General features: G+C 38.9%; 1 protein-coding gene and 1 long non-coding RNA gene across 5 annotated transcripts; one reads left to right on the top strand and one right to left on the bottom strand.

Moving 5' to 3' along the window:
- Nucleotides 1-21645: 21645 nt before the first annotated feature.
- Nucleotides 21646-37252, bottom strand: LOC117435524 (uncharacterized). The gene is made up of 4 exons (XR_004549184.3): nt 37164-37252; nt 36795-36934; nt 25628-26736; nt 21646-25532 (listed from the first exon to the last, which is right to left on the bottom strand). It is a non-coding gene; the product is annotated as an uncharacterized LOC117435524 (long non-coding RNA).
- Nucleotides 37171-59714, top strand: LOC117435522 (grainyhead-like protein 2 homolog). Of its 4 annotated transcripts, none has more exons than XM_059012629.1 (16): nt 37171-37309; nt 42672-42861; nt 43623-43690; nt 44076-44445; nt 44679-44734; nt 45054-45210; nt 45381-45492; nt 48242-48336; nt 52361-52519; nt 52845-52929; nt 53654-53793; nt 53981-54018; nt 54361-54452; nt 55137-55243; nt 56690-56754; nt 57111-59714. In XM_059012629.1, exons 1-16 carry the CDS (start codon nt 37290-37292, stop codon nt 57223-57225), a joined length of 1869 nt encoding a protein of 622 aa, XP_058868612.1. In that variant the 5' UTR covers nt 37171-37289; the 3' UTR covers nt 57226-59714. The 4 variants fall into 4 exon arrangements, with proteins under 4 accessions (XP_058868612.1, XP_033914672.3, XP_058868613.1 ...); XM_034058781.3 differs by having other exon boundaries at nt 55158-55243; XM_059012630.1 differs by having other exon boundaries at nt 37193-37309; nt 42675-42861.
- The last annotated feature ends 1234 nt before the right edge of the window (nt 59715-60948 follow it).

A 60948-nucleotide genomic window follows, 5' to 3' on the forward strand; every position in this document is an offset into this window, starting at 1 on the left:
GCCTTGCTGAAGTAATTTCTTCAAAATCGCCTCACTGTGAGATAACATCAATCCAGCAGGCTTTATTTGAATGTTATCTAGATCAACCAGCTTATGGAAAACAGAAGTCAGTTAGTAGAAGTAGTGTTTTATTGGAATGGATACTGAGTTTTTGCATATAAACCCCCGCAAGGGAAAAATAAAACTGCCAAAGCATCATTATTACCTTCTCTGAAAATAAAACCACTCACATCCTAGACACGATACAGGTACTGAAGGCTTTTTAATTCAACTGTCATGTTCTACTGTATGTGCAAATTCAAATTCCAGCTAAAATCAGGGGTAACTCATTTTGCAAAATTAGTGCTAATACTTATTTCCTAGTGCCTTTTCTCTGCCCCAATTAAACAGTTCTAGCATTAGGGTACTGGAGGTGCACTCTTCAGTTCTGGTTGCCCACAAACACCTGGTGCCGGGCCCGCGACCCTGCATATGAAATCCAAAGCAGTGCAAATGCATTCCTCAGTAACATGTGACAGTGATATTGAGCAGTACAGCTATTTCAGTTGGGCTTTCTCTGTGTGTCAACAAACAACAGCTCGGCCAGCAGGCCTGTCCGTGTGTGTGCTGTTTGTTTACTGAAACGCAACAGGACCGTTCTGTATCAGAGCAACAGATCAGGGTTCTTTGCTTTTCACAGATGTTCTGTCTGCATGTTATTATTCATTCCATGCACATATACAGTGTATCTGTATTGTGCCCCTGGTGCTCATAAATACAGAAATAATTTAGATCTTTTATTTAACATCGTGTAATCAAAGAAACTACAAAATGATATTGCAAAAGCTTACCGGAAGCCATAAGAGTATAACAGTACTTCACGTTAGATTTCCATTTTTGTCAGTTTTTCATTAAGTATATGGAATACTACAAAGTAGTATGTAATTTAATATGTTAATGTAAAATTGTTCAGCAGGTTTAATTCGACTTTATGAAGCAAAATGAGTTCATTCTATAGGGTGATGCAAAACTTTTGGCCAGAGCTGAATATGTAATAACTGTCATATTTTATTGTTTTATTGAACGATTAGTTAACAATGGAACCGTTATCAAATGCTTATGTTTTAAGCAGCGCTTGCCTATTGTACACAATATCTAAATCAATTAGAAGAAGGAGCTAATCACATCACTACTTGGCTTACTAACTATCTAACTAGCTAATAAACTACATATCTCAAAAGTAACTACACATGTAAACTGCAAAATGTTTTTGTTTGGCTATGCTACAAAGCATGACTTTTTTTTCACATGACATGTAATAATAGTTTATGTATTTGTTATGCATCCAATGCATACATTCATGCAGGTACTCATGAAAGTGAATTCCAGAACATAAATCTGAGAGAACCCACCCCATTTATTAATAACATGCCAGTGCTCTCCCCTTGCTGATAACCATATTTCTATACCAGCAGTTCTCAAATGTCATTTCAACTGAACAGTCCTGTCCATGTTCAGCTGTAAAGACTATCTGGCAGGGGTTCCTAAACTTTCTCGACTCAATGTCCCTCCTAAGCCATCCTGAATTCTGAATCAATCAATAGAAATGTTTGCTGTACGACAGTACTTACTGTGTGAACTGGAAATTAAGATTATTAAGGTACAATAAAGATGACTTCAAGGTAGTAAGCAACACTCATTTAAATACATTCCCCTCCACCCCACTCCCCAGCTGGGTAACATCACCTTGTCCGATTTTTGGGGATTATTCATCATGTGCTGCAGCCTCCAGAGGGGTCCCAGGGCCCCAGTTTGCCACGGTCATTGGGGATAACCCTCCCCAACAATCTTCATAAAGGAGGAAGTGTAGGAAATTCTAAACATGACTAAAAAATAAAAAAAATAAATGTTACAATAGTAAACTACAGTATACTTTACAAAGCATAAACTCTATGATAACTTTAAGTAGATAAATAAGGATTTTTCACTATTTTACTATTTCAGTGTTGTGTGTGTTTGGTTTCAGTCAGTTTTGTCTATATAACAATCAGAGGATTTGTTTACACTGATCCTGGCGTAAACATGTTTTCGGTGGTTTGTTTTGTGTGGATATGTTTTTGTTATGTGTTACACATGCAGTATGTTAGAGCCACAGTACCCTGTAGGTTAGTTTTCAGTAGAAATGCCATGATGATGGTGGGCTACTGTTCAGTGAACAAATAAGCACCTCTTCCGTTTGTGTGTTTTGTGCTTTTTAGATACTGTATACTCCAATAATGTCTGACTGTGGTTTCACAGGAATTTACAGTCATTAAAGGATTCAATTGCAAAGCTGCATATATTTAAGAATGGTAAAGTCATAGTAAACTGTGACACAAATGCGATAAAGCATTGTAAACTGATAAAATACAAAATTGTAATGAGGGTAATCATAGTGAATTCCTCTATAATGGCTGGTTCCAGGGACAGACAGAGCGAGTAGTCTGAATGCTGAGCTGTGTAGTAAAAATGCTATATTTCAAAGATTCCAAACTGATGCCATGCCCATACATATACCGTAGTTTATTGTAAGTGAGGAGGGCTTATACAGCAGTACATTGACACAGTGTACTGTAGGTTGCCATCATTGTAGTGTACTTCTAAAACAAATACTGGCTTTATTCCCAGAGGGAAAACATTGTGTTGCGTGTGCTCTATAGAGTTAATGCACTACAGCTGTCTGGTGGACAACACAGGCGTTCCTCCGCTCTGAAGTTTGCCCAGCATCATCCAGTGAATACACACAGCTGGCATCTTTATTAGAGTGGCTGGCTGCTGCCATTCAGGACGTTTGTTATGGCAACGGGCCACACCTGGTTTTGTTAGCCTCCCAATGAATCAGACATTGAAAGGGAGAAAGACAAACAAAAGACATTTACTTTAGGTGCTTGGCTTAGATTGAACAGAGGATGTTTGCAAGGCATTCAATCCTATTCAGGATACAGAAATTAGACTACTATACTGCAAGCCACAAAGCCTGCAAACCCTGGCCTTAGTTATAGATCCATTTATTTATTTCACAGTTCCCAAAGTGCGCTTAACTGAACGGTTTGCCATCTTCATTATACAGTATATACAGACAGCACTCGATAGGAAAGCTGACCCTGAGGGTACGTGTAAAGGCTGGCCAGGGTGTCCTCGGCTCACCGCGCACCAGCGACCCCTGTAGTCTGGCCGGGCGCCTGTGGGCCTGCCTGTAAGCTGGCCGAGAGCTGCGTTGTCCTCTGACGCTGTAGCTCTTGGGTGGCTGTATGGTGAGTCCGCAGTGTGAAAAAAAGCTGTCGGCTGACGGCACCCGCTTCGGAGGACAGTGTGTGTTCGTCTTCGCCCTCCCGAGTCAGCGCAGGGGTGGTAGCAGTGAGCTGAGCTTAAAAAATACTAAAAATAATTGGCAACAACTAAATTTATATAAAAAAAAGTTTAAACAAAAGAATACTAAATACACCCTGACGTCAGGCTGGGCAGTCGCCTTCACTGACCGATACAGAGTACCCACAGCACAGGTTACACTCACCTACACACCAACCCCAAGCAAAGGATTTTTCCTGCCTTATTACCATGTAGCTGGAGCCTAATTAATCATCAATTATTCAACTAAGGCCCTAGCCACATTCCCACATGTATTCTGGCAAGGAGGATTTTAACCCCCTTCCTGCCAACCCTATATTCACAGCACACACACACACACTATTTACATGTAGGGCTTTCGCCCTGACACAATATGGTACTTTACTAACAATTCTCAGTAAGCTGGGAAAGTAAGTAGCAGTTTGAATGACACGCATGCAACCCCTATTGAACTTCTAAAGCCCAATGACAATGGGTGCATGTTTTGGTCTTTTCTTAAACTTTTCTTGAACAAGAGGTTGAAAAAATGGTATTAATTTTTTGTTATTTTCTAGTTGTGAATTTAATGCAACTGCCTGTTCACAGCCTATGCATGTTGATAATGACCTATGTGTATCTTGTTTACTTTTAGTGCATTTACACTTACTGCTAGGACCTGAGCTGTCTTCGGGTCGATCAGATTGAAAGATTCTTATCATTTGAGCCACCCTGTTTACACCTGAGCAGACCTAGCTGTCTTGGCCCCTTATGTGCGCGCATAGCTCCTGAACAGTAGTGCGTGGCCAATGGCCTCCCCTGAGACATTTCCTCTCCAAAACACAGAGGTGAAAGTGATTAAATCAACAGCAAGTCTGTCATTTGTGTCACGTGTGTGTTTTTGCTTCAAGGTTGACGTTCCGTGCCAATTAAGATTCCATTTTTACCATCAGAAATGGAGCGAAGCATCGAAAACTTGAAGCGGTATCATCTACTTGACCGACTCCTCTGATGTGTACATAATACCAGTTTCTTTACAGTTCCACTTCCAAAGTCTCTTCTTCAGGGGTATGTGGACATTTAAGAAACGTGCTATTGTCTACATTTACACATCAGTCTGACAACTCTTCTTATTTGTAAATTTGAACAAGAACTGCAGTCTATTGTGACGATCTCTGGGAGGGTGAGGGGGTGGGGGTCCCTCAGGGGTTAACTTGTGTGAGGGGGTGAGTGGTTGAGGAGTAGGTGAAACGCGGTTGGGGGTGACGGACTGTGAGTGCATGCTAGGAGCGGGAGGCGGGGTGTAGGGAGGAAGGGATGCAAGTGATTGGAGGGGAACAGGGGTCGAGCGAGGGCATAAATAGGAGCGCATTGCCCTCTACCTCCGTTCTTGGCGCGAAGGGTAGACGTGACAGGATAGAGTGAGAAAAAGAAAAGGACGAACACAAAGAAAGAAATATCTAATCGTCATTTTATTTTGTGTTTGCTCACAGTACCCATCCCTTGCTTATATTTATTTTGTAGTTTAAATAAATATGGGCTCAAGCCTTTAAACTACTTAACTTGTCTGACTCCATTCATCCTGGAACCCATAAACGTTACCCACTCATGAAAAATACTTTAATACGCTAAAAAGAAACATCTGCAACTTTCAATTGTGTATTTCTCCCAGAACTCAAGTTTATTCGGTACTATCGATGATACAATTTAAAAACAAAAGCCTTTCATAAATCAAAAGATTTCCTTCTAGGGACGAATACAGTGCTTTCATTAAAAGTAAAGGGATTTTGGACCTGAAGCTAGTGCTTACATATATTCACACCACGGCACTTACGATGGAACACTTTGAAAAATAAAGCCTGTACATTTAAATTGATTAAACTTCCATAAGCTTGCGACTTTCAAATTGTATAATGGTTACTGGCGTGATACAGTACCGGTTCAAATCCCACCTCAGCCATTGACTCATTGTGTGACCGTGAGCTAGTCACTTAACCTCCTTGTGCTCCGCCTTTCGGGTGAGACGTTGTTGTAAGTGACTCTGCAGCTGATGCATAGTTCACACACCCTATCTTTGTAAGTCGCCTTGGATAAAGGCATCTGCTAAATAAACTAATAATAATGTTATGGTACTTTTAAACAAAGGACTGTATTCGTCCGGCAGCGACTTTACTGTATTGAATTGTTTAATTGTAGATAGATACCCACTAAACCAAACATTTCCTCATAACAATATGTATTACAAAAAGAAGGACTGCCTTAAAAGCGGCTAGTGTAAACGGGGTATTGCCATTCAAAAATGATTGTTACTAACTGTAGCATGCTACTGATGTTTACACATAAAATACTGTACTGAAGGACAGACCCTGTTGTCTTTTGAGTGGCCCACATGGACAGAGGATGCATGTAAATATTTCCACCAGGCAGCAAGAAAATGAACTGTATGTAAAACTCGAAAAGCAAGAACCGCTATCGTGTTTACAGCAAGCACGAATTTCATGTGTGGTATGTTTTTTTTATTATTTATTTATTTATTATTTAGTTAGGGATAACACTACTATGGCTGGTTTGGCAACCTACTCTCTGTATCACTGTACCGTTCAACAAACTGGCTATTCTGGTGTTACCTGTCTTAGCATTGTGGCACTTGTGGTGAACAAGTTAAACTGACACAATAAAGTGAAACCTATTTAAACTCCTGATAATTTCCCTATTGTTTGTCTAGCACCTTTCATCATCATTGTTATTTAAAAAAAAAAAAGTAAAAATGTAAAACTGCATTTTATAAGCGAGCTGTGACCATTTTTACCAGCATTACAAATTTGACATGGTCCCCACTTTTTTTAGTTGCAAGTTTAAGCACTATCTTAACAAATAGCCATGCATAGTTTCATCAAAGTGGTTTCCAATAGCTTTCAATAAGATAAAACTTAAAAGAGCAAAAGGGTGGATCTCATCATTACACCGTGCCAGGATAAACCACAGCTAGATTCTTAATGCATTTTACTTCAATGGGGAATCACCCTAGATTGCTTTGACCCTGGTTTTAGGTAATGCAACATGCCAGGGTTGGAAGTGAGCCCATAACAGTAAAATAATTTGGACAATAATTTGTATTTTAGATAATGTCTAATTCTCAAAGCTATTTATTCAAAATCATCAATAGCACATTTTTTTTCTGAAAGATGAAAAAATGATTTGCATTTCTAAAGCCCTTGTTACACGAGTCAATTTACTAGCAACTTTTATCGCCCGCGACCAAATTCCGTGAGGATTGCCCCGTGTAACAGCCCTGACAACGTACTGTCAACGTTCTGGCAACTGCGTGGCAACGCGATTGCTTGAGTGGACAGCAGTCCTACTCCAAGCAACTGGTTCCAGGCAATAACCAATCAGAGCACTGGTGCGTGTCACGTGATTGTGTCTGCTACAGTGAAAATAACAGTTGAAATGGAAACGAAAGCCGCAATTACCTGGACTCAGGAGAAAGAAATACTTCTCATAGAGTTTTATGAAGGTTGGTCAACACATCGTTATTTTGGTAGTGGCCTATTTTGATAACAACCAATGCTGGGAGAGTTACTTTTAACAAGTTTTTAAAACTACTTAAAATCTTTGTCCAACTATCGTTAACTACGCCCGAACTGCACATTTGTTCAGGTCTCCCCTTCTTAATATTTCAAATACCTTTGTGTGAAAGACAGCAATAATAATAATAATAATAATAATAATAATAATAATAATAATAATAATAATAATAATAATAGGGGAATAAAAATGTAGCTACTGAAACTCTGCTAAACCGATGTCCATATTATGTTATCTTGTTACCTTTTTTTAAACCGTTACTCCACAGCACTGTGATAATATAACCATAAAAGGCAATGGTTTTTTTTATTATTATTATGACTGATATATATATATTTTACAGCATTTAAAGAAATTAAGAATTATCGTTCATTCTTATCTACGTGTAGTACTGTATTAAACTGAGTTTTACATATTTGGTTTATTTGCTTGTATTCTGTAAACGTTACTACTTTATTGTTATAATTATTAGTTGTTCAATTATTTAAAGATGACAGTTATACTAAATAGTTGTACTGATGCTTGGTATTTGTAAGTATATGACCTGAAAATCAGAACCACGTGACGTAGTTCTTAAATATGATTGTATATTGCTTGGATTAAAGGCAATTTGTATCGAATGCGAGTTAACTGTTAGTTGTATCGTGTAACAGGTCAAATCCCCCGCGGTGACGTCATAGGCAACACGTTGCTACAATTTATGTTGCCAGCGCATTGACTCGTGTAACAAGATCTTAAAATGTTAGAGTAATCACAAGCCCTAAATGAAATGTCTGAGCTGATGGCAGCAAGATGGCAGTGGCAGGAACAGAAAACACCCTGCTATGAATTATTTTAATAAAAAAAAAAAACTGATAGATGCTTCTATCTCAGAATTCCTTATGAGGGGCTGCTCTGTGATGCTATTGTCTCAAACTCAGGTGGATTGGATAAGCTGTCATTAGAGTCTTTGCTCTATAGGAGAGTAGGGAAACCCACACTGACACAAACAATCAGCTTTGTGCTTTGTATTTCAAAAGAACACTTTCCGCAATAAAAACCTCTCCCTCTGAAGCATGCCTTTGTACTGACCACTGCAAACAGTATGATTGTGTGGTTAGATAGTATTGTTTGCCGTCTATAAATCTGTGCTTATCAAACAAAGTTAATGGGCGCCTGTGGTTTAAAATGGACTGTACCCCTCGCCTGTTTTGTGAACAAACGGGTTTCATTGTTATTTGTACATACCAATAGCATGGAATTATTTACCAGACTTGAATAACCATATATAACTGGAGGAACCTATATTTAAACATTTTTTTGGATTTTAGTGTTTAGTGTGACTTATTTGGTATAATTATGTTTCCTGTATAATTTAGTATATAATTAAACTGTTTAAGCTGTTTTGGTGGGCCATAGCTATTTCTTAAATTTTATTTCTTAAATTCTTTAGCATACTTTTTTTTTTTTATCAGATGCACATTCAATATAAAAAATGATATGGTTCTCAAATCGCAAGCCCTAAAAGGGGATGCAACTTGTACACAAGTGATACGTCTACACTTTTTACTGTAATTAATACAATTACTGTATGTCTAAACTAGCACATGGTTTCCTATTGATTTCATTTGAAGTAAGCTTCTACTCATGACCCATATTAAAACTGAAGTTTAACACTTTAGATTAACTGCCTTAATTTAACTGTAGAGATGTCTTAAGGAGGCTTGGTTTATAAGGGAATATTTTTATTTTATTTTATTTAACACTGGATTAGGTAATACAAAGTCACTGAATAGTGAAAAAAAAAATGCGGCTTTACAAAATTCCTAAATAAACCCCAAATTGTTTTTACAAAAGCATTCGGTTTTTCAATTCCTCAATTGAAATGTGTTTATGTGGATGAACTGAGTTCTCATGCCAGCTTTTGGGCAGACATGCTGAAACTTCTCCAGCTACAGTACTTCTGAAGTGGCACTGATCCAGTACTCAAAGCCTGCTCTATTCACACTCATGTTTCATATATTACCTTACTGCAATTATATTATTATTGGGTGTTTTTTGAGCCAGCTATATATATATATATATATATATATATATATATATATATGATGCTCCCTCTAATAAAAAAAATGTTAACATTATAAAGCAGTATTTAGAACGCAGTAGCGTTTTAATGCAGTACTACTACCCTTAAAAGCATTTATTTATCATTTGAATGTATTTCAGTTTGATGTGTTTTATTTACCAGTATGTTAAAGTAACAGAAATGTAACAAACATGAATGACTGAAGTTGATCTGGTTATTTTCAGTGTGCAGACTTTATCTTGTTCTCATAGAAATGTATGATTTTAGTCTGTCTTGCTTTATACACAGCCCATTAACACTCAGACCTCATACACTACAAACCAGCCATAGCGTTATTGCATACAAGTGCAGTTTACTGATTTTTTACATCAGAGTAAGCTGTAATAATGCAACTGGCTTTTGTTCTCTCAAGAAGAGCTTTTTTGGAGAACCACTTATACAATTATCCTGAAACCTGGTATTATCATTATTTAACATAAGTTATTAAGGGTATCAGATTCTAGGGAAATATGGAGGTGACTGTCTGTCCGGTCAATCATGATTAAACTTTGTTTTTAGGGTAATGCTATTGTGAACATACTGTTGATATATGTCACTAACATTTACAGCTGTGGCAGGGATTTGTGTTACTGTACTAATTCCTGGGTAACCATTTCAACTTCACATACATGTGAAGATCCCTTCAGCTTCATATATGAAATGCACCAGTAAATCAGTTTAATTGTATTTATTTATTCAACCAAGATTTAAAAAGATTGATATTTTTTGGTCTCCTGGAAAGACAGTGCCAGTAAACCAGTTTCAAACAATGCTATAGAAACCATGATACATTGTGACGGGGTGCCCGCCCCTTTATTAATGTATAAATTATTTTGTTGTTATTGTTATGATTTATTTCCGTATGTGTGTGTGTATATATATATATATATATATATATATATATATATATTAATATTATTATTATGATTTTGCTATTGTTTGTTTTGGATCGGCAGGGAGGGGGTTAAATTCCTCCCTGCCAGAAATACATGCGAGAATTAGGTAATTGTTAATTACTGATTAACTGGGCTCCAGCCAGACTGTAAAAGCCAGGGGGACGGAGAGAGAGAGAAAAAAAAAGTGAAAAAACAGCAAGAAAACAAATGCTACTTATTTGTCAACAAAGGTACTCGTGTTTATTTTTCATTTATATTGTGTGGAAACCTTTTATTTTGTGTTTGAGAAGTTTATTTATTATTTTGTTACTTTTGTTTGAATAACAAAACAAAATATCTTTTGTTTGTGTACTTCTTCCTGGTCTGACGTCACCCCACAAGCCAGCCTGCCACATACATAAAAACACAATTTAAAACATGAGGACATCTGACAGTGTAGAAACGGTCACGTTTTTAAATGGACATTAAAATTAGTGCAAATACAAAAAATAAAAAATACAATTCTAAGGACAAATTGTCATAGTTTTGACACTGTTGTTTACCATTCCCGATTTGTTCACTATATATTTACTATTGTAAGATTAATTCTTTGTTACTAAACCTGCTCAGTTTGCAAAACACCTACAGTGGACAGATGGCAGAGGCAGGGAGGCCTGCCAGGAGGGAGTTGCAGTAGTCAAGGCGGGACAGTACCAGGGCCTGAACTAGGAGCTGTGTGGAGTAGTCGGTGAGGAAGGGGTGAATTCTGCGTATGTTGCTGAGGAAGAAGTGACAGGAGCGTGCCAGAGTAGAGATGTGTTGAGAGTATGAGAGGGAGGGGTCAAGGGTGACACCGAGGTTCTTGGTGGATGAGGAGGGAGAGAGGGTGGTGGATTCAAGAGGATTAGAGAGAGAGAGAGAGAGACAGCGAGATCAGCAGTGGGGGAGGAAGAGGGGGGAAGAAAAGGAGATCTGATTTGGAGAGGTTGAGTTTGAGATGATGCGAATGCATCCAGGAGGAGATGGCCGAGAGACAGGTAGAGATACGGGAGGAAATGTCAAAGTCAGAGGTGGGGAAAGGAGGGTAAGACCTTGGAGATCAAATTTGTAAGAAGTTATTCACCAGTGAGAAGAATGGCACACTAAAAGCATCGAAGTTTGAGCTGGAGAGATATTTGAAGGAAACACATACAGATTCAAAAAGGAAGGAGTCTATGTCAATTCCTTCAGACATCCCACCTATCAATCCACCAAAATACCAAATGGAGGACTGTGCACCTAAGTGGAAAGAAGTAGAGCAAGCTGTGAAAAAAGCAAGGGCTTCATTATCTCCAGGGCCTAATGGAGTTCCGTACAGAGTGTACAAGAGTGCTTCAGGAGTTCTACGAATCCTGTGGAAATTGATGAAAGTGGCATGGGAAAAACAGGTTGTACCAAGAGCATGGCGCCAAGCAGGTGGAGTCTTTATACCTAAAGAAAAAGATTCTACAAGCATCAGCGGCCAAGAGTTGTGTCACACAGTAAAGAACTTATCTGAAGCAGCAGAGAGGAGCAGCAACTGGCTGTGGTTGAGACGGAAAGATTCTGGTTGGGGATCTCAAGCACAATAGAAAGAAACGCTGATGTATGGGTAAGTAAGCTGGGCTGAGTTGAGTGGGGGACGGAGGGGGGTGATGCTGAGACGCCAAAATCACTATCGAGCCTCTTGAGGTGTTGTGGGCTAGTCGACGAAACAGAGGATGGAAGGTGCCCACTTGAAGACCCCAGAGATATATCCTACTTGGCTCAATCCAGACGGTTGTCATGCTGATGCGCTGGGGAGACCGCACTGTGGTTGATGTTGTTGCTGTCCTGTTACAGAAATGCACCCTGTCTAATTTAGATTTAATAGGCAATCTGTATCTATTTTTTTTTAACAACATATTTCTGTTTTCCATTGAGTATGTGCAAAATACCAATTCAGTTGCATGAAGTCTTAATGCAATATTCAATGAATAAGAATGCTGGAAACACCTCATTGTTGTCGGTTACCATAGTGCTGTACTTTTTCATATCAAGGAAATGTTATCATCGTGAGAGAATAGCTCCAGTGACTGAAGGTATTATGTTTTCCTTCTCAAGTCCTTCAAGCATTCAAGTTTTGTAATTCAGAAAAGGTATACAGTGCCTATAGAAAGTCTACACCGCTTTTCAAAATTGTCACCTTTTGTTGCCTTATAGCTTGGAATTAAAATGCATTAAAATAGTTTTTTTTTTCATTTATCTACACATCCCACCCCACAACTTCCAAGTGAAAAAAATATTCTAGAAATTTGTAGAAAATTAATTAAAAATAAAAGCTGAAATAGCTTGGTTGGATAAGTGTCCACCCCCCTTGTAATAGCAATCCTAAATTAGCTCAGGTGTAACCAATTGCCTTCAAAATCACCTGTGTTAAATTGTAGTGATTCACATGATTTCAGAATAAATTCAGTAGTTCCTGTAGGTTCCCTCTGCTGGGTAGTGCATTTCAAAGCAAAGCCTCAACCATGAGCACCAAGGAGCTTTCAAAAGAACTCCGGGACAAAGTTGTTGAAAGGCACAGATCAGGGGATGGGTATAAAAAAATATCAAAGGCCTTGAATATCCCTTGGAGCACGGTCAAGACGATTATTAAGAAGTGGAAAGTGTATGGCACCACCAAGACCCTGCTTAGATCAGGCCGTCCCTCCAAACTAGATGACCGAGCAAGAAGGAGACTGATCAGAGAGGCTACCAAGATGCCAATGGCAACTTTGCAAGAGCTACAGGCTTTTATGGCCAAGACTGGTAAAATTGTGCATGTGACAACAATATCCCAAGCACTCCACAAATCTGGCCTGTATGGTAGGGTGGCAAGAAGGAAGCCATTACTCAAGAATCCCACCTTCAATCCCGTTTGAAGTATGCAAAAAAACACTCGGTTCTGTAGCTATGTGGCAAAAAGTTTTGTGGTCTGACAAAACTAAAATTGAACTTTTTGGCCTAAATGCAACAGACTCACAGCTGTAATTGCTGCCAAAGGTGCTTCCACCAAGTATTAACTCGGGGGTGGAGACTTATCCAATTATTATCTTTCAGTTTTGTATTTTTAATATATAACTTTTATATATTAACAGTGTGGAGTATGGTGTGTAGATAAGTGGAAAAAAAATCCTAATTTAAATGCATGAAACTCTGAGGCACTGACACAACAAAATGTGAAAAAAGTTCAAGGGGGTGTAAACTTTCTATAGGCACTGTATACCTTTTCTGAATTACAAAACTTGAATCACAAAATGATTCCACTACCCCTGGATTCGCTTCTTGAAGCATCAAGCAGATTGTGACTACAGCGGTTCACTAGATTTGACATCGACCACTAAAGACAGCTGTTGCCCATGCAAATAAATTATGAAGAATCTGCCAAAATGTCTTTCAAAACTAGACAGATTAATGTATTATGCAAATTGCCTCCCTGTGCATTTATTCTGTAATATATTTAAAAACTGGCCAAGTCAGCTTTTGTCACAATGCGCAAGAAAACTGGTCTCACAGATTTTAATAGAGTACCTGTAACTAGTTGTCAGGTGCTTCTGTATCCAGGACTACCGTAATTATTGATATTTCTAGGTCTCAAAAGACTCGTCGGCCCATTCTATAAAACAGCCTTTGGTTCAGCTTTCCCAAGGTCACGTATCCTTCCAAAACAATATTTGGCTTTATAACCTGTTGACAGGGTTATGGGTGTTTTTGTCCAAATCCTGCACTTAGTTATTACTGCATTGAGTTAATGTCTTTTCAATTTTGAATACTGCATATTACTAGATCCACTAATAGATAACCACATTTTGTGTGTGTAAGGGTTTCTATACCTTCGAAGAGTTGGTTAAGAGATTTTATGCAGCTCACTCTATAGAGTTTAATCTCCACAGAAACGATTCTGAGCCTGAGGGTTTTCTGAAGGAAATCCCACAAAAGCTAATGATGCTATAGAAATGTTGCATTATTCTATACAGCTTTTTGTTATTGCAAGGGTAGGACTAGCCCGAGATGCTTCTATGTAAGTTCTGTTAATCCTTCAGGGTAACAATGGCTTTTTTTGCTATTTTCCAAGGGTAAACCAATACCACTTCATAGTGTTTAAGCCATTTTATTCCATTAAAAGGTTGCAAAGGCCTGAGGCAATAGTGACAATAAAGATGGCTCAGTGCTTCCTCGACCACCCCAATGCTTTTAGTAGACCAGGACAAACCGTCACAATTTTAGGGTATTTGAAAAGATTTTGATTATCTGAATGCATATGACCTAAAATCTTGTGGTGAGGAACCACTGCCTGGCCATCTGGATGAAACAATATACCTCCTCCATCCATAATTAACAGTTGCAAATATAGTGAGAGGTATTGGGATGCCAATGGAACAAAATGTACTTATTTTGTTATTTATAGTCTCATAACTGGTCCACTGAAGAGTGACATTTTTTGTGTATTGAGTGTAGTCTCTCCTCTCTAACCAATGTTTCAACTTGAGACAGGAGACAGCACCACCAACTCACTGGGAGACTAATTAATACGCTCCTACACACAGTAGGCAAACCATCCTCGGCCCCAATTGCAGTTTCAACCAAGAAGTTATGGTCCAAATGAAATCTACAATCAAGCACCGCCGATGAAGCATTGCAAACCACAAGTGATCTTTCAAACAGACAGTACCGCTCCTTGCAAGCTCTATATTAAATGATATTGTGAATAAAACAATGACATCCTAAGTAATAAAGTTATTATAAGTTAATTAAATAATACTATTCTGAATTCCATACTTGGTATTGTCATTTATGCATTACGAAACAAGATGGCAGCAAGTATGAACCCAAAAGGTACGTTCTATTGTGAGCTCTCGCGGTTTATGATGTCACATAACCCCTTGATTAAATGTTTTCTCATAATGCACTGCAACCCATATATATATATATATATATATATATATATATATATATATATATATACACATACATAATGAAAGGGTAGCGTGGCAGCAAGGCTGGTTACCACCAGGAAGGAGACTCAGTCAGGAAGCTGCCGTTAAAGCACAGAGGTGCACGTTTATTAAAGAATAAACATGAAAGCCTAAGAACAAATAAACAAGGTACAATGACCAAAAATAATGAGTTAAATAAAACGACAACCAAGCAATGCTATCACGGTGTATTACTTATCTTTGTACAGGCTTGGCACGGCACTTCACTTCACTTCACTTCACTTCACTTCACTTCACTTCACTTCACTTCACTTCACTTCACTTCACTTCACTTCACCTTCCTAAAACTCTTCTCCCCAAACAAAGGATTTAGTTCCCCTTTTATACCATGTGGCTGGGACTTGATTGATGATCAATTATCCAATCAAGACCCAGCCACATTCCACATGTGTATTTAGCAGGGATGGTATTAACCCTATACCTGCCAAACTGAAATTCAAAATAATTAAATCTTTGTTTAAACACAAAGATGTCACTATCTATCTATCTATATATATATATATATATATATATATATATATATATATATATATATATATATATATATATATACAGTACTGTGCAAAAGTTTTAGGCAGGTGTGAAAAAATGCTGTAAAGTAAGAACGCTTTCAAAAATAGACATGTTAATAGATTATATTTATCAATTAACTAAATGCAAAGTGAGTGAACAGAAGAAAAATCTAAATCAAATCCATATTTGGTGTGACCACCCTTTGCCTTCAAAACAGTTATACTTCATCAGCAAGGTTTCTCTCTTTATATCCATATAGCTGGGGCAGTGAGAACTTCCCTACATCTACGATAAAAATGTATCAAGCTTGCCCTGGAAGATGCAATTGAATGGACTACATTGCTGTCCAGTGCCAACTAGGCCGAATTGTGTGGTGGTTTAATGATGTGGACTATTGTTGTCTAATTATATGTGTGATCAAAGTCAGATTTGAACCCAGATCTCGCATAACAGGACAGTGCTAACTCACTGGACTTCCAGGTCCCACATTTAAATTAAATAAGAGGGAGACTAACCAGGGATTTAAACTGCATTTTCTAATCTCATAATAGCCACAGCAACTTCATGATTCAGCCCTCTTTGATGAAAATCTTCTGTTTGTTGCTTGTTTTGTTTTTTTATTTGAATATACAGAAGTAAAAAAAAACAAACTGCTGCTTCTTTGTATAGTACCGAATTACTAAATGGAATTGATTAGACACAAAAAGCAGCTGCACCTTTTATTTCTATGTCCTTTTTTTTTCAAACAACATAACTTGTTTATCATTCTTTATATATCATGTATACTATACCTATGGTAAAATTTACATTTTAACTTATAGTCCATGACTGAGGGTTTTTGAAGTTTGAATGTATTGATGACTTTATATATAACATAGACAACTTTCTTGTTGGTACTTCAGTCAATGAAGTATCCACACTATGCAGCATTCACACAACAGTTAGCATTTTCACATTGCCTTCCATATTGATCAAAGCAACTCATTGGATGATAACCATTAATTGGCAATTTACAGATAACAAGGCTTTTAAACTGACACTAAATTAAGTTAGAATTGTCATTCCCTGGTGTCAAGGACATTGATCAAGCAGGAAAGGTGAGACCATGCCCCAGCATGCTTGTTTGCCTGGGAGTCATCGCCAACCCCGCTACGGTAATACCGCTGCACCTTTAAGAGTAAATTGACACCGTGGAATGCAGTGTGTGTGCATACCTCTCAGTGCTGCACAGCCCACACCTGCATAACAGGTAAACCAGATCCTCCAACACAGGGCCTCCGCCAGCTGCATTCCAGCCTGGCTGCAGAGCTCACTCGCTAATTGTTACCTGCCAAACAGGTAAACGAAGAACTTGCTGTGCCAAGCCCAAACAAGCACCCTTTCCCATGAAGTCTTAAGCACGCAGAGTATACCTTGACCTCTTTCTAGGCCTCAGGCATTCTGGAACTTGAGAACATGATTTATAATCTCCTGATGATGTTGTTTCATCTTGGAAAGGTGAAACTTTTTTTTAAGTTGTTATGAAAAAAAAGAATAGTAACCCCTTCCTCCTATTTAAATGTGTTGTGACTTCAAACACAATCAATGTCTGGAGTTATGCGCAGTTATCATGGTATGGTTTTAAAAGGGTACCAAAGATCATAATAAGAATCGACTGCAAGAGAGAATGAATCTTGTTCAACAAGAACATTTGAAACTGTGTATTACTTATGTATGCAGCTACTGAACACTAAACTTCACTACTGGTCTTGGTTTATTTGAACCTTTAAGAACTAGGTTTGTAACACGGTTAAGCTTCCTTTGCAATTTATTTTGTATTTATAATGGTTTAAGATGTGTCGTTTTTTATTGCACTTTGATTATTTTATATTGATTTGTTTTTAAACCACGTGTGAATGTGTTCAAGGCAATCGCAGTGTAATTAATCAATTAGTACAACTGTTTGTAGCTGAATACTTTATAAAATTTGATTTAAGAAGAATGAGGAGAAGGCTGGGAGGACACTCAGAATAACGAGAAATTTATGTGAGGCTAATTTTCGGAGGCAATGCCAGCGTTTTTTCATTACAGATGGCCAACTAAGGCACAAACACAAAGTACACAGAAAAAAACGACAAAGGAGAACCACAAAATAGACGTTCTATCAGTATGTACAGAAGTTACACTTTAGTATAAACTTAGTTAAACAAGATAACATATTCAAAACATGTTTTATAGCGAAAACATTTGTTATCCCCCGAGAATTATTGTTGTTTTTGACGCAAAAGAACTTAAACCAGTCTGCTTGAAGGAAGGTCATCCACTGCCATAGATTCCAATTTACTGTTTCCAGCTGTAGGCCTAATACTGTTTTTTTTTTCTTTAATATATACAGTAGTTAATTTGGATATGTTTATATTTTGTTTGCATTGCATTTAAACTCTGTATTTTGATACACAGTACATTTGTATAGTTTCTATTAGTACATTGTTATCTTGGTTAATTCAGTTAGCTTTAGCTGAATAAACGTTGGGGGAAAATACAAATCAAGTGTCAAGTAACGTTACTGCTCACTCACAATGCAATTATTGATGTAGGGGCTAAGTGTCAAGTAACGTTACTGCTCACTCACAATGCAATTATTGATGTAGGGGCTAAGTGTCAAGTAACGTTACTGCTCACTCACAATTCAATTATTGATGTAGGGGCTAAGTGTCAAGTAACGTTACTGCTCACTCACAATTCAATTATTGATGTAGGGGCTAAGTGTCAAGTAACGTTACTGCTCACTCACAATTCAATTATTGATGTAGGGCCGCTGTTAACGAAGTAACTGCTACTAGGCCGTTTTGCAGTAGTTTCAACAACTTCAGTTTTACGTTTGCACGTCTGAGCGCCGCTTAAATGTTTTTTCATGATTTTGTGCAAATCACTTGTCGACGGCGATTCTTCCTATGCTCTCACCCACGCCTGCAGCGCGCACGCATTCGTGTGCGTCAGGCACTGCCGAGGCTGAATATGACCCTGAAGCCACGCGCCTGTAAATGCCTAGAGTGCGTAGACAAACATAACCAATAAAGACAGAATTTTTCTTTGACACTAAAAAAAGGATACACCTTTCAAATAATACATATTTAAAAAAAAAAAAAAAACGTAGCATCACATTCTTTAAATATACATATTCTCTATGGAAATGTATCGGAATTGTACATTTATTTAAAAAGAAAAAGTCGTTATTGGCCCCTTCCGCGTGTGGTCCCGGCGCCATTGTAAACCCACCACTGCATATACCATTTGTAGCTCATGTTGCCTTGCCGCAGCTGCTACATTCAGCCAGGTGTTGTGAAATGTCGTCCATCGCGTCGAATCTTTGTCTCCCCCGCCCTTCGGTTCTTTGCCTCCCCCGCCCTTCGGTTCTTTGCCTCCAACGCCCTTCGGTTCTCTGTCGTCTTTCACTTTAAGTGTGCGTAGGTCTGAGACAGACGGCAGGGAGATTTGAATATGTACACGTAATCGTTGCGTGCTGTTTTTAGTCACTAAAACGTTTCAAACGAGTGCTGTTTTTTTCTAAACAGTAAGCTAAAATCTAAAAAAATACTTGTTACGCAACAGGCTCCTTTGTTTACCTCGCCCAAATACAGATCGTTATTAACGTTTCAAAGCACGGTGGTTTGAATCAAAATATCTTTAGTGCATTCTTTTAACGTAAAGCAATCTGTTGTAGTTGAATCCTATTATTTTTATTATTATTATTATTGTTGTTTTTGTTGTTGTCATCGTTGTTGTTAGTAGTAGTACAGTAGTCGTAGTAGTAGTATGTTTATGGTATACAGCCTAATATTTGGTACCCTCTGTCTTTCAATGATTAACATTAAATGAGGCACGAATTCAACTTATTTTGTATTTGGTAGCACTGGAGGGTGTGTGCTGTGCTGTTTTACCCTTTCTTAGACTCCCCCATTCTTTTTTTCTGAGGGGATGCCAGGTATTACAGATATTATAGGGTTAACATTAATGAGAAGGTACTTCAACTCATTTTGTATTTGGTGGTTTTAGGGTTAATTTGTTGTGTCAATGTAATTACTTTTTGGTGGAACTCCAACTACTTCTACTGTGGTATCAAATTGCTGTAATACTTTGTGTACCCGAGATTGCAAAATATAATGGTTTATAACTCCTACATACAGACTCACAAAAGAATGGTGTTGCACCCCATGAAAGTCTTGATGCTAAGGAGTTAATTCAGCAATGTCTAAATTATGTGCTAGTGTGACAGAGATCGAATGATTCTTGGTGGTAGATCTCCCTCCCGACCTGTGAGGGCGCTGTGTAAAGGGAACAGAGTACCCTTGACTAAATGGCATGACAATTTATTCCTTGGGTTAGGTGGAAGTCGGCCATCTAGAAAAGGGGTGGAGCTATGGTACCCAAACTGAATGACCCGGACGGGAAACGGCTTGGCATCAGCGGATTGGAGGAGTGGATGCGCTCGTTAACCTAGGGGTCATGAGGGAGGGTATATAAGGGGTTGTAGTGTAAGTGATCTGTTCCTTGGTAAATGGTTAGATACAACCTACAAGGAGCCAGTGTGACGTTGCTGAAAACCGTGAGTTTTGTCTTGTGTTTGTTAGTGTTTGTTGTAACTGTCTGTCTGTCTTAAACTAGACTACCAGTAACACGATCCGGAGCTGTAGCGCAAGCCAGCATCAACCTGGACATCACTTTCACCCCTGCATTCACAGAGAACTGTATTACACCACTAGCACCTATTCACTGTCAGTAAAAACTGTGTTTGTGTTCTGTGTTTAGTGTCCGTGTACGTAAAAACTGGACTTTTTGGTTACGGGTCAAACCCGGGGATTATAAATACCAAGTGATACACGCCGCTGTATCATTCCAACATTATTATTTACAGGTGTTTAAGGCTCTGTTGATTGTAAAATCATTCAATAAACACCCTTGCACCTGGAAATCATTGTCTATCTGTTTTGTATCTGCTCTGCACTGCACTCACCTGTATTCACTCACCACTCTGTCACAGCGAGTTATTCATATTAATATGTAGGAGTTATTATATGAGGTAGCATGCTGTACAATGTAAAGGGAATATTTTTCGTGTTCATAACTAGAGATTACCAACAGGCAATTGTATTGTTTTAACATTTTACCCTTACCATAAGAGTTAAGAGTTAAGAGGTAAGGGTTACCAACTATTATGAGATGTTATGTAGTTTCTCCCAAATGTAACCAGTAGTGGAACCCCAACGATTATTCAGTTGGAACAGCACATTTCCCCCAACCCAGTTAGCATACAGTAGTTAATAAGGTTTCCAATTTTGCGTTTGTCAGTTAGCAAGCTAGGGTACACAAAGTATTACAGCAATTTGATACCAAAGTAGAAGTAGTTTGGGTTCCACCAAAAAGTTGCATTGACACAAATTAACCCTAAAACCACCAAATACAAAATAAGTTCAATTACTTTCACATTTAATGTTACCCCTTAAAAGACAGAAAAAAGAACGGGGAAGCCTAAGAAAGTATAAAACAGCAGGGCACACACCCTCCACTGCTTCCAAATACAAGATAAACTGAATTACTGTCTCATTTAATGTTAATCCTTGAAAGACAGGGGATGCCAAATATTATAGCCAGCTATAATATCTGGCTTCCCCCCCCCCCCAGAAAAAAGAACGGGGGAGCCAAAGAAAGTATAAAACAGCAGAGCACACACCCTGATGAACGTACTGCCCCAAGGTAATTTCACATTCATACAGTGTGCGTACATATATCTTAAAAAAAATAGACTGTTCGGAGGCAATGCGTTTTACACACCTGCATCCAACAATAAAAACCTGCCAGCCGCAGCCCTATATAATAGTACTCCATTGAGGCTGGCTTTTCTGTATGAAAACGCCTTCCCCGGAATAATGCCGTGTATCAAGTTGTAGGACTTATTATATCTCTTAGGAAAAATATTCGCAAACTACACAAAATGGAGATCGCATTTGCGGATCATTAGTGCATGTGCGTAAACAGGAGATTCTCAAAATGTTATTGCAATCCATAACCCAGGTAGTCTAAATTTTTACACGTTGTAATTCATATGAGAACATTGCATGTGATAAATTTTTCATTGTTTTATTTTCTCTTTATAAAAAAAAAGTATACAAACACATAATCTAACAGAAAGCCTTGATTCACTACTAGTTCATTTTTCAATCTGGACAACACTGCCCGAACTGGTCACTAAAATACTGCAAAGTGTCTTTAAAACTATACCACACAATTACTCCATCACTATAAATATTAAAAAGAATAATCATTTGCATATCTTTTAATCAATCAAAATGCTCACGGACAAAGACAATCCTGCCCCATGAGGACATTAAATCAGTGAACAATGTCTTCTATACCACACACTTAAAGTATGACAACTCATAATAATTATTATTTTTATTGTGTACATGGGAACAAGTGGTTGAGTGGATACAGGTGCAGGAGTGATGCAGTGGGTGAAACAAACAGACAGAGGGATTTCATCCGGTTGGAAAAAGGGGCTTTATGATATCCAGGTCTGGTGACCAAATAATAGGACCCCGGCAATACACAACAATGTGTACTGCATGGAGTAAATAACAACAGGTTGCAGTCCCAAACAATAAACACATTATATTCGCCCCACAATAATACTAACACAGTCACCAGTCCTGGGTGCATGCAGTAGTGCTCATGGTGGGTGATACAGTTTATTCTGTGACAGTAGTGCAGTGTTGTTCCGGCTTTGTGCTGGCCCTTGGCGACGTGTTAGCCGTCTAGTAATTGACAAACAAGACAAATTACAAACAAACAAACAAAACACTGATGATACTGTTATCACACTAGGTCTCTCACAGTCCATCCAGGTTCAAAACACAAACCAAAGCAAAGGAACAGATTATGAGTCTCCGTCCCCTTTTATGCTGTCCCACATGACCCCTTGGTAAATGAGTGCAACCGCCTCGCCAATCTGCGGCTGCCACGGTATTTCCGTTCCGGGTCAATGCGTTAATTCAACTGAGTCCCGCCCCCTTTCTAGCTGGCTGACTTCCTTTGAACCTTGGGAAAGAACTGTCAGGTCAGCCTGTCCAGGGAACTGTTCTCGCTGCTTAGCGCCCTCACAGGTCGGGAGGGAGATTTACAACCAAGAATCATCGTATTTCTGTCACCGTACACTAGAGATTTTTCAAGACATTTTGCATTAATTTAGTGCCCCGTCCGTGCACTTTTGTCTTGTTGCGGCTTTCACCCTCCCCTTCTAGATCTGTGTGCTTCATGTAGTCTGCTCTTTCATGCCATGTTACTGAAAAAACATCACAACATTCAAATTAGGTTACTTTTAAGGTGGTCCAAATGTAAAGCACCCTTAATATGTGTATAAAACAGGTAGAAAATCCAACAGAAAAGGCTGACAGTTTTTTTTTTAAATAAAAACTTTGGTGAATCACTTATTTAAGAAAAAATGTAAGCACAAAGTTTCGGAAAACATTTCTGAACAAATAGAGGCTAAAGCGACATGTTTCGTAATAGACTTGTATCTCTTACGGTAAATAGTTAAAGGTTTGGGGCAATGCGATTTACATACTTGTATTAACTATTGAAATGACGTCACTGGTTCATTACAGCTGTCATTTCTATTTGAAGAACGCATCGGCCCAAGATAATTTCATATTTTCCAAGGCGTTCTTTAAAGGCTTGCCATAATGAACTAATATAGAGCTGCGGGTGAGGGCAGGTGTGTAAAACGCATTGGTGCAAAACATTCTTTATTTTTTCAAAGATATATGTGTGCACACATAAAAAAATTGAAATTACCTTTGAAATACGTTCTTCATCATGAATGACACAGACATCTTGGTGACATCATTATAATACTGTAGCGACCCGAGCACCGTTCTGTGTCTGCTGGACTTGTATGTTGTCTCGTTTTTTGTCTTGTCTGTCTTATCCTGTGTACGTGTTGTATGTATTGTGAGGGTGCCACCACGCCACCTAGAATAGTGAGAGGAGCCAGGGATGGATCCGGTTGGTCGGTCCGGGTAGAGTGGGTGGGAGCAGCAGGGAGGTAGAAATACCACCTGCTCGGGAGTGTGGGGGGAGAGAGTTGAAGTTTCAAGTGCTGAGCGGATGAATGAACCGAGCTGAATTGCAGTGAGAGTGGGCCTGCGAGAGAGTGAGGGAGACTGAAGCCTGGGAGTGACATGGAGCGAGAGCCTGAGGGACAGCGAGAGCTGCGGAAGTGGAAGTGGGGGTCAGTGGGTGAAGGAAGGAGTTAGGGTCTTTTTATTATTGTTTTGTGGCGTGGTCTTGGTCCAAACAGGGACCGTGTTATTTCGATTAATACATTGCTTATTAATTGTACCTGGCAACACTCTCAGTGTTCTGATTTATCATCGAGGGTATGGACCATTACAATACTTAATAGATATAAATCATTTGCATTGCTCCAAACATGTATGTATTTTTTCTATGCTGTATAAAGATGATCAATTATGGTTGGGCAAGATGCTTTTTATTGATGTAACAGCCTTAATTAAAAACTCTATATTGCCCCGGGGGGAAGGAGGGTTAGGTCAGCCACAGTGTCCTCGGCTCACCGGGCACCAGCGACCCCTGTAGTCTGGCCGGGCGCCTGCGGGCTTGCCTGTATGCTGCCCGAGAGCTGCGTTGTCCTCCAATGCTGTAGCTCTTGGGTGGCTGCATGGTGAGTTCGCAGTGTGAAAAAAAGCGGTCGGCCGACGGCACACGCTTCGGAGGACAGCGTGTGTTCGTCTTCGCCCTCCCGAGTCAGCGCAGGGGTGGTAGCGGTGAGCTGAGCCTAAAAATAATTGGCCATTCCAAATTGGGGAGAAAATAATAAAAAATAATTGGCAACGACTAAATAATAATAAAAAAAAAAAAAAACTGTGGGAAAAGGAATGTATACTGGAAAAGCCAGGTTTTTTTACTTTATTAAAACCCGACGGTAGTGAATTTGAGGCTCAGACAGCAGTGCTGTCAACAGGAGTTCCGAGTTCCGCCTGTTCCGCTTGTTCCAGACTCAGGTCGTATGTAGAATAGTGAAATTCCGTTTTTTTAAAGGTTGAATTTTCTCGCATGGCCCTAGGGCTCTTCCGTAGCTGCTCATGCACGTGAAGTGAAAGAAAGCAAGGAGGTGTTCTGAAGAGACCCAAAGGGCGGGGGGGATGCAGAAATCCCAGGGGATGCAGGATATGTCATAACACCGGCACCGGCTCTGACTCTAGTGAGAGGGATACTGGGAGATCTAGAATGGCTCTGATGTGATAGTTTAGCCTGTGAAATGAAAATCCAGTTCCTTTCTTGATATATGTGAGAATGGGATTATTTAACCAATGGAATACGTGCCAGATGCTCGATACCTGAACTCCATTGGAGGTGAGATTAAGGACTTGCTAGATTTTGTTCTTTGTTTAGCTGTAGCTCAGATCTATTTTGATTTTAATACATTTTGTTGACCGGGTCCTCAACCACATCTCCAATTCACCAATGTAACTAACTGCATTGTTTTATTCTGCTTAGGTGCCCTTCAGTGCTTTACAACCTGTGATGCTGACTTGTGAACGATGGTGTCTAATTTGTGTAGCTGATGTTAACTAATGTGCCTAATATTTTATGAAGCCCTGGAAAAAAAAAAGGTGGTCGGAGCGCCATGCAATCCAAATGGCATGGTGTGGAAATGGAACAGGCCATCTGGGGTAGAGAAAGCAGTTTTCTCCTGCAAGTCCTGGGTTAATGGAATCTGCCAATACCCTTTCGTCAGATCCAAGGTCGAAATCAACCGTGCGTCTCCCAGTCGATCGAGGAGCTCATCTATTTGGAGCTTAGGGTACACATCAAACTCGGAGATAGCATTCACCTTACGGAAATCCACACAGAACCAAGTGTAGCTATCCTTTTTGGGGACCATCACAATAAGACCGCACCACTCGCTCCGGGAAGGCTGAATGACTCCCAGCTTGAGCATCGCCCTCACCTCCATGCTGACATAACCCCTGCAACTCTCCAGTATCCGATACGGTCTCTCTCGAACCATGACACCTGGCAGAGAGATAATAGCATGTTTAATGATATTCGTTCTACCGGGAACAGAAAAAAAACATCGCAAAACCGTTCCACCAACTCCTGTAACTCACATTTTTGATCAGGGAGTAACTGTTCCCCCATCGGAATGTTAATTGCAGCTGGTGAATTGACAACCGGACCAAAATCCTCTACTGGGTCATCACGTGACCGGCCTCATGGCACCGGTAGCAGACCAGAGTAGAAGGACGCCACAGTCCCGCTGCCGAGTGGACAGCGGGAGGAGATTATTACGCCAGCCTCGGATCTTCAGACACCTCTGCCAACTGCTCAATGGTAAACAGCTCAGCTACTTCTGCTGCTGTGCGGATATCAGCCCGGGCCCATTGAATCATCTGGTGAGCCAATTGTTGTGCCACCACGCGGGATCTGACTCCTACTGGCCGCTGGTATTCCTGGAACCGGTGGCGGTACGCCTCCTCTGTGTTGTTGAGGCACTGGAGGATGGCAGTTTTTACAGCGTCGTAGTACAACGCTGCTTCATGGGTCATGGTCCAGTAGGCCGCCTGGGTGTACCCAATCAAATTGGGCCCCAGCTGCGTGGACCACCACTCAAAAGCGACCAGAAAGGCCTTGAGGCCATCCTCCGGCGTTGTCTTGGGTACCCACGGCTTCAGTAGAACTGCCACGGCGTGTACTTCCAGTTCCGCCACCACATCTCTCCGGGGTCCGGCCAGTAGCAGGACACTCATCCGGTCCATCAGGCTGACGTATTCCAGTCGCAGCTCCTCCGGTTTCTATATTTTAATCCCACAAGGACACCACATGTCAGGATGTGAGTGGTGCGTGAGGGTTAAGCAATCAATGTCCAGCCAGCACTTGCAATTATTAAGTATTTTTATTCTCCCAAAAACAATTAACAAATAATAATACACTCCTCTACCAGCAATGGTAGGGAGTGTACACAAAAAGGTTTACATTCCCACACTTAAATAATAATTTGCTCCACTAACAGCAATGGTAGGGAGCACACAAAAAAAGGATCACCGTCCCAGAAACAATAATAAACAAATTATAACTCCTGCATGTTTGTGTCCAGTCATGCACAGCAAGGTGCTCTTTTCACTTCGGTGCTGTACAAGTGTCCTGTGTAGAGTGGTGAGGTTTGTGTGCGGTGAGCAACAGCTGGCTCCGTGGCGGCAGCTTCCGTGCTACTCGTACTCTAAAACAATAAGCAAAAACAAAACGAAACATCAATGTAAGGGGCCATATTCACGTAGCTGCAGATCGTTAATACTGCCCAACTCCTCCCTGCCCCGGTCTATCCACTCGCCATGGACCCCACAGCTGATTGCAATGGATTTGTTTAGCCGCCCTGTTGCTACGCGACCTCCCCAAGACGGCTGACTTTTGGTGTCTGCCCCCCGTCAGTCCGACCTCATCCTGGGAAAGTGTACAACCAAATTACAGAGCGCCTTCTCTGGCTGGGAGGGAGATTTACAGTTCAGATCCCTTTTCTCTCTGTCACAAAAGCGCAGATGCATTTTGGTATATTGAATGACAAAAGGCTGATCTGTCAGTGTTGGTGTTCTCTGTTGATGTTCCCATGACTGGAGAGTGCACTGAAAGCAGAATGAGCTCATTGCAATGAGGTGGGACTGGCACTTCCTGTTCACCATTCTTGTTCAGACCTGTTCCTTAACACAAAACAAGAACTGCTGGTTGGCACGGAGAAAGTTGTATTATAAAAGCAAGCCCTTTCACAACAGCAAACTCCTCTGTGGTTTTTCACCTGCATTAGCTGTAATTGATCTGCACAGGATAAAAGGTATGTATTTATAGCCATTATAAATGAACTCCCCACCTATTTAGTTAAATAAAGACTGCAGTGCATGAGTGCGCGTTCAAACAAATGAGTCGTATTAAAACAGCAGAATACATTTTAAAAAAATTAAGAAAAGGATGTGCTGAATTCATTACTATACTATTCTAATAGAACAATACAACAAAACAAAAATAATAATAACCCCCTGAACAGAGATACCCAATTCTGACCACACAGCTGTCTTCAACGCAGTTGTTTCATAAAAATGACATGTAACTGCAAATGCATTTTTTTATGTATTTTTTTGTTACTTCTCCTTTGTTTTTCTATGATGTTTGCAATGATTTCAAATTTTTACCAGTTCTGTTGCTCTAATATTCATTTTTGTATACATTTATTCTCAATTGCACAATCTAACTGTCTGCTATCATAATAAAGTGATGTAAACAAGCAGATGGAGTCATCAGAGTTGAAAGGTCACACTGGAAAAAAATTACCACCAGCCTAATCTGCAAGCAAGACAGCAGGCAGTTGCAGCAAAAGAAAATTCTGAAAATATCATTGAGGAAACTGAACAGGGAACTATTCAAAATGATTGCAAACAACATAAAAATGCAAGGGATGGGTTAACAATATATACATTTGTAGCTATAATTCCTTTAAAGCTATATGTTCAACCACCCCAAAAATACAAAGTTAACTTTATTTATATTGAATTTTATTACAAACACAACACCGAACAAAAACTTAATGACATTCAAATCCTGTGCAGCAGGTAGGTATTAGGACCCCACAGAATCCTACACTATGAGGATGAAGCTAAGGTGGAGTCCTAATAACTGACACACAGATATACGAGTGGCAACTTGGTAAACTTGCCTTTAGAAAACTTAACTGTGGAATGCCATGGTAAAAACATAATAAAGCATAAGGAAATATTAAATGCACAGGCAAAATCACTGAGGTACACTTTTTATAAGGAGAAGGAGAGGCAGAGGAGGATGAGGAAGACAGTGAGGATGGCTGCCTGCGTGGGCTACTTTCCCGGGTGCGTCATCCGGTCTCCCTTGGCACAGAGCCCTGGGGTGAGGATGCAGCCACCTCTAACAGAGGGTAATGGGGAAGAGTGCTGTGCAGGAGTGAGGGACGCAGAGCACTCTGTAAAGCAGCGGGAGAAACGTTTTTCCAACTGTGGTTCACTAGTGCCTCCTTTGCATGCTATGGCCCCAGGCAGGAAGACAATCGCCATGCTTGTCCTCAACAGGCGGACTGGCCTTCCATGTGTCACAGGGATAAAACCCAGGCATTATGCAAGTAGCAATGCAATGTACTGTAACACTATACAGGTGCTGCCTCAGTCTGCGAAAAGACAGCAACAAGACCGGCTTGGTACTGGATGTAAGCCCTGGTCAGTAGCGGGTCGGGACAGCGACAGTACCAGGACGGTACCAGGTTGGTTCGGTGACTTTAGCACCGGGTCAGTACGGTAAGGTACCGGTGTGGTAGCGGTACGCAGGAACGGAGTGGGTCACTGAACTTGGTACCGGTACGGTATGGTATGGATCTACCAGTTTGCAGTTACCGGGGGTAGCAGTGTACAGGGATGCCTACCTGTGCAAGCTACTGGCAAAGCCACTCAGTCAGTACTCACACGAGACTGAGGGAAGACTGCTTGTTAGAATGAACTAATAGCTCTGTTGGAACTGGGACGGTAACGGTGCAGTAGTAGTGCGTTAACCTCGGTCCTGGTTCGGTTCGGTACAGTACCAGGTCAGGAATGGAGCGGGTCGGTGACCTCGGTATCGGTACGGTACGAGTCCACTGGTTCACAGTTTCCGCAGGTAGCACTCTACAGGGATGCCCATCTGAGCAAGATACTGGCAAAACCACTCAGTCAATACTCACACGAGACTGAGGGAAGACTGCTTGTTAGAATGAACTAACAGCCCTTGTAATGGTGATGCAAGATCTGTCACCAAAACAGCATCAAGATGCTGCGGGAGGGATTGTAAGCAACAACATCCGAAGCAGCCGCTTGGTCCTGCACAGCGCTGCTGCTCTCACTACACGTGTGCTGCAGTACGCATTGCAGACAAGCCTGAGACAATCTCTGTGAAATTACAGAAAAATACAATGAGAAAAGAAAATATTTCTCTATACAAAATACAGTAATAACAATTACTTTAATTATACAAACTGTCTTGTAATTTTGGCCGAAGCCAAAATGAGAATACTGGTAAAATAACTCCAGCCGGAGCTTTGCAGCCTGGGGAGACAGCACAAAGCCAGCTGACTTACATTGCTTGACCCCTGGGAAGGGGCGACTCAAGCTGTCGGCTTCACGTGGGGCACAAGACCCACAGTGGGACGTAACAAGCAACAGGCTGTAGTGCACAACGTATATGTATTTACAACGTAAGTAAATTATCGCATAAATTATTTAAAACACAATAATTAGCGAAAATTATACTGTCATAAGCAACAAGTACTTATCTGATAGGCTCCTCCTGTCAGGTCAGTTCTTGAAAGGAAAAATGGCGCTGAGATCTGTGAGCGCTGTCATTTTATGCCCTTGGGGGCAGGCCATGAGTGTGTCACAGGCTCTGCAAGCAGCTTTGATAAATTTTATTCAGGTTTCGGGTCTTTAGGAGGTAAATACTCATTCGGTAATGGTTACATTTCGTACTTGAAAGGGAACTAATGTTCCCATCAGACCCACAAACACATGGATAGACATAAATGATCATCGCATGCAAGCTGAAAATATCAATAGAATGTTCATAGAATCTTATGGTTTGCCCTGCCTGCACCTGAACTAACCCCATTATAAAATGCAGGGATCTTGGTAAGAAAGTGAGTTTTTTTCTTATATTTAACCTGATGTGTGCGCCATTTGTGGAAGCGTATTTGCTCTGATTTTGCACACAATATTGTAACTACAGTATGCAGCACTGATCCAGGAAGATCTGATACAGGCTGACAGGGATAGGAATTATTCCAGTAGATGGGAATGTGTTTGTACTGGGTTTTAACTTGAAATTAATCTGAGGCATCAAAGGGACTCATTGATGTACTTAACCCAGGTTTGCATGCACAGACAGAGAGCCTCCCCTAGTTGGAATTCCACTTAACACATGCTCTGCCATCCTGCTTCACTGAAACTGTGTAACCAGTGGATGTAATGGACAGATTGCCCAGCACAGAGAGTTTCACAATGGGACTTCAACACCTCCTCTTTTAACATGTTTTACGTTCTGTGAAGACTCTATGAAATGCAATAGGAATATCCTGTGAGGAATTCCTGCAGTGGCCAGGTGGGCAGAGCTGGTTGTGCAAGATTCTTAGCTGGTCAGGCTGGTTCAGGAACCTTTAATGCTCAAGAACTGGTTATGCTGTTTTATAACAGAACAGTGCTTCTCTACTCCCGTCCACTGTAAGAATTGAATAGAGCTGAATGACTCCAGTCTCCTTACCTGAAACAAAGCTTCCCATGGTTTTCCATGCATTGAGGGGAACGGTAGATCCTCGCACCAAGTCATCGAGAACTGCCAGACTCTCTCTACAGCAAGGATAGTTTACGTGTTTTCAGGGTATTGGCGCAGCAAAAGTAAATCAGCCAAAAGCACCATTTCACTTTTAATTTGTAGTTCCCAACACTCTTATGTGAAATGTAGAAAGAAAGGCAATAACTATCATACAGTAAGAGAAATAAGTTACCAAAGTAAGGTAAAAATGTCCTCCTCCTTTTTTTTCTCGTTTTCTTTGCAGATTTTTGCAGACCCCAGGCACTTTTATTCACACATGTATATTACAGGACATCCGAGTTCAATGACAATTAACTTGTTTTGTGAACATGGAAATATACTAGGGAACACACTTATTGTGACGTCTATATCAGTTATACTAAATGATTTATTTATGTTTTAAAATGGAACATTTGCAATTTTTTAAATATAATATAAATATAAAAAAACTTCTAGAATACATGGGATTTGAAACTATATAACCTTCAGTTTGCAAGCATGTTGTGTTATACTGTCATCATCAGTGATGCACAATTAGTTGAGAAAACAAGCAGTAGTTTGAAAGATGAAGTCAGCCAGAATTCTCGGGACTTTGTTATTTTTTTACAGTTTGGAGATTTGGAAGATTTTTCGAGTCATCACATCATCATCATCATTGTGATCCTGATCTCTGTAAAATGTTGGTTTCCTGTCAGTGTAACACTCATTGTGGTCCCTATTGGTGCAAGGAAGTATGGTTCCTTGATATTCTGGTTTGCTGAGAGTAATACTATTTGTGGGCCGCACTGGACAAAAAGGAACGTTCATTTCTGAGAATTAGCTTTGCTGAAGGATAGCCTATATATTTGGTCAAAGTAAAACATAAATAAATAAATACATTAATAAACATTGAAATAAATGAATACATAAATCAATACATAGACATTTATTTCCTTCTTTATCTATCTTGATATTTATTTATTTCTTTTTCACAATCAGATATAAAAACACTGCCATTTAATACTGTATGAAACAAAAATAAATATTAGTGAAGATACTTTCATATATTTTTACTTTCAAATTAAAAAATACATAACGACCCAGACAATTGCTTTGTTGCAGGACTTGTTGTCTGTTCAGTTTGTCTCATCTGTCTTTTATGTTACATGTATTGTAAGGGAAACGGGTCACACCATTACTTAGCATGGGAAGGGGGAGTGAGTGAATGAGTGTTGCTGTTTTCGGGGGTTTGCAGAGCGTGGACTGGTTGATGATGCGGGAAGCGGTGGGAAATGACGGGAGGTTATATAAGGGGGTGCAGGAGCCTGGGGACTGGAGACAGTCCAGCGCTGAACTTGAATAAGAAACTGTGGGTGCGATTTATTACGATAGTTTGCAAAATCAGATGAAAGCTTTCACAGTTGGGATAATACATAATCATTATTTACAAAATCTTTCTCGTCTCGTTACTTGTTAAAAGATGTAACTTTACTGCTATACTACTTGCAAATGTAAAACGGAAGGACAAACTTTGTGGTGTGAAAGCTAGGGTGTCTGCATTGGAAGCATGTCTTGGGTTCGATTCCCACACAGGGTTTATATTGCAAACTTAAAAAAAAAATTAAATGTTGCCCCAATTGTTTCTTCTAACTTAGCTTCTGTTTTTTGATAGAAGAAACAATTGGGCCAATCTTGGCCCCCATCGGTTTTACAGTTGTGCCTATTTGCTTTGTGCTGGGTCCCAATGGTTTCTTGGAACTTGGCTTGTGTTTTTGATATCTCCACTTTACATGGCTGGGCACTTGATAACTTGCCATTTTTTCACATTTCCAATGTGTTTTTGTTTCAGATGTACTTTACCATAGTTAGCCATGGTTTTCACAATGCTTTACCATTTCTAATTTTACTATGCCTTTACCATGCTTTAATACACCCCACAATGTTTACACCAGCATATTCATAAACAAAAGTCTTGAAGATAATCACCTAGATTTCATGTGTCAAGTCATTCTTGTTGTTCAATAGCAAATGTTACCTGAGAATAAGGCTGAGTGAATCACAAATAACTTTTAAATCAAAAAGGTAATTTGCTTAAACATTTTGCAATCAAAAATGATGGTATTAATCTATTCCAGACGCATTCTAATTGTACTATTCTGTTCATGGTGTATTTAACCTGATAGATCCCTTCATTATTATTATACATCAAGGAAGCTTTCTTAACTAATGATCAGCATCCTATCATGCAACAGTAAGGTATTGTATTTTTTAAAAGTGGAAGTATATTAAAATGTTTCTAATGTTGCATCACTAAGTGTTATCAAATAGGACCTGTTTATACTCCGTTTCCCACATTTGCCTAGTATTAAAACCCTAAACCCATTAGTCCCTTATAAAAGTTTCCCATAGTAAAAGCATAGCAAAGAGTAATAAAGCACAGTGAAAACATGGTAAAGCATAGGTAAGCATTGCAAAGAACAAGGAGGTATGGTATAGCATATTAATACACATGGAAAACCAAGGTAAACTATGCTAAATGCATAGTATAGCCATGGGAAAAGCAGGGTAAAACTGCAAAAAAAAAGAAAAAGAACTTTTAGAAGGGGAATGAAACCCCCAAAATTGACAGTGGATTTGGTATTGCCAGTCACTCTGTTGTGAGGTAATGGCTGGGGTATGGTCCCATTATGAGACTTTTTTCCCATATCTTTTTAGTGTGAATGTTGTTGATGTATTAAATGCTTCATTTCTTGACTGTCCTACTATACCTTTGATTAAATGTACCTCTGGATGGTTTTGTTTTTGTGACTGTAGTTGCAGATGGTTAGAGGAGGCTGTGTGGTCCACTGGTTAAAGAAAAGGGCTTGTAACCAGGAGGTCCCCGGTTCAAATCTCACCTCAGCCACTGACTCATTGTGTGACCCTAAGCAAGTCACTTAACCTCCTTGTGCTCTGTTTTTCGGGTGAGATGTAGTTGTAAGTGACTCTGCAGCTGATGCATAGTTCACACACCCTAGTGGTGTCAGACATGTAGTCTCCACAGAGGTAATGTGTACGCTTCACTTTGAAAGATACAGAACATACTGTGTAATTTAAATATATATTTTAACACAGGGTCACTACTGGCCCTTGAGTCTTACCTTTTCACATTGAAACACAGTGACTCATTACTGAATCATTACACCAAGTGTTTAAACTATCAAAGCAAATGCATGCTGTGTCATTCCAATTAGTTTAATAGTCTCCCCTCCCTTCAACACTAACCTTTCATTTACAATGTGTGAGCTTACACAGGGCTAATTTGGATGACAAAACCTTTGAGTAAACACTGCAGCTTTCTAATTGAATTTGGCCCTCCCTCAGATGAAAGCTGGTGTGGTTCACACAGATTTTCTTATTAAATCCCACAATCAGTGTTCAACATAATTCCTTGGTGGTCTGCATTTGTCCAGTTTTTGTGCACATTACTTTATCAGAGTCAGAACTGACAAAAAGTCCACATTTCCCAAAGGTAGATTTAGCTGTAGCTTCCTCACCCCTTGAAACCTACTTGCCACTTGCCGGAGGAGATTATACATGACATATTAAACTTTATACTACAGGAAGCAAAACTGTTAATTGAAAATGACATTCAATTTACTGGAGAAATTTGATTGAATGTTGCCAAAGAAAAGAAGACTATCAGTACTGTCTTCTTTAAACAGATCAGCTACCCCAACATAATCTACTGAAAATGTTTTCAATGTTTTTATTTTAATTTTAATAGAGGTCGGCACTAGTAGAAAATCTGGAACCGGGTACCCGCCCGTGGAAAATACCCGGATACCTGGGTCTTTTTCAGGGGATTGATTACAAACACACACACACACACACACATACATATTCATTTTTTAAGTGCATGATACATATTTAAATACTATATATTACGCATAGGCCTACATTTAGTCCCGTCAGAGCTGTAGACTTGTGTAACCTTTTTTTTCCGTACTGGAAACATCGAAATAATAATAATAATAATAATAATAATAATAATAATAATAATAATAATAATAATAATAATAATAATAAAACATCTCAGTTTGAATACAGTTATTAATGTTAAATGCGCTTCATGCTGCAGGATTCTCTAGTATTGGCCGTATTCCGCTGTTGTAATGTAATGTTGTTGTTCTTGTATTGATTCAGGGCGATTCAAGGGTTTCAATAATGAAGGTTTTAATTATTTTCTCAATTGGAACACAACGTAGCTTACACAAAACAAAAGGATATGCAAGGAGTATATCTTAATGCTCTTTCTCTTTCTCACGCTTTTCGTGTTTACGGTTTTCAGTCGGTTTTCTGACGTACACCGCTCATAATACTTCAATATAGGCCCTATTCAACAATATATTCATTTGTTTATTTATTTTTTAAATAAAGGCTACTTATTTTATTTTTTTGGTAAGAAACTATATCTGCGCAATAACCGTAGATAAAGCATTCTGTATTGGAAGCCACACGGTTATTATTATTAATGGACAATTAAGAGTTATCACTGACATAAAGCCGGATGTTGTTTTCTTTCCGATTTGGTTCCTGAAAAGAACAGTCGCTGCAGTTATTATTGAGGTGTACTTGCGGATAATGCAAAGCTTGTTTCAACGTTGTCTTTATTACGCCGGCCAGAGACCCGCGCTTACAACTGCACTGTCATGTTTGTTACATTTCCTTTAAATTCTCAAACTAATAATCAATACCCGGTAGTAAAAAGAGACCTGGTTCGGGTAGGGTCATTTAAAACCTGACGAGTAGGCCTATCCGTGCCGACCTCTGATTTAACAAACCTCCAATTACGCTGCTCTCTCATTTTTTATATCTGTACCTGATACAAAGCTCAGAGGCCACAATACACAGATGTTCAAAATACAGTAATGTGAAATAACTTTTATTATAAGATAGAACATTCCTGCGAAGACTGCACGCGCAGTATTAGATTTTTATTTATTTATTTATTTATTTTACGTATGGTAATAAAAACATTAACTTCAGCACCACACTAATCCTTGTCGGATGTAATCTAGGAAGTCTGAGTACCTCGCTCGGCCTGTTTGTTCATTTTAGGTCATGTGCTATAGTGCTTGTCATTGCTCTTTTTCTTCATCCACAGATGCCAAAAGACACATCTGGACCGACTTTTTTTTATCATTTGCTATGCAGGTAAAAGTTGGTCACCAGTTTTTGAAAGCTACCAGCATACAAAGTGATGCGTCCACCCTGGCTTGGCCAAATAATAATAATAATAATAATAATAATAATAATAATAATAATAATAATAATAATAATAATAATTGTATACAAAATTATAAAATGTTACATTTAAATGTAATATTATGAAACCTGATTATTTATATTTAACTATATTTAATTAATTAACTAATTAAATTTATACATTTTTCTTACACTTTTTTCTGGATAAGTGGTTGAAAGTTTGTAAAAGTTGTAGGTTGCACACAATTATTTATCAGTTAAGTAACGAATTTAAACTATATATATATATATATATATATATATATATATATATATATATATATATATATATATATATATAACATTGGATCACAGATTCCAGTGATGATGCGATAATGATCTGCTAGCTGGTATTATTATTATTATTATTATTATTATTATTATAGAAGTAGACATTCCAGGACCTCGGCCAGGTACTCACAAGCATCCAGAATGTATTTTTTCTTTAAAATGTTATATTATTCTTAGTAGCATAAATATGTGGCATTTAATACAGTAATATGCAGAAAATCACATGCATTATTATTATTATTATTATTATTACTATTTTTACTTATGTGAAGAACACATCAACATTTCTAATCTTATACTTCCCAAAATCTAATGAAAAGAAACAGCAGCCCAGTGAAATTGGGACACATGTGGGCATTTCAGAAAGCAGCTTACCTGCGAAGGTAGGGGGTGAGCAGTTTCAGGTAAGGCGGGTCTTATCTGGCAGGTCACAGCCTATCAACGTAGGCCTCTGGCAGTTCTGTTGGCAATCGGCCTAAGCTCGTCCCTCCTGGAACCCTGCGTTACTCGCCATTCTAGTGAAAAAAATCATCTGAAAGGAAAGTTCACCTGCCGCCATCTGCAAGCAGCATACAGCTCTACAATAGATTAAAAACGTGCAGACAGGTCGCATGGCGGTAGATCGTACCTTAACAAAAAGTGTTTACCGGTATATATATTGTACTTTTTGGTGACCTTGTTTGTGCGTGCAGTGATCATACTGGTGGTTGGCTGGGAAGAAGCGCCAGACGGTAAAATAATTACCTATAGCTCGAGTTCTGCCGTATCCCCCAGGTCGTCCATACACCTATACCTGCACAGACTTGAAAGTCCAGTTTCCCAAGCGAGAGAACAAGAGAGAGGAAAAGGGGGGAGTTTGTTGGACCAAATATGTCACAGGATACGGACAAGTAAGTGATCATACTTGTTTGGGCTCTGCTGCACCAGGCTTTAAGGATTGTTTTTGGATATCTATCTATCTATCTATCTATCTATCTATCTCTCTCTTTCTATAGATGTTTATCTCTCTCTATAGAGAGAGAGAGAGAGAGAGACACACACACACACACACAGACATGCATGCATGTAATATGTGGAGAGTGAATTTTGACAGATGTTTATCTGTTCCGATTTATTCGATCCACGTTTTGGTGGGCGACGGGGGATTTTTTTTTTTTTTTTTTTTTTTTAACATTACTCATTTATTTATTTATTTATTTATTTTATAAACCCCACAGCCCTTCGTCCATCATCTTGGGGCAGAAAGATCAAATCATCGGGGTCTGGCGTATTATTTAAAGGCACTTCATTTTGATAACAACGTTGAGGCAACATTATTTAACTTTGATATTAAGATTGCTGAATGCACATGTCAATGTCAATTTAAACAAACAAAAAAAATTAACTTGATTTTATATTGTTTGTCAGTAGAGGCTATAATACAATGTATAAGGATTTTTTTTTCCAGAGCTAATGTTAAATCGTTTGAACAGCACTGTCTCAAACACTGTACAAGATATTTAACACTTAACACAATTCTAAGATTTAGTTTAGTTGTTTTGAAAATCGATATCCTGACTCGTCAGTTACGTCAGTCAAAATAGCGTGTTTTAGTAAAGCGCCACAAGTATATCATAACTGTCAACACGGAGTTTTCAAAATGAGCGAGCTGAAACTGAAATCTTACTTAGTGGCCTGAACTGAAGTGAATACCTACAGAAGTCAAAGGCATACAACTATTCCTCTTCATTACTTATACGGTCTCCTTCTAATTGCTTTTAAAAAGGAAAACAACCATGACAGGCTTCACAATCAGATTCTCTCTTGGCCCCTGTGGTTCTTATTGTACTGTGGTTGTTGGCGGCTGATTTGGCCGCAGCCACAGTACTTTGTAAACAACTCCACTGTAATTGATTTTTTGCACGACAGCAACGCATACGTTGACGTTGTTACTTTCATCACAAACTTTCAAACCTAAAGAACGAGCTATGGCACCTACTTATAGCAAGAACAAAACACCTTTAAATTCAGTAAGCCATCATTTAAAAAGAAAAAGGAAAAAAAAAGCCCAAATACTCAACAACGTAATATTGCAACGTTATTCATTACACTGCACATATGTGGAGAATCAATAATACCACTGTCAGTACCATTTAATTGTCAGCTATCTTCTATTTTAAATGAATACAATCATGGCCGTAACTAGCTATGAGGACACCGGGGTCGTGTCCTAGGTTTTTTTTTTGTTTGTTTTTTTTCTCCGTCATCAACGCTGATGCTCATGTAAAAATTCTGGTAAAGTACAAAAGACTCCCTAATTTTCTCTGTTAGTTTGCTGTGTAACATAGATTTGGAGGTTGAATAGTAAATACCAAGCAGTCATATAAATACTGCCAGCTATAGCTCGAAACCTAAGTGTGACCTCGGTATATATAGTGCTGTATATAAACACATGTTATCAATCAATCTAAATTTCTAAAGCAATGTTGATGCTGCAATTGTAGTAGAAACGCCTTTCACTATTTGTGTGACTTTTAGACTTTCCTGCAGAATGCTTTGCAATGTGTGAGTCTGGGAACATGTCTACTACAGACTCGCTGAACTAATCACAACGTGTAAAGTTCTCTTCAATGTATCTTTCTTGATCTCTGTCTTTCCTTTGGCAGTGAAAGGTGTTATTGATTGAATCTCTGGTTTTCTGAGAGTCACTGGCATTTTGGTGTTTTGTGATCCCTCGTGCTTACCACAAACATCGTTCTTCTTCCCACCGTTAAATCAGTCCTGCATACTTTACAGAAACATGACTTTTTCTAGCGTTGCTTCAGGTTATGTGAGAATATATACCTTGTTTCCATGAACAGCCGATTTAAGTCGACTCGAGCGTGCTCGAATTGGTCTGAATTCTCCCAGAACGGGTTGGTGAAAAAGGTGGCGAGTTATCACGTAATGGGCAGGAAATAGTTGCGAGACGTGCATTCGCTGCAGACGGTATTACAGTCAAATTGTCAATGGTTTTAAAGTTAAATCAATCTAGATATTATTTCGCATTTGTTTCATGCAGTACATATAAGTCTTGCAGACTGGTATGCAGAACAGGGAAAGAAGCGCTGGACAAGGGAAATAATGTGTTGGATGTCAAAGTGGATCTGAGAATGGCAGTGATGAAGCCAATTTGCTTAAAAACATTAAAAGTAGACTGGACATTTCCAGCAAAGAATTCAAAAAATCTTGTGCGATCAGAAGAGGCACTGTAAACATTCTGCTACTGTAGTAGGAATTCTTTTTTATGTTAAGCATTTTGTGTGTTCTTTTTTTTTTTTTTTTTTACAAGGGTTTAATTAAGTAATAGCCAGATGTGTTGCGTTTTTCTTTGTGACCGTGCTAAGTGAAAAATTGCAATTCAAAAACAGTCAAAATCCCCCAAAGTAGCAAATCCGACGACTTTAATACCAGTCAAAATGCCCCATTATACGGTATGTTCCCGCCCCTGACAACATTTTTGATTGACATTTAGTGATGTAATTTCCTCCCAGCCCAAATTCAGACTTTAGAATTCAGGCCAGCCCGAGGAGGGGGGAGCATACCCAGGCTATGTGGTTCATGGAAATACGGCAGAGTTGACAGTTCTGGTATAGTTACGGAACTTACAAATTAAAAAAAAAAAGGTTTGTTATAACCTATATAATGAATGTATTGTTGTAAAATAAAAATAAAAAATGTAAATAGTTTTCTAATGTTCATTTAGTAGGCTAATGTCAATACAAAATATGAGCCAGAGAGACCAACCATCAACACCAACATCTTTTATTGGATTATGTTTTTATAGATTCCAAAAGAAGAGGGAATCATGGGTAAAACTTTAAAGACAACCCTGACAAGCACATTTCTACTCAGACGAGGCAGTTAATTAAAACTTAATGATAAATATCATGTGTCTATCAAATACTCTCATGATCAAAATGCTCAAAAATAATTATTCTTGAGTCACCAAAAGGTTTTTTTTTTAGTTTTTTATGTGTGTGCAAAAACTTGCTGGACTAGCCCTGAAGGAGCAATTAATTCAACTTAAATAACACAGCTCATGTCATTGGATTCATCTTGCTGTCTTTCGCCTGTGAAAGATAAAGACGATCTGGCTTGGGGGCCATTTGGCACACTTTAGCCTTGAGTTGGTTTGTACCCACTCTCTTTAAGATCCATTGCCTGCATGACATTTGATTTCAAAATACAATTCAAGATGCACAACATTTACACAGACTGCAATGTTTGTTGAAACTGTGTTGGCTCCAGCCTTAACCGGTTTAGCAATTGGGGAAGAGACACCTTTATCTGATTAAAAAAAAAAAAAAAAATCTGTGTTACTAAAGAGTAGGCTAGGTATTAATGATCATCTGTGAGGCTAAAATGAGCGAAATCCATACAATTGTCAAATTAAACATGGAGGAATATTTCTCTGAATGAAGTTTACACATCATAGACGCAATGTGTTGATTGCACAGCAATTATGTAATTACATCAACATTTCCCTTTAGGTTTCTATAAAAATGCAAGCACCATGTTTCCTAGATCTCATAGGTAGCTTGACATTATTACGTTCATCTAAATGTAAGCTTTCCCTTTAGATTTTTTTGTTTGATAGCCACATGCCGAAGTGAATGAACTTGTCATAGTTTTGGTAAATGTTGATTTTAATGTGTTAAAATTATAAGTGTGTGTTTCATTACACAAATGGCAAGCATTGTAGTTATACCATTGTTTGGTTTTCCATTATTTTAGCAGGAGTAACAAAAAATGAAAGAGGTGTAATTTTGAACCACTAACTCAAATTTCAGTTTTTTTTTCTGAGAAAATAAAAAACAAAGTTATGGTGACTTTCATCAAAATTTCCATTTTTAAATTTTTTAATTGTAAATGAAAACACAGAGAAATACATATTTTAATGTCTTCAATTTTAGAAAACGTTCTAAAAATGTAATTCATAAGCGTTACATGTACCTGTGTGAACCTGCTCTTTGCTTTAAGAGATATTCATTTATTTCTTTAATTGTAAATGACTCATTAACTTACTTGGAAATATGATAGTTAATCTAATCAAGATTCTACTGGTGAAGTTCAAGGGAACAGAATGTTTATCTGACATTAAAATCATAACTACAGTACAAAGGTAGGTGTGATCAGCTTTAAACATGTTTTAGTTTTGCCTGAAACTGTGGTTTAAGTGTTTTTTTTTGTTGTTGTTTTGTTTCTTAACACAAGGTTTGTTTTTTGGAAATATGAGGCTTGCTCTAAAAATATTAGTGCATTAATCTCATTGTATTCAGTCAGGCTATACAAATTTGCAAAAAAAAAAAAAGCGAATCCTTTTTTTTAAATGTAGCTTTGGCATTTTCCGTGAACATGAGTTCTGTTAATCGCACTGACATTAATTTAATCCTTTAAATTTTTATTAGAACATGAGCCACTGTATGCAGTGGGAAAACAGTTCCAAAGGTAAAGTCGAACCTCACTTATGTCAGAGAACACACAGTTAGAGATTACGTGTGTGACATGTGAGGACCTTGTTGTCCAGACCTTTGCAAAATGGTCTTCAAAGACAACACAGTGGAAAAGGGACTTATTTTGACACACAATGTGTTGCCATTGCAGGGGTGGAAAAAAGACTCCCATTGCATAGTAGTTAAATCCATTCCTGGTTTTACTATGAGTTTAATAAGACAATGCTGAGCTTGTTACCTATACACTGTGGCTAATCAAGCACATATTAAAACCTGGAATGGAGGTCTTATTTCCATCCCTGCATTGTTGGTAAAGCTGGTCTGCTACTGGTTTGGCTCAGGGTGATGCACTGATATTGTGATGGTATTCCTATGGTATTTTCCATTACATTTTTCTAAGGGTAGACTTCTATCAAATTTGATACAGTCCTGATGACAAGGGGCCTCACCGTGATTCTTTGTGAGGCTTGTCGAATCTGGCTCCAACGTGACAGGTTGTGTCAGACTCGCTATAAGTAAACAACAGACCGAGGAGGGTTGTGAAAAGATGAGGCTTGTAGCTTGTAGAGGTTTGAGGAATGAGGCTATGAGATATATAGTCAGGTTCCTGACTTCACCCATAACTTTAATAGCTCAGTGATAAATTCTGATGGAAAACTAAGTCAACTTGACAAATGTTTCGTTACCAAAGAATAGAGAAACCTTAAACAGCATTCTATTTGTTTTTAATGTTTTAACAGACGAGCTAACATGCAGATACTGCTCTTCCTTTGTGCAGCAGCAAGAGGCTGGTGGTGGTGGTACCGAACGAGACCTCATTCCACTCCCGACGGGCCTACACGAGCGAGGATGAAGCCTGGAAGTCTTACCTGGAGAACCCCCTGACGGCAGCCACCAAGGCCATGATGAGCATCAACGGAGACGAGGACAGCGCTGCAGCTCTGGGGCTCCTCTACGATTACTACAAGGTAGGCTTCAATACTTCAGGACTTCAGTACTGCATGTTTATTTAGACAGGACTCTGTATTCATTCTGCCTGCCAACTTTCTCACACCCTTTGACTGTAGAGCACCAGGAGGTACAATGGCTACTCAAAGGCCTTATCTATTTACAGAAAAAGGTCTTTCCAGTCATTATTATTTAAAAAGAATATGCAAATGGGACTTTCCTTATCTTCAGATGGTTACAGATGGTCACAACAGCAGCTGCTGCTTGAGGAGAGATTTTAAATATCGAAACTATACCATTGGATTGCTTTTTTAAATAATGACACTTCCCGTTAACATGTAGCACTGAACCCTGTAAGTAGTTTGATATGAAAATAAAACTATATGTAATAATTTTGCTCTTTTGTTTGGAGGGAAGGGGGTGACCGGGAGATGAAATGAGGAAATATAAATATAACTATATTAATCAAATTACCTTCCCCTATTTCACTTCCCCAACCCCTTAAGTTCCTTAGTTGCCTGGCAAGAACCTGGCCAAAATTTATAGTAATTTGTGCAAAGCCTCCAACATCTAACCAGACCAAGATTTATATAGATTAATGATGTTTGTTCCAGTGTTTGTAAGGGAATACTATGCATTATCACAAATGGGTAATTGGGGGTTCATGCACTGGATGAATCTGAAATGAATGATTCCAGAGGCAAGTTGACTAATGTTCTTTCCTCTGTTGCTTCACTATGTAAACCAGATAAATAATGTGATTCAATGTTATTTTTTTTAGGTTCCCAAAGAAAAGAGACTTTTGACTTTAAACAAAGTGACTGAAATTCAAGACGACCATGAGAAAAGGTAAGCTTGTTGACTATACAGTATATTATCATGCTACCTAGACAGAAAGAGATTGAGTAAATCAATTATTCATCGCTTTCCTTTAACAAACCCACATTACTAACTTTGAAGCTTACCAACAGTCTTCGCTGCAACACCCTTACACATTATTATTCTTCAAAATATCCCCCTACATCAAGTTCATCTGCAGTGTCTTGATGTGTTGCACTTAATGCAGAGAAGCATCTCATAATCTTCATTGTGTCACCTCATCATCACTAAAACGTATTATGTTGGAGACATCATAAACTTCTAAAACACTTTTTTTTTTGCAATAAGCTTACAACACTGAAACTCTGTTAAAAAGTCCTTCAAAGCGGATACAAATTTGCTGTTTTTTTAATAGGAGCTGCCTGGGTGGCAATGATGGGCAGAATGACATGGCTACCGTTGACAACCGAGTCCAGGTGCTGAAGTCCCTCCCGGTGAACCTGTCCCTGAACTCTGAGCACTTGGAGTCTTTTAAGAGGGAGCACTACAGCACACACCCCCAGGAGGCCAGCCCTGCGGCCACTGGCAAGGAGGGGGTCTACACCCCCGTGTTCATGGGCCCTGGCGTACACTACAGCCGCGGACACAGTGAGGAGCAGTCTCGGGTCATCTTCGAGCCCAGCCCCTACGAGGTGCCCTCCATCCACCACTCCAGCTACCTCAAGGACGACCAGCGCAGCACGCCAGACAGCACTTACGACGAGTCCTTCAAAGAAGAGCCAGAGGTGCGTTTTACATGGAATAAACTGTGGAATAAAAGTCACCATTGGAACCAATGGGTGATCGCTACACTTCTAATTCTGTTTATTATTTCATTTTTTTCATTTCATAAGAAGTTTGCACACGCTAGTCGCCAGTCTCTAATCATGTTGAAAGTGGTCCTCTGTGAATTCTTTAAACATACAAAGTATATTCTTTAATACAGTGTGCTTATAAAAATGTTTTCCCTTGTGAACAGAAATACCGCACGTCGTCTTCAGGGGCTGAAGAATTCCTGTATGACCCACAAAGAGCGTAAGTAACTTACATCGCTAGCATTCCACAAAAGCCAAACACTGCTAGCATTGCTTTCTTTAAACTTGGCTTTCCATCTTTTACCAACTATAAACTAACAAAAAGCAGCCTGGAACAGACAGGAGACCAATTTAATTTGATAGCTAATTGGATAATGGAAAATACATTATTTTGCACATAACATAGCCTGGAAAGTGTCTAGAGCTTAGCAAATTATTTCTCGTGGGATAATGACCGCGGAACTTGAAATTGCATTGTCTGGGGTGATCCCTAATTATTATATCTTTTTTTTATCTCCTTTAAATATTTGTTTCCTTAGAGAAACTTTCCAGTACACGTTAGAAGCTACCAAATCTCTAAAACAGAAGCAAGGGGAGGGGCCGATGACCTATTTAAACAAAGGACAGTTCTATGCCGTGACGCTGAGCGAGATGGGCGCCAATAAATGCCTTCGACATCCCATCAGCAAAGTCAGGGTAAGTTACCTCAGGATTGAGGGTGGATCTAAGTCGGTACTCTCAAATTTCTTAACCTGATATACTGAGATTGTTTTGTACCATGTTTGTGAATATTTGTTACATGCAGCCTTAATTACCTGTAAAAAAGAAGGTTTGGAGAGCAGTAATGTATCTGTGTAACCTCACAGAGTGTCATCATGGTGGTATTCAGTGAAGATAAGAACCGCGATGAACAGCTCAAGTACTGGAAATACTGGCACTCACGGCAACACACAGCAAAGCAGAGGGTCCTTGATATCGGTAAGAATCTGCTGCTCATCTATGTCATGAGTTTTACAGCTCTTTTACAGTGAAAAAAGTATTCATGTCATCATGTGTCAGAAGCTTGACTCCACCAAGTGCCATTTTGTATTTTGCATGGAGAATGCTTTGCTAAAAATTGAGGAAATCTGAATGGGCCTGAATGAACGTTGTTAATATTGCATGCAAACAAACCATTCCTGAAATGATGATTGTGTGCATAATGAGTAATACATTAAATCACACTTTGAATTGATAGTACGTAATGTAAGTTTTATTTACAGATACATTTATAGTAATTGGTCATATTATATGCTGTAGTCATACAATGTGGCATTGAGGAATCTAAGAATTTGCAGGTGAGAATTATTAACAAGGTATCATTTTGATGTGTCCCTGTGTCAGTCTTCAAAACTGTCGTTGTTCTTATATTTTTACCAACTGGGTTTCGCAGTGAAATTTGGAGGCATCTTACTGGATTAGTACAAGGTTTGCTTGTAAATTTAGAACTACTGTCATTGGACCAGAGAGTGATTTCTTGATCTGTATGAATTCTAAAACAAGTTGCAACATAGTGTTTGTGTGTAACACGACCAGTGTAGGGGAATCCAAATGTACAAAATGTGCAACGTGTACAGACACAAGCAAGGAATGCACCTTTTGTCCAGCCCTCCACAGTGGCTTGTGGTGCAGTTTTCAGTTATAGAGAGGCGTTTGTGAAAACAAATCTTGTAATTCTGTAAGAGAAGTTGCATTATCAGGATTTCTAAAACATTCAATGAAATACAAGCAGAAAGGTTCCCATGACTAGATACAGCTCCTTCACACAGGTTAGGACTGAAAGACCTGTAGCCAGTGTGTATTGAAACTTGAGTCATTAAAAGGTTTGAAATGATGGAGATGAATTTCACTATTGCCTCCTTGCACACTGCAGCACGAGGGTGGGGCTTGTGTGTGCCAGCACAGGCAATATCCTTCAGAAGACACACATTGTCCTCTGTGTAATGTTTTGTTCTAAACATAAAAACTCATATCAACTCCCCCAACATTTATTTTCAGCTAGCTGACCTTTTTTTGTTGACCCCATACTGTAATCAACATGCCTGGAATGTTTAACATACAGCAAATAATGATGTTTATAATCTCATTTCAAGAAATCGCCACTTGATCAGGGATCAACATTATATTTATCGTTTTTTTTTTCTTAATAATTGTTATTAGTGTTTATTTGTTGTTAGTAACTTTATGAACCAGATCTAAACATGGACGTTTATAATGTATTAGAAGAAGCAGTGGCTGCTTGCTCATATCTTTACTGCATATTATACCATCTTTATTGTAAAGTGAACTGGCATAAAATCCCACCAATTATATTCCCTTTAAGAAATGCCAAACCATATTTATTATAAAAGGGACTACCACTTTCATATGATCTCTACTGCTTTATTTCCACGCATAACTGTTAATGAATCTGAATCATGCGAGTGATTGACAAATGGATTTTTTGTAAATGCCTCATTTTTGTTTCCCATCAAATCTACTGCCTGTGCCTTGAGCTATTCCTCAGCATTCCAGGTGCATTGTTCTACCTGCCCAGACACAGCGCTGCCATTCAGAACACAGGCAACTACACCTTTCTGATGAGCCACAGCCAGGCACCAAAACACAGCAGAAACATGTTTACTGTTTTACCGATCTTTTGTATAACAAAGTCTGAAAGGAAAGTGCCTGTGGTTATTGGGGACCTTTCATTTGTTGGGAGGCTAAATGTTGCAAATCCTCTCAGTATTCTTTAATCAACTTTCAATACTGTAGACCTGTGTAAAGGTAACTCCATTAAAAACTACTCAGATGTTATTGCATTGGAGTGAAGAAGCATTGTATAGTTCTAGCTCTGTGTGATCAACACCTATACAGTAGCAAGTATAAACCTATAAAGCCATGATACGAACACATGGCTCACTTGTTGACTAAACAACTAAATGATTTAATTTATCATCTATTAGTTGATATTAGATAGGCAGTTTTCTTTATCTGAATGAATACCTTTGCAGAAGGAGGCATGTTTGTTTGCTGAACCAGATAAGCTTTATCATGAGATAAAGCTTGTCTATTGATTACCGTTATCCAAAAAAGTTTTCCTTCCAGTTTTAAAGGCTTGTGTCACTTGGACAGTGATTAAACCTGATGACTACAATGACCATTTAACATGGATTGTGGTTAAGGTTTCTATCTAGGCTTTAGTAGTGTGTCCTGTTTCAATCTCCAGCCTTGGACTGTGTTTTTATCAAAGCAGCAATTGACTTCATAGGAAATATTTGAGCTCACTGAAGAAAGACTGCTTTTCAAATGAAGCGCCTGCATTGTAAGACTGTTTGGGCGTGTGTTTGGGCAGTGCAAATGTTAAGAAGCTTACTGTACACGGAATGCAGGTGTAGGGGTGAGGTTCCAGCCTTGAATACCTATTAAAAGCTACTAGTTAATTTTTGCACTTTAAGTAAATATCAGATTAACAAATCTGATAGGTGGGATATGTGCAGGGACTAAAATGTAAAACTGATTTATTGCTTATATTGATTTCAATTTTAAGGTCTACACTGAAACGGAAAGTATGCTCGCCTAGTGTTTTTAATACTCAACCAGATACAAGTCTTTATTGTCGTACAATATGCAGTCTCAGGCAGTTTTAGAACGCAAATCTTAACGTCACACTATAACTGCAACTGTGCTTTCCATCTTCTCTCTGCAGCTGATTACAAAGAAAGTTTTAACACCATTGGGAATATTGAAGAAATCGCTTACAATGCTGTCTCTTTCACCTGGGATGTGAATGAGGAAGCAAAGGTAAGACATATGTCAATTATTAAGAGATTCTGTTCTTAGAATTTTATTTCAAACCTTAAAAAAATTAGTTTGCACTAGATGGCCCGAGCAGATATCCAGACTACCAATAAACTATATAGTTCTTTCTTTCTTTCTTTCTTTCTTTCTTTCTTTCTTTCTTTCTTTCTCTCTTAGCTCTCACACATCACCACAACAGTGTTGAGAGGTATAATATTGAAATAGTTAAATCTACAAAGGCTGGGCTGCACTTAAGCCCTGATGGATTGGTCTGTATCCAGTCTGAATGTTTAATGATGGCTCTGCAAATACTCCCTAGAGACTAATTCAATTCCATCTCTTAGATAAATATTTGTATGTTGGATTTGCTACCTGACTTAATGGTGGCCATTTGCAGAGTCATAGAACACAGGATATAACAGAAAAAACGAATTGGCACAAATGCAGCATGATGACAGTTGACTGTTAAGTACCTGTACTTGCCCTGGAGACAATAGGTTTACCTGATCTACACAGCTTTAAGAAATGTGAAAAATACTTTAATTTACATATGTTGACATAACCATTTTAAATATGGTGGTTTACAGTAAAATAAGGAATGGGTAACGTTATATTGGGTGGGCACAGCAGATACGGTTGGTACAATGGCCATCTGAAAGCATTGCTGCCACCACAACACTTGGGTATTGACAATGTTATCTACAGCTTTTGTGGTAATGATTAAAGCCACCAGGAGCATTGAATGGTACCTGCCAACTCCCTTGAACTCCTAGACTGCTGTTGCTCCATGGAGCAGAAACAACTGCAGGGATGTTAGTATAGTAATCACTGCTCAGTCATTTTTGTCTGTCTAGTAAGTGGACATATATGCAAAGTTTATGTGAATGTAGCTCATTTGTAGATGGATACGCAAACATGCAATTTTATATAGGTTTAAAGGTTATTGCCCTGTTCAACGGCACCAGAGCCTTGTGGGGGGGCCAAGGTCCGTGGGGGTGATTGTGTAGCCGGGGGGGGGGGGGGGGGGGGGGGTTGCAACGGTTTTCAGGAATACATTTATTTTAAACAAACTTCTCATGAAGTTAAAGTATACACAAAGTATAACCACAACTAAACATTGTGTACTATACAAGTGCCTTTTTTTGTTTCTTTTGTCAAAGTGAGGGGGCATGGCATGGCCTCCCCCAGGCCCCGGACCCCCTGGCCCTGTTTACCCTCAACCTTTATTGTCCACTTTGGCTGGTCGGTTTAACACTTAATAAAGATGTTTAAATGTTTCAGTCTCCATTAACCACTGCTATACAAGTCTCCAGAAAGCATGACCATATGGTATTGCTACATATTTACATCAGGAGCTGCACTGTCTCAGATGCAGGTATTATATCATGGGGGTCAAAGGTTACATCAAAACATGTTCTGACACCACCTGTTGCTAGGTGACGGTTCCAGCTGAATTAACTTCAATAGTAACTGTGGGATGGATATTTTACTTGGGCTGGCTTGTGTTAGCAATCCCAGTTCTTTTAACCTGAACACTTGATCCATCCTTTGTCCACTGCCAGTTTTTGGTTAAAAAGCCCATATGAACAAAGAGCAAAGAACGTAGACTAGACACTGTTTCGTGTGCCTGGAAAATGACACCACCTTTATGGATGTGATGAATATCATGAATGTCACAGTGTTCTGTGATGCTTTACTGGAGAGGCATTCATATATACTGCGGCAGCATCTTGTACCCTCTGTGTTCATGAAAACAAAACCTACATCAGGGCAAAACAGAAAATATGAATGTATTTATTGTTCACAACATGATACAGAACCCCTTGTTTTAAATGCAGCGGTGATTGTCAAACTTGATTTCTGGCACAGGCAATGTAATAATCCGTGGTTATGTTCAAGCTGAAACATGAAAGCAGTGGTTTCTGTTTGGTGGGAATATGTCTCCCTGCCAGACTCACACACCAGCTTCTTCTGTTGCCTTGGTTATTAAAGGAGGGTTCTTGCAACAAATCAAATGGGAAGAGTATAATAAAGGTATTTTATACACGTTAGGAAATTTCAAAGAAGTGCAGTGCAGCGTGAATTTATTATGAATATGATGTTGTATGTTTTAGAGATTGTTCGCTTATTTAACAGTAATTTGATTTCACAACATTTAGCACAAAAAAGGTCTTCTTAAAGATGTAAATATAAAGACAGAGGTCAGAGATTTTATACAGTATTGGTTGCTTGATGCTTATGTTCACTGGCTTGTCCTGACAAGTACTATAGTAACCTAAAGGTGCATGAGACAAAAGAATGCCACATCATGGCCCTGTCACAGGAAACAGCCTTGGGATGCAATACTGAATTCAAATCCAGTAGACAAGGCAAAAGCATGTAATCTGACGGGCTAAAACAAAGACATCAGGCCAAGGGTGGGGGGAGGAGGGAGTGTCAGCAAAAAAAAAAAATTAAAATGAAGAAAAGGAGCAGATATCCATGTGTGCACACCACGCAGTTACAGCAGATTGGAACAAATGCAGGTCACTGTTTACAAAGGGACCTGAAGAATTCTGAACTTGCACAAAGGAAAGAGGTCAGGAAAGTTTCATGTTTTGTCTCCGCTCACCTGGGCAGGAGTGCAGAATGTTGAAATAGAACTTCCCTAAGAGACTTGTTGAAAAAGAAGCTCAGTGTGAAGTGAAACATGTCGAATTTTAAAGCTCTGTTTTTGAAATATGCCCAGCCCTTATCTCGACTGAATTTCCTGCAGGTCCTTTCCCTGTGAGGCATTTGAAATGTGAGTAAGGGGGCGTCAGGTGGGAATAATGTTGAGAAGGTCTCAAGTGTCTTTTTGACCAACATTTGCTTTGAAAGTGAAGCATTCAGGTGTCATTTTGATCGATTTTAATTAAACGTCTCCCTATGGTCCTTTTGTCTGCAGAGCCTGAGTCTATTGATACAGCCGTGAGATTGTGCATCAATGAAAACCAAATTTGCCCTGTTTCAGCTGATTTAAACATAGTGCAACCAATTTTTCTGAACTTGTATGTCTTTCTGCCTGCTTCAGTGCTTTAGTGATCTGGCCAATATACTGTAGTACATACACAAATAAACACATGAAAGAAATCCTGTATTTAAAAAAAAAAGACAATAAAGGGTTTTAAGATAAGCAATAGCCAACCTTTCCTTCAGCAGTGAACCACAAATGTAATACTTCAAAGCATTACATGCGCATTGTTGTAAACTAAGCTTTGTGAAGCGTTACCTTGTTAACTGATGGGAGATCTGTTCTTTAACTCATTGTTTTGTTTTAAGTTTAGTAGTAAAACAACTAATGCAGTTAATGCACTTGAATAACCCTGAGTGTTTACTAAATAAAGTGGCCTTCTGCTTTCCCACCCCATTTCCTTGTTGAAACTCCTGGAAATGCCCCCAGGTAGTGATCGATACTTTGCTTGAACTGGAAGAGTGTGAAAGACTTTTTTAGTATACTTTTACAATGGCTTCCTTTTTTAAAGTATAGATTGCTAAGTCATTTTGTGATATGCAAAGATACTCTCAGAAGTCAAAGTGTTATCATCAGTTCTTTTTAAGGTTAACTGTATATTATTTGTTTATTTAGCAGATGCCTTTATCCAAGGCGACTTACAGAGACTAGGATGTGTGAACTATGCATCAGCTGCAGAGTCAATTACAATTACGTCTCACCCGAAAGATGGAGCACAAGGAGGTTAAATGACTTGCTCAGGGTCACACAATGAGTCAGTGGCTGAGGTGGGATTTGAACCGGGGATCTCCTGGTTACAAGCCCTTTTCTTTAACCAGTAGACCACACAGCCTCCTGTATCATTGTATATCATTTGAGTAACAGAGCTTTCAGCAGTCGGTACGAGACTGACCCCTGGTGGTGATTCCATAACATTGCCTTTCAGTTAGAGCTTGTGTGGAAGTGTCTTCTTTCATACCTGTATTTACTGATTATATGAATGTATTAGGAAGACCAAATAGGCTCTGACTTTTATTTCCTTTGTGTTTTTTCCAGATCTTCATCACAGTGAACTGCCTGAGCACAGATTTCTCCTCTCAGAAGGGCGTGAAGGGCCTGCCACTGATGATCCAGATCGATACCTACAGCTACAACAACCGCAGCAACAGACCCATCCACAGGGCCTACTCCCAGATCAAAGTGTTCTGTGACAAGGTGGGGCTCAGGCAGGGGATTCGGGGACGCACCAAGCCTAGCAGTGTCAGTCTTTGCATAGCATAGTCCCATTGCCGAAAGAGAACCCACGCCTCACTAAAAGAAAACGTATATATATATATATATATATATATATATAAAGTGCTAGGACGAACACAGGACATTTGCAAACTCTCTAGATGTCCTTATCCCTCTGTCCTGTATTAGATTTGGCAGGGTCCTGTATTAGATTTGATAATAATATGTTTGGATCCCAGGTATATGCCTGTGTGCTGGGTGTGAATCAGAAACAGCCCCTCAATTTCCTCTTTGAATTGAATTCCAGGGAGCAGAGAGGAAAGTCCGAGATGAAGAAAGGAAACAGAACCACAAGAAGACAAAAGGCCAGAGCGCTTCTTCCCAGTCCAGCTGTGAGTGTCGCTCTACTCTTACTACACAAACCCCATTCACGAGGGCCAAACATATTACTCCTGTTTTGGCCTATTTGCACCGCGTCCCTGTGCAGTTTAGAATAGATCTGAAGATTTTGCCTTTAACTTATAAGACCCTGAACAGATTAGCACCCAGTTACTTACAGGAGTTATTGACCTGGTATACTCCTAACCGCACTCTTGGATCACAGGATGCAGGGCTGTTGTTTATCCCTAAGGTGAATAAAAATAACAAGGGGAGGAAGCGCCTTTTCTTGCAAAGCTCCTAATTTATGGAATGCTCTGCCTTCTTCTGTCGGGGAAGCTGGGACTGTTTTTAAGTCAAGATTGAAAACATATTTTTATAAAATATCTTAGTGTTCCTATTTTACAATCTAAACTGCATTTTCTTTTTGTCCTATTATTTTAAATTCTAATTTTATTACATTTTTGTTTTAAACTTTTTTTTATGGTTTTATTGATACAAACTCATTTTTTTTTTTACAATTACAATCAAACTTTTTGTATCTCTTTTTAATTTCTGTTTTCAAAATATTCTTTATTAGACTGTTTTTAATGTAATGGTCTAATTGTTGGCTGTTTTGTGCGTGTGTGACACGCCTTGGGGTCCTTATACAAATGCGTTTTATTGTGATTTTTTTTGCTTTGTATTGTACAGTGCTTTGAGATACTTTTTGTGTAAAATTGTATTTTATTTTATTAGCAAAAGACGCAAACCTGCCCACGTTACCGGTGCAAAAGAAAGGAGATACCGCCTACTTCAAAACCATGACGGATCTCGATTCTCAGCCTGTTCTCTTTATACCTGATGTGCACTTTGGGAATTTGCAGAGAACAGGACAGGTAAGAGTAATAGGTTAATAGGGTAATACAAACTGTAGAAAGATACTAGAGTTAAGTATACCAAGCCATTAAAAAAATGCAAAGATAAAACTGATTTGAACCAGACTGTAGGTCTGTTTTATATAGTGGGAAGAAGTTCTCATGCTTGATCATATCAGATTATAATGAACTTGTTTTCTCGTCGCAGGTCTTTGCTTTCAACACAGAAGGGATGGAGAGGGAAGGGTATGTTTTAATCGGATCATTTTCAGCCACACGCATTAGAATGCACTGAACATTGCAGTGCACATCTTAACCTAAATGTATTGACTTAAATCAAATCTGTTGTGCATCTGCCTGGTGATTTTTAATCTGGCATATTATTAGATGAAGTCCACTGCCATCTGGTGATGGACAGTTCGTTATTCAACAAAGGCAGAGAAAGTTATACAACAACCTGTTATTAAATTACTAATAATAATCAAACACATTACCTTGATATGACTTTTTGGTTTTTTTGAGGTAGGAGGGGAAAAAAGTTTTTAAAATAAATAAATATTCACAAGAAATTTGTTTTCGTATTTACAGCAGTGTATTAGTGAAAAGAATGTTCCGGCCTTCTGAAGAGGACTACAGCCCCTCACCGCCCAAACAGATAAAAGAAGAAGTAAACAAACGAGGTAGCTGCTCATGTTCAAACACATCTGTGTTACTGAACTCTGTGCAATATGTTTGGCATTCAGGAACGCATTCCTGGAACCTCTAAAAAATGTCATTGGTAAATTGTAGACAACAGTGTTAAAGTATTTGGCATAATTAGAGACTCCTTCATGCCCCAGGCATAGGTGGACATAAAACCTCCCTACAGGTGTCCACATTATAAACCCTCTGTAAGTGACATCTGTGTTGTAAGTCTGTTTATTAGAGAGGGCCAATGATTGTATGGTATGCCCTTAGGGCAGTTTTGTAGTAGAGCTGAGTTTTGGCACATTTTTCTGTAGGTTGTCTTTTATCTGTAGACTGACCCACATGCAGTTTTTACTGACTAGCTTTAAACTATCATATGAAGCAGCAGATTTTAGTAATGCCGGAACTTATTCGCAACCTTCTATCTCATGAGCTATTTGAACATTCTTGCTGTTTGTTTATACTTAACTTTATTAATCAAAAAAAAGTGTGTATATATATATATATATATATATATATATATATATATATATATATATATATATATATATATATATATATATAAAATCTATAAAACATTCTTACTTTACTGCAGTTAAAGCAGTGTGGCTAGGGTCTGTGATATATAAATGCTAAGATCCAATAAACCTTTGAGCTTGATAACCACGTTTTTTAAGGCCGGGCTTCTGTCTCTCCAGTGCTTCTCTACGTACGCAAGGAATCGGATGAAGTGTTTGACGCTCTACTGCTCAAATCACCGACTGTGAAGGGGTTAATGGATGCGGTAAGTACATTGTCTTGAAACAATTAACTTCAAGAACATGAACATTTATCAGTTCAGACAGGATCCAATAAGCTAATGCTGCCCTCGTACACGGTACTTGATCACTGTGGGCCCTATTCACACAGCAGCAACCTACATGTTATTTTAGTCTGCTTTGATGGCTTAAACACATTTTGATGTCATAAAATATTTACTGTTAAAGAATCCACCAACCATATAGAACAGCATTATGAGTATTTAGAACTTCAAAGTAGAGTCCTGCATCGGGTCGGGTACCCACGGGAGCCCGAGAGTGACCTGTTTTGCGGTTTGGGTGCAGGTAAAAAAAAAACCTTTTGGGTCTGAATTTGAATCACCAAAAACGTTTTCCCATATAACGTATTAGAAGGTAAATGTACCGGTATTTCCTGCACTAAAGCAGGAGACAATTAGGGAGGAGTCAGCTGACTAAGCAGTGTTGTCGCTTGTTTGATACGTCGCAAGGTCCTTTTATCACGTCTGCTTGGTGATATTAAAAATGTTTGTGAATGAGGTGAAACAAAAGATAGCATAGGGTTTATATCATGTAGGGGATAATAGTTTGAGAGGTAAATCACAAGTGTGGAATTCTTTTAGAGTCATAGCGTATGAAAATAATGAACATGTGACTGGATTTGTTGCTTGTAAAACCTGTCATTATGTTTTTGTGAATGACTGCCACATCTCTGTGAAAGCACAGGTGTAGCTCCCTTTCAACTGGTGGCACAAAAGGAATAGACAGGTATTTTATAGTAAAGGAAGTAGAGATAGTTAATATGTTACAATGTTCAAATATATCCAGACCATTAGAGAAACCTATTATTATTATTATTTATTTCTTAGCAGACGCCCTTATCCAGGGCGACTTACAATTGTTACAAGATATCACATTATTTTTACGTACAATTACATTATTTTTTACACATTATTTTTACATACAATTACCCATTTATACGGTTGGGTTTTTACTGGATCAATCTAGGTAAAGTACCTTGCTCAAGGGTACAGCAGCAGTGTCCCCCATCTGGGATTGAACCCACGACCCTCCGGTCAAGAGTCCAGAGCCCTAACCACTACTCCACACTACTATCATGCTGTATAGCTATTGTATAAACTCAAACTGTGGAGAATGGTAGAGATATCTCTGTGTGAATGAGAGTCAGTCGACGCAGGCAGTAGGTAAAGGACAAACACTTGCGGGTTTGGGTCGGGTTGCAGGTCTTATTAAAGTGGGTCAGTTCACAGGTAAGAAGACGGTGTTGCAGCAGGTTGCAGTTTCGGGTCGGGTCCTGTAGTAGCGGGTCCGGGTCGGAAGCGGGTCGTAATAATCGGACCTGCGCAGAACTCTACTTCAAAGCTTTGTGAATAAGGTTGCTTGGTTAGGAATGAGGGGATGTTTTACTAAGCTGTTTCCCTTTGTTACTGCAGGTGTCAGAAAAGTATGGAGTTCCCATTGAAAAGATGATAAAAATGTACAAGAAAAGCAAAAAAGGGTAAGAATCCTACAACAAGTACTTGTAAAGGAAGTATGTGGTGCCTGATTATACCGTTAAGAGATTCTTCCATGAGAACTCAAACCCATTTCAACATTAGAGACATAGACAGCACAAGTTCCACTGTTGGTGGCAGGCAGCAAGAGCCAGGTTGAATAGCCTTTATGAGAATAATTGGTTATCAGAATGTAGTTATGTGAATTATTTTTTTAAGTCAAACTGAGGTGCAAAAAAAGGCTACTCATTGCTAGTTAATAATTGAATGGCTTTGGTCTTCTACTTCCAGTTGAGTTTAGTTGTTATTTGTTTTCCTCTTAAAGTTATTCATTATGTTTTCATCTTTTCTTTATTTAAAGTATTTTGGTCAACATGGATGACAACATCATTGAGCACTACTCCAATGAAGACACTTTTGTAATGCATATTGAGAACATTGACGATGCCTACAAGATCACGTTGACAGAAATATAATGAGCCTCCAGGTTTGCTGCCTGAAAACCCGAAGCTATCAGATTCTCAGATACGAGGGAGGGCGGTGCCTGCAAAGTAGGCGACTGGGAAAGACCTGTTATTGAAGTACTGAGACTGAGTCAGTTTCAGTCAAGTGGACAGTTTTTGTAAATAAACTTTGCGTGACCAGTGTGTTGTTTCTGCCATATCTATCGAATCCATATTGTGTGAAAAGAAGGAATGATATTGTATAACATAGACAGTGGTTCTGGTTTTAGTAAGTGGATAAACACTGTTCCAATCTTCCTAGTAAGTGGTTGCTTATTTCAGTTCTGACTGTCATTGGTACAAATTCTAGTTTACTGCTCTTGCCAGTGCAGACTTTTTTTTTTGTTCCACTGGACAGTAGTTCCATAAAACCCTGTGGACTAAAGTAAGTTTGGCTCCTGTTACACAGTCACCATTCTTCTGTTTAGCCCAGCGGTAGCGGGACATTACTGAGAGCCACATTCGGCCCCCTGCTCTTTCCAAAAAGTGACGTAGTTAAAATGGGCTTTGTTTAACCTTTTAAACAAAGCCCATTTTTAACCCAGGTGTAATTTAGCACGATCTTTAAGATTTTTAAGATTTTTAGAGTTTGGTCAGGGACTACTAATGTGGTGTCATCAAGCCTGCGGTTGGAGGAAAAGTGGGTTGTTGTCTTTTGTATATAATTAGCTTCCTGTCTCCATCCTTCTATATATGCACTTAAAATAGAAACTGGATTGTGGGGGAGATTTAGTAACCTCTTTCCAATATGAGTTTTATCTTTCCCTGCCCTTTATGGCAGCAAAAAAAGCCATATTTTGATTTCATGTAAGTGTAAGTGGGTCTGCTCTTGACCCCATCACAATAAGCAAGCGTTTCAACGCCATTTTCTCTAAATTGTCATTAGCGCGATTTCTTTCTGATAGTAGAAATGCACCTAATAACATTACCAACCCACAAATACATAAGACATTTTGTTTAAGAGCTTGTTATGAGTCTACAATTGTTTATTATTTGGTTAAGAAATGCAAATTATGTAAGGATACGCGTGGTGTATGTAAAGAATGGTGTTCACCTGGCGTTCTGCATCCGCTATCAAATTTGCACTTTGCCATCAATAGTCCATTAAATTATATTGAAATGTATTCAAATGAAGAAAAGAGCATGGAATTGGGTGGGATCTGGATAGTAAGTGGGCGCAAACGTCATAATGTGATGTAAGGATTTTGCCTTGCACTTGGGCAATTGCTGACCCTCCAGAGATTGTACACCTCTTCTTACAAGGTGCAAACCATTGTAGAAGCGAGTAACTAAGAGCTGTATAAAAGCACACACCTGCAGAGACCTGTCATTGGCTTCAGGATGGCTGTTGTTGAGGAGAGGCAGGAACACGTTCAAAGGCGAAAGGCAAGACGAAGAAGACCCTGCATATTCGATCCCAGGGTCACTTTGTTTGGGATGCTGGAGGATGCAGTGCTAAAGCGTTATCGTCTCACTCCGCAGGTCATCCTAGACCTAATTGAATTGAGGGATGAGCTAGACCTCAGCGTCAATCTAGGGAGCGCTATCCCTGCACATGTGAAAGTGCTGTGTTCTCTGCACTACTTAGCTTCTGATTCCTTTCAGACCACAGTTGGAATGCCTGGAGGGATAGCCCAATCCACCTTTTCCAGAGTGCTAGGCTAATTTCTGGATGTCATGCTAAAAAGGGCAGGCTAATACATATAATTTCATAAGGATACTAGCATAACTGATATTGGCTGAGGCTTTTCCAAACAGCTCTGTTTCATGCTGAAAGGGTTGTCAGCTCATACTCAGAAAACTTTTATTTTCCATGCGCCAAGATGACTTTGCTGCCCTTCCTCTTTTTTGGTTTGTATTTTCGTGCTCCACAAATGTCATACAGCGCCTACTGCTCTTTGTACTCCAAACTTCACCTCTGGGCTGCAATATAGCTAAATAGACCGATGCGCTCATTGAGACCCTCAGTATCATAATTGCGGATCATTATTTGTGCGTGTTGAGTAATTTGCATTGCTTTTAAGCTTTCACAGGGCGCAGTACAAAATAATTACCTGGCCACAATGCAATTTGAATTGGGCATCCGCAATTATTTGCACTGCGCCTATAATTACATCTACCCCAAAATGCGCTACTGTCGATTGGGAGTAAATAGCTTTTGAGAATTTAGCCCGTGGTTTTCTTTTAGTTCCTGTAAGACTGTTTGTTTGGAGTCTTGTTAAATACCTCTTAAGAGTTCTCAGTGTAGCAGGATGAGGACTAATAAAGCTTTATCAGAATGTATTTCTTATGTAACTATAGTTATTTTGTTATAAAAATTGTTAATAATGTGCAATAATATATTTGACATATTTGGCATATTTACTGCCATTATACGTTCCCTGGGATGAGGTTTTTTCTTAAACCGTTATTTTTATGTCGTGTCTTCAACATATAAAATACCTATGTAACTTTATTTGTTATCCTTTTATTGTTGTTTTGTCGTTTTTTATTTTTTTATCTGCAGGTCATATTTGTGCATCCTCAGCCTGTTGCATGAATTATGTGCAGCATAATTCATGTTTCAATATTCTAATTTAAAACTGTTATTAATATTTGGGTCCATTAATATCAATATCCAGAATATGACGCAGACGTTTCTTCTAAGTATGAAATAGAGAAAAATGTCAACGAAACAAAAAAAGTGTCTGGATACATACATTTGGAGGAGGATATATATATATATATGTAAAACAAATCATGTGATTGCTTATATGTTATGAAAACAGATTATGGAAAGCAAGTTACATACAGGCACATATGTTAATATCTGTACAGTCTTGGGGGTGGGTTGTGTCTACTTTTTTAATAAAACGGGTAATTTACTTTTTTGTAAAAAAAAAAAACATTTTTTAAGCGGAAATAAATATGCAAGTTAAAACCCAAGACAGTTAGTTGTGATTTATTCATTGGTAACTCAAGTTGGATTCTGTTTCAGTAGATTTATCTATAAAGTGATAACATCTGTGTTTTCATATACTAGTTATAAACACTTTGTGTATCTACTAAAGAACATAAGAAAAGTTGGGGAATGAAAAAAGGCCATTCCGTCCATCAAGGCTCGTCCCTTGTTAGCACACCTTTCTCCCCCGCTGGGGGGCACTAATTTAAAAGCACAGAATCTAGTGTTTTTAAATGTTCAGTGTTTTAGATCCTACTACTTCACATGTAGGCTGTTCCACACGTTTATAACTGTCTTCTGTTCAAAACTTTATTTTACTCAGCTTCCATTTATGCCCCCTTGTTCTTCTATCGCCACCATTTATGATTTTAAAGATTTCAATCAAGTCCCCTCTTTCTCTTATGATTGCCCTTCTCTGTACCCTCAAGTGCAATGATGTACTTTTTTGTAGTGAGGTGACCAAAACTGCACACAGTATTCTAGGTGGGGTCTAACTAGGGCATTGAATAATCTTAGCATAACCTCTCTAGAACAAGAGCAAGAAACCTGTTTGCAGGTTCAGACTCTCCTCTCCTGCTGCATGCTGCTGAGCTTTGTTCTACCCTGTTCCCCCTTTTCCGTTTCCCTCTATCTACTGTCCACTCCCTGTCTGGTCCACCCGTCTCCCTGTGTGTATCTAGTGGGGCCACATGCAACTCCACCCAGGAGACTACAAGCTGCTCTAAACTTACAAAGGAAGAAGCGTGGGCATCTAC

Source organism: Acipenser ruthenus, chromosome 3, assembly GCF_902713425.1.
Source record: "Acipenser ruthenus chromosome 3, fAciRut3.2 maternal haplotype, whole genome shotgun sequence".
Classification (NCBI taxonomy): domain Eukaryota; kingdom Metazoa; phylum Chordata; class Actinopteri; order Acipenseriformes; family Acipenseridae; genus Acipenser; species Acipenser ruthenus.

Coding starts and splice junctions, on each gene's coding strand:
- LOC117435522 (XM_059012629.1), top strand. CDS start 37,290: ATGTCACAGGATACGGACAA. Junction 43,691..44,075: donor CAAGACGACCATGAGAAAAG/GTAAGCTTGTTG, acceptor TTTTTTTAATAG/GAGCTGCCTGGGTGGCAATG. Junction 45,493..48,241: donor GCAGAGGGTCCTTGATATCG/GTAAGAATCTGC, acceptor TTCTCTCTGCAG/CTGATTACAAAGAAAGTTTT.